This window comes from Dendrobates tinctorius, unplaced genomic scaffold (genome assembly GCF_039654945.1).
Source record: "Dendrobates tinctorius isolate UK_male_01 unplaced genomic scaffold, ASM3965494v1 ptg000104l, whole genome shotgun sequence".
NCBI classification, from domain to species: domain Eukaryota; kingdom Metazoa; phylum Chordata; class Amphibia; order Anura; family Dendrobatidae; genus Dendrobates; species Dendrobates tinctorius.
In genome coordinates this window covers 3800057-3872145 of record NW_027361772.1, presented here as the reverse complement: position 1 = coordinate 3872145, position 72089 = coordinate 3800057, and the positions used below count along the sequence as shown (strand labels likewise).

The following is a 72089-nucleotide window of genomic DNA, read 5'->3' as shown; positions in this document are numbered from 1 at the left end:
TAATTTAGTTCTCCGGCTGTGATCGAGGGGTCTAGGGCATCGTAGGAACCCCCCATGGCTACTGCTAGTTGTTGTGGATAGGTTCAGGGGTCTGCAATCTGATAGCTTCCAACTTCTCTGGTTTTCTGGACTTAGCTATTATTTTTGTTTTTTCCTCCTTCGGTGACTCATCCATAACAGTCATGGTATGAAATGTTTTGGCATAGGTGGTTTCCTTCATTGGAGACTGCCCTTCCCGTGGTTGTTCCTTCCCGGGGAAAGACCTGGCTAGTCATTGCTTCTGTTGAGAAACATGTGATGGTGTCTCCGCGGCTTGTGTTCTGCATGTTTTTACATATTTCCCATAAGGGATGGGGGCATTGCTCTAGAATCACTGCGTTGAGAAACATGTGATGGTGTCTCCGCAGTGTTGGATGTTGATCTCCATGAGTTCATTCATCCTCATTTTTCACATGGTATGAAATGAGACCTCTTGTCCAAACCTTAAATGATGAACTGCACACGACAAAACAGGTGCAGTAATTAAAAATCTTAAGAACACACAATCAAATCCACTTGGACAGGAGAATGACAAAAATACAAATAAACATATCATAGAGAACCCATAGCTTATAATGAAATACATTCATTAGAATCATATTGTGACAACTTAGGAAAGCGCACTTAAGGGGAAAAAAAGCTTTTCAAGTGTGGGTTAATGAACAACTCCTGACGAAGAAAAAAAGAACAAAAAAAGAGGGAAAACATTTTTTGTATTCATCATTCAATCATATTGCAAAATAAGGTCTTGTCATTTATTTAAACCAAAGGGCACTCTTTGTATTTAATTTGAAAATCCAAAAGGATTCACGGTTGAGGACTCTATAATCACCTCCTCTCATGGGCTTATTAACCTTTTCAATACCCATAGCCACAATAGTGCTAGTACTGCCTGCATGAACCATTCAGCTAGCTGGACATACTTGCTTCGTGGATGCTCAACATTCAGTACCTCAGCATTCTGGGCTGTAAGTCTATGAATTGCCATGTCACTAATGAGTCCGTTGAACAGTTTCCACACGGTAGGATGAGCACAAAGAAAGAGTGCTTGTAAGGCGTTATGAAACCCCTCGCAGCAATTCGTGGTCTTGGGGGCAGAGGCCAAAGCGTCAGCATAATGATTCCAGACCTCTGGAGTAAACCTTGCATTTCGAAAGCGTCCATCTACTCCTGGCCCCCTAACGTAGGTATGCTCAAAGTAGGAGAGGAGCTGATTGGTAGCATCATCATCAGGGAAGATTTGGGCTAGTTCGTCATACCTTGCACTTACTTCGGCTGGTGGGACAAACGCCAAGGAGGCCAAAGATTTTACCTTGAGATTGAACTCTCCATCCTCAGCCTCAAATTCAGCCTTTAGGCCCAGCTCATTGACCTTTCGAATAATGGACTGGCTCAGATGAAAGAAGCAGCCAGAAATCGCTGCAGCTGGAAACTCATCTTGGAAAGCTGACATTGCTGCCATCTCAAAGTCAAGAAGAATTTTCTGGGGATTTGCACCTGGCATCAACCCTTTGAGCGCCGTGATCATTCGACGATAGGTTGGACCAGTCTTGTTTGGCAGCAGGCAGTAGATCAGGGGAGGATAGGAGTTGCCGACTTTTGCATGGAGAGAATACAGCTGAAAGAACATGGTTGGCACCACCTTGAACGTTCCATCGCCAAACCATGTGTCTCCTCTTTCGAAATAAGGCAACAGTTCATTGCTACCAATGACAAGAATCCTTTGGGGGTCATCTCTTGCAGAGTCATATAAAATGATGTCGCTGTATTCCTGGGGGATAGCAAAATTGATGCTTTGAGGAGGAGCCAGCATGGTGTTTGCTCGCTGCCTGACCCGACGTGTATTTCGCTCAACGTCACTTCGCTTGGGCATTCGAGACAACACGTCATCAGACCTGTCTCGAAGAACCTGTCCAACAATGCTTCTAGTAGATGCTTGAGAGCTGATTGCTTCTTGCCTCAGAGCAGCCATTGTAGCTCTGGCTTCAGCTTGAACTGGATCTGCAGAGTGACTGTGCTCAGTCGGCTGTTTAACAATCGCGGCTCCAGATGTGTGCATGCGTGCGGGACACTTGAATTTGTTGACTTGCCTGCACCGCCATTCTTTGATGCTGTCATCACGTGTCCTGTGCAGGATACACTCGTGTCCCCCAAGCCTAAGGACATCTTTGTCTTTTTCAGACTTGCTCATAGTAAAAGTCATGGTGAAAGTTGCAAGGGGTGAGTAATGAAACCAAAAGTAAGCGTCAGTGTGAAAGTGGCCTGTACAATTATCTTTGTCTTTTTCAGACTTGCTCATAGTAAAAGTCATGGTGAAAGTTGCAAGGGGTGAGTAATGAAAGTGAAAGTAAGCGTCATTGTGAAAGTGGCCTGTACAAGTGGCCTGTACACAACAAGTAAAAGTCATGGTGAAAGTTGCAAGGGGTGAGTACTGAAACCGAAAGTAAGCGTCAGTGTGAAAGTGGCCTGTACAAGTGGCCTGTACACAAATAATTGCCTTGTACACAATTGTCCGTACACAATTGCCTCTTGTACACGGTTCCATGACCTTGTACACAATTGCCCGTACACAATTGCCTTGTACACAATTGCCTTGTACACAATTGTCCGTACACAATTGCCTTGTACACAATTGTCCGTACACAATTGCCCGTACACAATTGCCTTGTACACAATTGTCCGTACACAATTGCCCGTACACAATTGCCTTGTACACAATTGTCCGTACACAATTGCCTTGTACACAATTGCCTTGTACACATTTGCCTTGTACACAATTGCCTTGTACACAATCGCCTTGTACACAATTGCCTTGTACACAATCGCCTTGTACACAATTGCCTTGTACACAATTGTCATTGTACACAATTGGCCTGTACACAATTGTCTGTACACAATAGTCCGTACACAATTATCTTGTACACAATTGTCCTGTCACCGTGGGTGTGTGGTACTAGCAGGTACACGGGATGCAGTGACGAGTCGCGAGACGGTTTGGTGTTTTTGTAATAACGTTTATGGGCCTAGAGGTGACTTTCCTCAGGCTCGGCCGGGTTGCCCTGGCAGGGGCTCAATACAAATAAACACAAACAATAGAACACGACTACTTCCGGCAATAGCCAGTCACTATAGGGCCGCGGTATGGCCAACTACGGGTCCTTAATCATAAAGTCAACTTAGCCGTTCAGATGTCCCTCGCCGTTCAGGTTGGTGGTCTTTCGGCGTAGTAATTGCTGGGCCCAGTTGCTGAGACGATGGCGAAGTCTTCGCACGCTCTGGCTCACTGATGACACTGGAGCCCCACAGGCTCCGGCGGGGTCCTTGGATGATTGGGCCGCAGCCCCCGGCTTGGGGAAAGCGGCAGCAATGGGTGGTGGTAGGTGACAGGCCACCTGCACAGCTAACGGCTGCGAAGGGGAGTCCGCGGTCAGCAGAGGCCCGGACCCTGCCGCGAACTGGAGCGGGACAGTGATGGCTGCCGGCGGTGCTGCACTTGCCGCGGCCAATCATGAGGACAGGGCAGCTGCCGGCGGCGGTGAACAGGCCACTGACGCGGGCTCTGGCGGGACGGCAGCGGCCGTGGGCGACCGCGAGCAGGCCGCAGCCGCGGGCTGAGGGGAAACGGCAGCGGCCGCGGGTTGGACTGGGGCCGCAGTGGCCGCGGGCTGGAGTGGGGCAGCAAGTCCCAGATAGTTGCCTCGGTACCGGCCCTCTGGAGTCCTCAGTGAGCGTCCTCCCTGGCACTGGTGAGTCGCTCTCCCTTGCAGCAGCTTCCACTGTCTCCTGCTCTCTCTGTGTCGGTCTGCTGACTCATCGCCCCGGGAATTCCCCACCTTCTTTATATTGGTCCCTCCCCCAGCCCATCTGTCTGTCACAGTGGTCCGTCCCTGAATCCTGTCCCCCGGGGACAGTTTCCCCCAGAACCCAGATGATGGCTCCCATGGTTCCGGCCCGGGCACTCGACAGGGGCCGTTCCTCCCACAGGTGATACACCAACTTCTGTAACCACCGGAACTTCTTCTCTGGACCTCGCTCATGAGCCTGCGTAGCCACTACTCAGATCAACATCTCCGGGAGCACTACTTGCCAAGTGACCCCCTCTTCTCGTAACAGCTGTACCTTCTGGTATAGCAATCCATCCTTCAAATAGAGCCTTTCCCATTGCCCCAGAATCTGCAAGGTTCCTGCAGACAGGGCGTTCCTCTCTCTCTCTCGTCTGGGGAGTTGTTTCAGTGACACCCACTGTCGCAGCTGGGCGATCACCTTATCTATCTGTTGAAGTCGAACCCAGTTGTCCCAGGGTGGCCCCAGCACACGATCTTCAGATGCCTCTTTGATTTGTCCCTGCGTCACCACCAATGATTTGGCCAAGTTCCGTAAGTCAGGGATCTCTTCTGCCTCAAGCTCTTCATCTCGATCACGTTTAGATCACTTGTGAGTCACCCTGGAGAGAGTGTCAGCATGAGTGTTCTCGGCCTTAGCCCGATAGACAATCTTGTACCGATACTTTGCCATACGGGCCACCCATCGTTGTTCTAAGGCCCCCAACTTTGCATTTTCCAAGTGGACCAGGGGATTATTGTCCATCCGCATCAGGACCTCTAATACGGACAAGTACTCCGCAAACTTCTCGGTCACTGCCCACACCAGTGCCAGCAGTTCCAGCTTGAAAGAGCAATAATTGTCTGGGTTCCATTCCGAGTAGTGAAGAGACCGGCTCGCATAGGCTATCACTCATTCTTTCTCCCCTTGCATTTGTGACAGGCCTGCCCCTAGACCATGTAAATTTCCATTGGTATGGAGAATGAAGGGTTGTGAGAAATCTGCATAGGCAAGTATTGGGGCCTCCATCAGGGCCATTTTCAAAGCTGGAAAGGTTTCTTCTTGACAGTTTCCCCACTGAATGGTTTGGTTCTTCGAGCCAGCCAGCAGTCCCTTTAGCAGCTCCAGCAATGAGTTGATTATGCAAGTGAAATATTTCACGAATCTTCGTTAGTACCCAGGAAGGCCCATACGTCTTTCACCTTCGTGTGGGTGGGCCACTCTTGCACAGCCGCCACCTTCTCATATGCAGGTCTTACCCCTTCACTGGACACAACATGCCCCAAATATTCAATCTGTTTGCAAAAGAGATCACATTTTTGAGGCTTCACCTTCAGGCCGTGGCTCTGTAACCAACTTAGCACTTGTTCCAGCTGCTGGAAGTGTTCTTCAAAAGGTGGGCGCGTAGACGATGATATAGTCAAGATAGAAAGATAGATCAGGGTGGCCTCGAAATCCAAATCCCCCAGGCATCTCTCTATCAAGCACTGGAATGCCTCGGGAGCATTAGTCAGGCCAAAGGCATACAGTTGAACTAGATTAGTCCAATGGGCAAGACAAATGCCATCTTTGGCCGGTCATGTTCAGCCAAGGGCACCTGCCAGTACTCGCTGGCCAGATCAAGGGAAGAAAAGTATTTCACATGTCCCTCAATCCTTGGTAATGAATAGGATTCCTGCACCGCACAGGCATTCAGCCATCTGTAATCGGCACAGAAACGTAAGGTCCCATCTTTTTTCAGACCAGAACAATTATTATTATTCTGGTCTGAAAAAAAGATGGGACCTTAAGTTTCTGTGAGCTGCCTACGGATTCTGACTTTCTCATATCACTCCACTCTGTAACATGTGAGCTAACATCTCCTTCATTTCTTTGTACATCTGGGGAGGTATGTGTCGGTATCTTTCCCAAACTGGCGCGGCTCACCCTGTAGGGATTTCATGAGCGATGGTCTGAGTGCAACCGAAGTCATGGCGGGCAAAGACCTCTTGATAACGCTCTAGCACATCTTCCACTTGCTGCACCTGCTGGAGTAATAGTCCCGTCAATTCAGCACACATCTGCTCTAAGTCCCTACGACCCTCCTTCGTGCTGCCAGGCGGGGGTTCTGGTGTCATTGTAACTGCTAGAGTCCAGGGATCTCCTCGCACAACAACCAGTTGTACTGCTTCAGATCGCATTAACTTTTCTGGCATTCCCAGGATCTGGGCCACTTCACTCTTAGGTAGAAAGGTGAGCTTGTCTTTCCCAAGGTTGACGGGCCGTACTATAACGTTGCAGTCTTGGACTGTGGCTAATGTCTGGACTACAAGCAGTCCAGGGGCACCAGATCCTATAACCCCTTCACTACCAAGGGTGGTTGCACGTTAACTCCCGGGCCAATTTTTACAATTCTGACCACTGTCCCTTTATGAGGTAATAACTCTGAAACGCTTCTATGGATCTCGGTGATTCTGACACTGTTTTCTCGTGACATATTGTACTTCATGTTAGTGGTAAAATTTCATTCAAATAACTTGTGCTTATTTGTGAAAAAAACAGAAATTTGGCGAAAATTTTTATTTTGCAATTTTCCAACTTTGAATTTTTATGCTCTTAAATCACAGAGATATGGCACACAAAAAACTTAATAAGTAACATTTCCCACATGTTTACTTTACATCAGCACAATTTTGGAACCAAAATTTTTTTTTGTTAGGAAGTTATAAGGGTTAAAAGTTGACCAGCGATTTCTCATTTTTACAACACCATTTTATTTTTACGGACCACATCACATCTGAAGCCACTTTGAGGGGTCTATATGATAGAAAATACCCAAAAGTGACACCACTCTAAAAACTGCATCCCTTAAGGTGCTCAAAACCACATTCAAGAAGTTTATTAACCCTTCAAGTGCTTCACCGGAATTTTTTGAATATTTAAAAAAAATGAACATTTAACTTTTTTTCACAAAAAAAATATTTCAGGTTCAATTTTTTTAATTTTACCAATGGTAACAGGAGAAATTGGACTGTAAATGTTATTGTGCAGTTTGTCCTGAGTACGCTGATACCTGATATGTGGGGGGGAACCACTGTTTCGGCGCATGGCAGAGCTCAGAAGGGAAGGAGCGCCGTTTGACTTTTACAATGCAAAATTGGCTGGAATTCAGATCGGACGCCATGTCACGTTTGGAGAGCCACTGAAGCACCTAAACAGTGAAACCCCCTCCCAAGTGACCCCATTTTGGAAACTAGACCCCCAAAGGAACTTATCTAGATATGTGGTGAGAACTTTGAACCCACAAGGGCTTCACAGAAGTTTATAACGTACAGCAGTACAATTAAAAAATCATATTTTTTCCACAAAAATGATCTTTTCACCCCCAATTTTTTTTTCCCAAAGGTAACAGGACCCTAAAAGTTATTGTGCAATTTGTCCTGAGTACACTGATACTCCATATGTGGGTGTAAATGACTATTTGGGCGCATGGCAGAGCTCCGAAGGGAAGCAGCGCCATTTGACGTTTTTGGCTGGAATTGAGATCGGACACCATGTCGCGTTTGGAAAGCCCCTGATGTACCAAAACAGCGGAAACCCCCCACAAATGACACCATTTTGGAAACTAGACCCCCCAAGGAACTTATCTAGATGTGTGGTGAGCACTTTTAACCCCCAAGGGCTTGACAGAAGTTTATAATGCCCGGGCGTGAAAATAAAAAAATCGTATTTTTTCCACAAACATGATCATTTAGTCCCCAATTTTCTTTATTTTCCCAAGGATACCAGGAGAAATTGGACCCCAAAAATTGTTGTTCAATTTGTCCTGAGTACGCTGATACCCCATATGTGGGAGAAAACTACTGTATGGGCACACGTCGGGGCTCGGAAGGGAAGTAGTGACGTTTTGGAATGCAGACTTTGATGGAATGGTCTGCAGGTGTCATGTTGCCTTTGGAGAGCCCCTGATGTGCCTAAACTATTTAAACTCCCCACAAGTGACCCCATTTTGGAAACTAGACCCCCCACGGAACTTATCTAGATGTGTGGTGAGCAGTTTGAACCCCGAAGTGCTTCACAGAAGTTTATAACGCCCGGGCGTGAAAATAACAAAAATCATATTTTTTTCCGCAAAAATGATATTTCTGCCCCCAATTTTTTATTTTCCTAAGGGCAACAGGAGAAATTGGACCTCAAAAGTTGTTTTGCAATTTGTCCTGAGTAGGCTGATACCCCATATGTGGGGGTAAAACACTGTTTGGGCGCATGGCAGAGCTTGGAAGGGAAGGAGCACCATTTGACTTTTTCAACGCAGAATTGGCTGGAATTGAGATCAGATGCCATGTTGCATTTGGAGAACACCTGATGTGCCCAAACAGTGGAAACCCCCCAATTCTAACTCCAACCCTAACCCCAACACACCCCTAACCCTAATCTCAGCCCTAACCCTAACCATAGCCCTAACCCTAGCCCTAACCCTAGCCCTAGCCCTAACCTTAACCCTAACCCTAATGGGAAAATGGAAATAAATACATTTTTTTAATTTTATTATTTTTCCCTAACTAAGGGGGTGATAACGGGGGGTTTGATTTACTATTTATGGCGGTTTTTATATTTGGCAGCTGTCACACGCTGAAAGACGCTTTTTATTGTAAAAATAGTTTTTGCATCACCACATATTGAGAGCTATAATTTTTCCATATTTTGACCCACTGAGTCATGTGAGGTCTTATTTTTTGCGGGACGAGTTGACATTTTTATTGGTATCATTTTTGGGCACGTGACATCTTTTGATCGCTTTTTATTCCGATTTTTGGGACGCAGAATGAACAAAAACCAGCGTTTCATGAATTTCTTTTGGGGGGTGTGTTTACACTGTTCTGCGTGCAGTAAAATTGATAAAGCTGTTTTATTCTTCGGGTCAGTACGGTTACAGCGATACCTCATTTATGTCGTTTTTTATGTTTTGGTGCTTTTATGCAATGAAAACAATTTTATATAAAAAATAATTATTTTTGCATCGCTTTATTCTGCGAGCTATAACTTTTTTACTTTTTCGCTGATGATGCTGTGTGGCGGCTCGTTTTTTGCGGGACAAGATGACGTTTTCAGCGGTACCATGGATATTTATGTGTCTTTTTGATCGTGCGTTGTTGCATTTTTTGTTCGACGGCATGATAATAAATCATTATTTTTTGCATCGTTTTTTATTTTTTAAGCGGTTTGCTAAAGGGGTTAACTAATGGACAGTTTTATAAGGCGGGTCGTTACATACGCGGCGATACCAAATATGTGTACTTTTATTGTTTTTTTTTATTTCCAAAAAATGAATTTATTAGGGAATATTTTTTTTTTAATTTATTTAACGATTTTTTTAAAATTATTTTTACACTGTTTTTTTTTAACTTTATTAGGTTGTCCCAGGGGGGACATCACTGTCCTGTGACAGATCGCTGATCTGTCACATCACAGATCACTGTGACAGATCAGCGATCTGTCACAGGCATAGACACAGACTTCCTCATGCCTGCGCTTTGCAGGCACTGAGGAAGCCAGCTCCCTGCAGACCCCCGAAGGTCCCCATCGCCATCTTAGATTCGGGGACATGCAGGGATGGAGCCCCCCGCAGCAGCGCTGCACATTGCGCTGCTGTGGGGGGCTCAGGGAAGCACGGAGGGAGCCCCCTCCCTGCCGATGCCTCCCTTTAACCCCCGGTACACCGCGATCGTGTTTGATCGCGGTGTGCAAGGGGTTAACGTGTTGGGGGCGGTCCGTGACCGCCCCTTACACATTGTGCCAGGTGTCAGCTGTGATAATCAGCTGACACCCGGCCGCTATCAGCGGCGCTCACCACGTGGGCGCCGCTGATCGCTATGATGTAATATTCCGTCCATGGGAATTAGGTCCCAGGTCACATGGACGGAATATTACATCCATTGTAGGAAAGGGGTTAATGTTGACTCTATTTGCACTTCCACCCCCTCAAAGGGGTGACCAAGCTTCTACTGGTAATGTGAGTACTGTTTGGCCAGGCGGTAGGGTAGATTTCACAGCCGCAGGAACCATCACTTTCCCCAAGACTTTTCCTTCCCTGAACGTCCCCTGAGCTTGGGTAACACGGATCAGTTGCGGGAACACCTTCCGTTGAGGGGTTCAGGGGCTCCATTGGTTCAAAAAGGGCTTTCGTGGCTCATTGATCAGAAGCTGTCCCATCTCTTTCAGTACATTCATTGCGAGAGTCATTACGAGCCGCAGCTGATATTCCCTGTGACCAAAATGACCCCTTTACGGCCTACATCCTTCCTGCTCACTCTGATCTCCATCCAGACCACCCCGGCGACCATAATAGGCAATTGGTTGGCTGCTGTCAATCTAATTACTGGCCCCCACTCTGGCCGTGATACTTCTGGGAAATGTCTGAAGTAAGCTTCTGGCATGGTGGTCACCTGTGACCCAGTGTCAATCAAGCAGTGAACAGCTCGCGCATTTACTTCAGCCCAGACAGTAGGGCTCGCAGAAACTATGCCTTCAGGACTTTCTTCTCCTTTCCTTTGTCTTTCAGGCTCCTGGCTGCATCCTTCAGCCATGGAGCCCACTGGTTTAACGGCTCCGTGGAAGGGACCGACCTCATCTCGCCCTTCCTTGAGCGTAGTGTCCTGTCTTTCCATATCTGTAGCAAGTCGGGTCCCCTTCTGCACTAAGTGGTCTCGCTTCCTGACGGGGTCCGATGGAAGGGCGGGTCCCTGCACCACTCCTATCTCTTGGTGAGGGGGCTGCTCTCGACGGTTCTTGGGCCGGAGCAGGGGCTCTTCTGAAGATGGATCATTCACTCCGCATTTCTTGCTTTTCACTCCAAATATCTCGGGCCCACTCCTGCTTGGTATAGGTACTTCATTGCTCCAAACCATCCCTGCTAGGGCCGCCACCCCCTGTTCCTGCTCTCTCACGCACGTCTCTGCCCCTACTTCTAATGAGGTCATACGTGGGCTAGTGCACAGGCGTTCTCGCAAAGACTGCTTAAGTGGCATGTCACTGAGACCCGACACAAACTGATCTCTTAATATCCTATCAGGGGGCCCCACTCCCATAGTCCCCACATCATCCCTGTTAGTGATGTGCGTATGCACTTCCTGCAACGCATTGATATACTGAGCTCTTCCGGCTTCTCTGCCTAACAAGTCAGCCTCACTTCTGGTGGCAGCGGGCGGTTACTGGTCTTACCCGCTGAGCCCCTAGTCCGTTATGCTGCAGTGCAGCAGAATGGTGTTCACCGCAATCCTCCACTCGGCGTGCGTTCCTTTGCACGCCCGCCGAAACCTGGGAGTCCTCGTCGCACCCGGCCATGACCGCTACTATGCAGTCTACCTTTCCCCACAGCCCGGAGCCGGTCCTCTCTGACCACTTCTTTTCCCGCACAAACGCTTTTATACCTCCCTGACTCGCCACGCCCCTTCTACACAGGTTAAGGGTCTGCTCAGTCTCCAATCTCCTTCCCCCTGCAACAGTAGGTTCGGCCCCAGCAGTTCCGGACCCAGTGCCTTGTCAGCACCCACAGTCCAGTCTTCTCCTCTACACCATCACTGATTTTATCAGACAAGGGCTATCCATGGTTCTCACAAATAGATCTTGTACCCAGAGATGTATCTAGGCTTTCTGGCACCCAGGGCAAGAATTCGGTTCGGCGCTCTCCCCCCCCCCCCCCAAGCACGCATGCGATTTGCACACTTGGTCATGTACCGACGAGCTCCTCTTTCTAATGCTCTCAATGTTCAGTGGAAAAACTAAGAGAAGCAGGAAGAGAAGCTCATCACAGGACCTTAAGTATGAAAATTGCATATGAGTTCTGAATTCTCACAACGAATGCACTGCACACTTTTAGGATTCTCCTGTACCGGTGGCAAGAGTACACGGTCATGTCAGCACAAGCATGTGATTTATATACTTCTGGCCACATTCCGACTAGACGTGCCCGGCCTCGCTCCGTTCATTTTCATTGAGTGAGGCCACACGTCTAGTCAGCATGTGACCACATGTATGTAAATTACTGGCATGAGAGAATCCTAACAGCGTTCAGTGAGAACTGTGAGAATTCAGAAGTCTACAGTCACATAGAATGACTGCAGACTCATCACAAACCCCTTTAATGTTCCTAACATAAATAAAACATGAGAATAAGTCAGTTTCACAAATAATATTTACTTCCAGGTACCTTATAGAGGACGTTGTCGCTGGAGTCGTTCTCCTTCTTGTCCAGACCCCGTGATGAGTTTTCTCATCCACAGCTCATCTCTGCAGACTTCCATCTTCTCCGGTCTTCTGCAGCAAATCTCCACACGACGCCCTTAAAGATAGAAGTGTCATTATAATGCTCCTGAATAAAAATATGTGCAATATACTGTCGCCTCACACTATTCACCTCCCTCCTCATACTGTCTCCTCTAACATCCCCCCTGCTCACCATACTGTCTCCTCATATATTTACCCCCTCTCTCTCTATACTCCCTGCTCACACATACCCCTGACTCCCCATACTGTGTCTGCACACATCCCATCACCCTCACTCCCCATACTGTGTCCACATACATTTTTCCCATCGCTACTCATACTGTGTCCACATACATTTACTCGTTCGCTCCCCATACTGTCTGCACCCATCCTCCCACTCACCATACTGTGTCTGCACCCATCCCCCATACTGTTTCTTCATACATACATACTCTTCATTTTGTGTCCTCAAATCTCCCCACACACATTAAATCCCCCCCATCCTCATGCCAAATCTCACACACACTAAGTACCCCCATCCCCATGCCAAATCCCTCCACACATAAATTACCCCCCATCCCCACTCCAAATGCCCCCACACATAAAGTACCCCCATCCCCACTCCAAATCCCCCCACACATAAAGCACCCAATCCCTACTCCAAATCCCCCACACATTAAATAATCCCCATCCCAACTCCAAATACCCCCACACATAAAGTACCCTCATCCCCACTCCAAATCCCCCCACACAAACCCCCATCCCCACTCCAAATCCCCCCCACACATAAAGTACCCCCATCCCTACTCCAAATACCCCCACACATTAAATAACCCCCCATCCCCATTCCATATCTCCCCACACATTAAATAACCCCCATCCCCACTCCAAATCCCTCCACACATAAAGTACCCCCCATCCCATTTGGCCCTCCGGATCTGCAGCAGTTTTCCATGAGGTGTACAGCACCATGTTATCCTATGGAAAACAAAAACCGCTGTGCACATGCTGCTGAAAATTCCGTGTGGAAATGCAGCGGTTTATTTTCCGCAGCATGTCAATTCTTTGTGCGGATTACGCAGCGCTTTTACACCTATTCCATTATAGGAATCCGCAGGTGCAAAAACGCAGGTGAAATCCGCACTAATTCCGCTAGAAATCCGCTGGAAATCCACAGGAAAAATGCAGGCATATTGATCTGTGGATTCTGCAGATTCTGCGCGGAAAGATCCGCACACGAATCCGCAATGTGTGCACATACCCTAACAATACAAGCGAATATAAGGCACCCTTATTTCCACACCTTATTCTCTAAAAGTGAAAAAAAACTGTAGAAGATTCTAAAAATCAGCAGCATACCCTAAAATCCTACAGATTTTCCTATTTAGATTTGATTCACTGCTGTGCAATAGGCGGAATCGGCAGAAAAAAAAATTCACCAAAATCAGCAATGAAATTTACAGGTAACAAATTGTGGATTTCGGTGCGGATGTTTAGGGCGGTTTTATAATGTCATTTTTATGCTGTGTGTAAGAATAGTAGGACAATACGTCGTTCTGTATCCATCATGTGATATATTGGAGATTTATTATTGCACGCTTAAAATGACCCCAAAGTTTGCAATCCCTATAAAATAAAATCAATTCTAGCAATCGGCTATTAAAGGTCAAACGCTATCTAACAATAAGCAACCGCTAGCGTCGGCGACACAGATTATGGTAATGATAATAGGGATCGTTCGCTACTGATTCTGCGGAGTGATATTAGACTGCAGTGAATATATAATATTATGCATATTATACTAATATTCACTGTAAAGTGCTGCGGAATATGTTAGTGCTATATAAAAATAAAGATTATTATTATTATTAATCCTACCCAGCGTGCCAGGATTTCACAGTGCGGGGAGAAGGCGGATATTATACAATGACTTTGGTAATACTGTCTGATCCGCAGTTGGCCCTCGTCCCCCTGTGCCCTGGCTGGCACTGTATGTGCATAACTCTCCCATGTGTTTGCTCTGGATGAATGGCAGCATGGATTGTGGGCGAGGTGGAGATATAGGGTCAGGGCCAGCCCCGTACTGTGCGATTGGTGGTTATAGGGTCAGGGCCAGCCCCATTCTCTGTGTACAAGAGCAGCACACTGGCAGGCAGCTTCCCACAGATTCTGCAGCTTCCGCACAGTTACAGACATGTGGCTTTATGTTGTAGCCGGGGTCGTCCTCATCTTCATCGTGGTAAAGTCATGGCTGGGTAGTCGGGGTCCGAACCCATTTGCTGTGGACACCCGGAGACCCCCAGGACCGGTCGTATTTGATAAGGCAATGAAGAGGAAAGTGATAAAGAATGGTAAGACGACGCAGCCTATACCCATCTCTGGCTTTGTGTTGTGATGCAGGTAGGCTCGGACTGGCCCACAGGGTAACAGGAGAATCCCCCGGTGGGCCCCTGTGCAGATCTGGGCCCCAAACCCCACTGTATGGGCAGTACTTAGCATAATTCACTCTGTACAGAAAAAAGCCGCATCTCCTCATTCATTATCCAGACTATTGAGTTTATTATTATATAAAGATGTAGGTACATAGGGTAGTGTACTATTTGCATGCAGGTGAAAAGCGGACCCCCCCAAAGTCAATGTTCCTGGTGGACCCTTGGCACCCCAGTCCGACACCGGATGCCGGTCTGTGTTTCCTCTTTCGGAGACCCCCTAGAGAGACTTACGGCGCTTTTACACTGCACGATTATCGGATACGATCGTTCCTAATAATGATCGTTCGTTCTAATCAGGCTGACCCGATCACCCAAAGAACGAGCAGAACACACAATCGTCGGGTGAGATGATCTTTCAGTTTGCACTAAAGATCATCGTTCTGGGCAGCGCATCCTCCAGTGTAAACAGGACCTGTGCTGTTGAGAAGGGCAGCCTATGAGCCCAGAATGATCTATTACTGATGGTTGTGTGCGCATCAGAGGAGCGGTCAGCCTTTTTAAACAGGAGGTCAAACGTGATGCTGGTCGGTGATCGTCCGAGGCTGCTCGTAACACAGCGCAAATGGGCCCCTGTATGTCGGACAGTGCTTCCTGGGGAGAAAGCTTGTATAATTGAATCAAACATAGCTCTGCTACATCTGACAAACACAGCTCTGCTACATCTGACAAACACAGCTCTGCTACATCTGACAAACAAAGCTCTGCTACACATGCAAACCGGCTAATGCTGAGACTGCACGTACTGCTTCTGTAACCATGGTAGATCAGGAATATATAAGTATATGAGCACTTCCCTGTGTTACACCATCACACAATCATGCGACAGGGAGATCTGACTCCTGTGCCAGTGCATTATGGGCTGTGTGTGCAGTTCCTGTGTCTAACATAAGGGGCAGCAGATCTCACTTGTAATCCTGCTAGAATGCATCACGTGTTAACTAAAGGGTATGTTCACATGTGGCTTTTTTGCGGTTTTTTTTTTTATCTGAAACATTGCGTAAAATTCATGCGGTTTTGCCTCCGTTTTTTCTTTTTTCCATTCATTAGAATACATATAAAAAATTGACATACTGCAGATTTAAAAAAAAAAAAAAAAAAAAAAAAAGCCCAGCAGCTCAAAAAAGAATAGGAAATAAACCGTGTGTGCATGATTTTTTTTTTTTTTTTTTTCTTAAATCTCATTCACTTTGGTGGTACTGTGAAAACCTGTCAAGTGTGAACATGACCTAAAGATGCACTGAAACAGGCGGATCTCTGACCGCTAACGCGCCACAATCGAGACGGTCGATTGTTTTACAAACGCTACTAATACGATTGTTCGGTCCCCGCACAACATCATCTCTGTCTGCATAAATGCCCGGAAAAGGATTTAGTACATAAAATATGTCTCCCTAGGAATAGTGGCTCGAAAGTTTTCCAGCAAGGAATGTAAAATCACCAGTGGAGAAAGTTATCGCTGTTGTGTCGTTGGAAATTTTTATTAACTGTTTCTTAGTTGCAAATCTTCTAGAGGTTAAAAAACAAAAAAAAAAACCACACACAGAGGCCCTGATTCATTATTTGCGAGTGGTGCACCTGGTTCATAAATTTTGTGCAAAGTCAAAAATTTTCTTTTATTTTTGGCTTTAACCATTTTTTGCCACTTTTTAGTGTAAAAAGTTGCGCTTTTTTTTATACAAAATGATGCAAAAAAATTCTGGCTTATATAAAATACATAAATAATTATTATAAAATTGAGGTGGGGAGGGGGAGTACAATTGCGCGGATGATGAATAAGGTGAGAACATTTAGAATCGAGCTAAAAACAAAAACAAAAAGAAGTGACATTAAATAGAGAGAATCAGTACCGTTATGCTGATCAGAGTCGGATCCAATTCTCTTCACTGAGGAGAGTATGAAGAGTAAAAATTTCTCCATTGTATCAGTGCGCGGAAATCTTACTGCAGTCAGATGTCGTCCGAGTGCAGTCCAATGTTTTCCACGCACTCCTTTACGGACATGGCCAAGTGCTGTCCAAATATCTTATTAAACTCGACAGACAGCGATTCTTCCCTTTTATTTTTTCCTTGGACAGTCTGTGTCCTAGGCAAACTTCGTACATGTGCACAGCCCCAAAGGATTAGGCCGGTATCACACTTGCGAGTGTGATGCGAGAAATTCACAGGAGTCTCTTGCATCAATACCCGGCACTGCCGCCGACACTCTGGAAAGGAGTGTGCGGCTGCACAGAAATAGAGTGCCGGCGGCAGTGCCGGGTGTTGATGCGAGAGACTCCTGCGAGTTTCTCGCACCACACTCGTAAGTGTGACCCCGGCCAAACATTGGTCTTATGTAAGCAAATAGTCTTATGTATCCATGGTTATCACCGCTCATTTGATGACTGTTAGTTAATTAGTTGCTAGTAGTTGTAACCATGGATACCTAAGCTACTGCAATCCCTTGCACATGGGGTAAGCAACATATCTAATCAGAAGAACTATACTACATTTCTAATTGGAGGTGTTTGCTAATATTATTATCACCTACTACATATTGGGATAGGATCTTGGTGATGAGAATATCCCTTTAAGTCCTAGGTGAACACATTTGTGCCTACAAATTGCACAATGAGGGAGAGTTATCAAAATTCCGGAAATGTAGAGCAGCTAACAAGTGTAAGCAGTCAGGACTTTAAAAAAAAAATGGAAGCAAGTAGATCATATCAGTTTTGATAAATTTCCTCCACAGATTCATTGCAGACGACAACAGACCATAAATGAACGTATTGTTACATAATGATGGATAATCATGATCTTGGAGCGCTCTATCACCAAAACAAGAACTATCAGGCCATGTTCACACATTCAGTACTTGGTCAGTATTTTACCTCAGTATTTGTAAGCCAAAACCAGGAGTGGAACAATCAGAGGAAAAGTATAAGAAACCCGTCACCACTTCTGTGTTTATCACCCACTCCTGGTTTTCACTTACAGATACTGAGGTAAAATACTGACCAGATACTGAACGTGGCCTAAGCCATAATCCCAACTGTCTGTACAGTCAACAATGCAGAGAAAATTAAAGAAAAGATTCACTCAAATTGTGACAGTCAGATATGTGAAAGCGGCCTAAAGACCCCAATACACATAATCAGCCGAAGCAATCAGTGTTGGCGGATTTGGTGAACATTCTGGTGTCTATGGGGGCCTGGACAACTGATTTTTGGGGAAAATGGCAATCAGGCATTTCATTTTGGACTGCTGATAGGGGACTGCTGGACAAATCTGGCGACCGTTCTCTCAGGCCACGTTCCCACGGTCAGTATCTGGTCAGTATTTTACCTCAGTATCTGTAAGCCATAACCAGGAGTGGGTGATAAATACAGAAGTGGTGACGGGTTTCTATTATACTTTTCCTCTGATTGTTCCACTCCTGGTTTTGGCTTATGGATCGCCCGCCAGGGCAGTGGGGTACTCGGTACAGGGCCGGTATCTCAGAGGGAAGTGTCACAGTAGCGGTGACCTGGTCCGTGGCCCTGGGCATCCATGTAAAAAGGGGGTAAAGCGTGGCTGGTTAAAGTTTATGAGTGGATGATACGTGACGCCACCTGTGGTGCTCGCCAATAAAGGGGTTAAGCCGATGCTGCAGACAGATCCTCTGGGACAGATGGTGTGGTGCAGCAATGATGGTGTAGCCCTCCACAGGTAGGGCTGCAGTCCCAGGGTAGGTGTTGAGGAAGAGGGTGTAGTGTCTGGCACAGAGATGTAGCAGTGCTGGAGAGTTTGCAGGAAGAAGGCAAGGACACAATAGGGTGCAGTTTCTTTTACCTTTACTTTGCTTGGTAAATGCAGTCCAGAATTACAGATGGAAGAGAGGCTGGCCAGCCTGGAAGCAAGTTAGGAATCTCTCTATCAGATGGGTTGTGTAGTCTCCTTTCTAGCGCTTATCTTAGGTACTTGCAGCACGGTGTAACACTGAAGTTCCACTTGCTTGTTCTCATTTAGAACTCCCTCGTATGGCAGACAGCTGTAGCCTTCTTCTTCTTGCTCACCCGTTGCTGTTGTGCCTCCGAGTCTTATGTGGGAATAGAGCATTTACAGATTCCTATTCCTCCGGTTTCTGCTGCAGGAACATCAGTATCCATACAACCTTGGAGACCGGGCTCCAGATCATGCGCTATAGCAAGAAGTGAGCTCTAAACTCTGCTCAATCTTCCAGCTCCTCTCCTCACATCCACACACGTTGCCCTCTTCACAAGAACTCCTTAATTTCCCTTCCCGGCCCCAGAGAGTAGCTCTTCCCCCAGTTTTGGTTCAGAGCTCCCTCTGCTGGCCTGGAATGAGAACTGTGTTGTGTGTTGTGATTAACTGACAGAGAGACCCTTCATTGCTTCCAAGCATGACATCACACTCCCTAGGAGGAAGGTAATGCCACTGTGACGACCATACTCCTGGGGGCACCACATTCCCCCTAGTGCAATTCAGTACTCCCAGACTGAAGAAAAACATGCAAAAACATATTAACAAATGAACAATTGCAAATGTAACAAGATTTCCAAAAAGTGAAAAAATACAAAAACCAAAGCTCAAAAATAGTCGTGATGACGATTAGTCCAAGCGTCAATGTCCATGGTCCGTTTCCTGAGCAATTGGTAACTATGTACAAGTAGAGTTTTGGCCACACATAGTCCTGTGGTCCAATTGTCCCATCAAAACAAAATAAGATCTTCAAAAGGGGTTCTTACAGAGTCTCTGTAGGCACATAACTTGAACAGTTGCATATTTACATTTTACCATTTGTATAACTTATTTAGATACGAAACCTTAGGGGTGGTATACCTTGCGTACTACAGACAGACCTACGTAGCACTGGCATTGGTAAACTGGGTAGTAGCCGTCTACGAACTCTTAGACTCACTGTGGGCATGACAGATTCACCTCTGCAGGGCGAAGATTCTCTGACTCCACTGCTGGTGTGGCATCCGCTGCCTGAACTTCCTGATTTTCAGAGTTGTCTTGAGTCTCTGCTACTTCAGTTGCAGTAGGCTGGGGAAAGATTAGGACAGGAACTATGATGGCTTGATCCATTCTTGTCCAGTTTTCAGGAAATTCTCAGAGTACAGTGTTGACCTTTTCTTCTTCTTCTATAGGTTGAAGGTTGTTTTGTTCTCCCATCCTTTCCTTTAGCTGGTCAGGGCACAGTTTCAGATGATCCCTCGATACTGCTGATGATGTTTCTCCTCCATCCTTACTGATAAGGCACACTTTGGTGTTGTCGAAGTTTGATGGTAAGATGGTGTAGGGTTCAGCTTCCCATTGGTCATCCAATTTATGCATCCTTCTTTTCCTCTTTAGGACTTGCTCTCCTGGTGACAAGGGAACTGCAGGTGCATGTTGATTGTAGTTCTTTTCTTGTTTTTGTCTCGCCTGCGCTAGACTCTTTTCTACACACTCTTGTACTCTACGGTACTCTTGCTGCCGCTCTGTATCCCAGTCAGCATCTGGTGATGTCACTTCAGGTGTCAGGACTCCCATATTCAAATCAATAGGCAGCTTGCCAGGCCTCGCTCTCATTAAGTAGGCTGGAGTGCAGTTTGTGGAATTCACAGGAATGTGATTGTAGAGGTCTACCAGATCTGTCAACTTCTCTGGCCACAGATTCCTCTCTTCCAAAGGCAAGGTCAAGGTCTTCAGTAGGTTGATCACCACCTGATTCATCTTTTCAAACATGCCATTGGTCTGTGGATGGTACGGTGTTGTCCTGATCTTCTTGCAACCGTACAAGTTACAGAATTCCTGGAACACTTCCGCCTCAAAGGCTGCACCTTGATCTGTAAGCACTCGCTCGGGATATCCGTGTGGTCGACAAAAGTGCTGTTGGAATGCTCTGGCTGCTGTCCTGGCTGTTTGATCCTTGACTGGCACGACTACCAGAAATCTTGAGTAGTGGTCAACGATGGTAAGAGCATAAATGTAGCCTGAACGGCTTGGAACCAGCTTCACATGGTCCAGGGCTACCAACTCGAGTGGCTGTTTGGTTATTATTGGCTGCAAAGGAGCTCGCTGGCTTTTACAGTCCTTTCTGCGCAGGTTGCATTGTCCGCACTCACGGCACCAATTATCAATAGCCTTCCTCATACCAGCCCAGTAGAATCTCTCCCGGAGCAAGGCCTCCAACTTCTTCCATCTGAAGTGTCCAGCTCCATTGTGGTATGCTTCCAAGACCATTGATGCCTCTGTCTTTGGGACTACCACTCGCCAGACCAACTCATGAGTGCGGGCATTGATACTCCTCCGGAACAGCTTTCCCTCATAGAGGAACAGCCGGCCTCTCTCCTTCCACAACAGCTGGGTTTCTTCAGGAGAAGCTGGATCTGGGCGTGAGTCAGCTTGTGACAGTAGCTCCTTTACCAGGTAGACTGTGGGTCGCTATCCTGCGTTTCTGCCCAGTCATGATGAGGCAATGGATTGAGGGTGGCCTCTTTCACGATAGACCGTCTGTTTCTCACTCGTTGGGCCGCAATTGGCCGGTGGAATTGGCCTCTATTTCTTCGAGTGCCTCAGGGTCTTCTCCTGCATCTGGCAGATTAGGCATTCTGGACAGCGCATCAGCATTGGCATTCTTGTGCCCTGCTCGGTACTTGATGGTGAATTCATAGTTAGACAGCCGGGCCATCCATCGCTGCTCCAGTGCACCTAGTTTTGCAGTTTCCAAGTGAGTCAACGGGTTGTTGTCCGTGAAGATGGTAAACTTGGCTGAAGCTAGGTAATGCTTGAATCGTTCAGTCACCGCCCAGACTATGGCGAGGAATTCCAGTTTGAAGGAACTGTAGTTGTCAGGGTTCCTTTCAGTGGGACGAAGCTTCCTGCTGGCGTAGGAGATCCCTCTTTCTTTGCCATTCTGTACCTGTGACAGTACTGCTCCAAGTCCCACGTTGCTGGCATCAGTATACAAAACAAATGGTTGGTCATAATCTGGGTAGGCCAGAACTTCATCTCCTGTGAGAGCCATTTTCAGTCTAGTGAAGGACCTCTCCAGTTCCTCATTCCATTCAAATGTAGTACTCTTCTTCTTGGCTTTCTTGGGCTGGCCCACCAGAAGAAGTGTGGCTATCTCAGTGAATCCTTTGATGAACCTTCGGTAGTAACCTACCAACCCGAGGAATTGACGTACCTCATGGAGGTTGCTGGGCTTCTGCCAGTCCTGGATGACGGTGACTTTGTCAGGATCCGGTGCCACACCTTCTGCACTCACTACATGACCGAGGTACTGTACCTTGGGCTTCAAGAGGTGGAATTTGGATGGTTTCACTTTCAGGCCAAAGTTGGACAAGGCTTCAGACACCTCAGCCAGGTGCTTCAGATGGTCTTCATAAGTCTTGGAGAAAACAATGACATCATCAAGGTACAACAGGACTGTCTCAAAGTTATTGTGTCCAAGACAGCACTCCATTAGCCATTGAAATGTCCCTGGGGCGGTGCAGAGCCCGAATGGCATGTATTTGAACTCGCAGAGACCCATTGGTGTAGTAAACGCTGTTTTCTCCTTGTCTGCCTCTGCCACGGGAACCTGCCAATACCCACTAGTGAGATCTAAGGTGGAAAAATAGTTAGCAGTTTTAAGTGCAGCTAATGACTCTTCAATTCTGGGTAATGGGTAGACATCCTTATTATTATTATTTATTTATATAGCAACATTGATTCCATGGTGCTGTACATGAGAAGGGGTTACATACAAATTACAGATATCACTTACAGTAAACAAACTAACAATGACAGACTGATACAGAGGGGAGAGAGGACCCTGCCATTTCGGGCTTACATGCTACAGGATCCTTATGTGTAATGCTGTAAATTTTTCTGTAATCAACACACATTCTCATGGTACCATCTTTCTTTTTCACACAGACTATTGGAGCTGCCCAGGGGCTACAACTGTCTTTGGTCACCCCAGCCTCCTTCATTTCCCGCAACATACTTTTGGCACATTGATATTCTGTTGGGGGTATAGGCCGGTACCTTTCTTTAATGGGTGGATGATCTCCAGTGGGGATATGGTGTTGAACCGCTTTTGCCTTCCCAAAGTCTAGAAGGTGTTTACTGAATACCCGCTCATATTCCTGGGTCACCCTGTAAACCCCATTTTTCTGGTATGAAGGGGTGGAGTCAGTTCCCACCTGCAGCTGCTGACACCACTCCTCCAGCTGCTTCACAGAGCCATTGTCCCCTGCCTAGTTGGATGAGACCAAGGGCTCTGCTGCCTGTATTGCATTGTTACTGACAGTAAGCAGCTTAGCAACTGTGGCATACCGAGGTATTGTGGCTTCCTCCTCCCCACAATTCAAGAGACGTACAGGTACTCTCCCTTTGCGGACATCAACTACCCCACTGGCGGTCAGGACAGTGGGCCGGCTATCAGAGTACACTGGCTCCACCAATGCTTGGTAATCCTTTCCTTTGAGGTTGATGGCTGCCCGACACCAAATCAACATTTCACATCTGGGGGTATCGCAATGGGGAAAGCATCACTCACTCTGACACTGACAATTTCTCCACCAGAGAGTTCTACCTGCTGTCTTTGCATCAGGGCCTTGATCTCCTTCTGCAGGACTCGTTGTTCACTGGAACCAGCAGTCTCGGCTACCTGTTGCAGCAAAACAATAACCTCGGAAAGACAATTTTCAATCACATTAGTACCTAGAGTCATCATTGGGTTACATTCTCGTCGATCAATGTCTACAACTATCAGAACTTGAGATTTTAACTCTACTCTACCCACTTTAATAGTAATCTCTTTACATCCTACTTGCGGTAAAGACTGACCATTGCTGGCAACTACTGTGTGTTCATCACTTGGGCCACGGGTAAGTTCGGAGTCAGCCCAATACCTCTGAGTATTATCTGACAGAATTGCAGGGGTGTCAATACTTTTGGCCACAACTGTACATACACACACTTGAGCTTTATATATTAGATATATATAATTTATTTATTTTGTTTATAAGTTCAGCATTTCCATACTCTTATACACTTCCTACGATCAGGTCGTTTTTCACTAAGTAATCAATGCAATAAAAATAAAGCGATGGTGGTTTTAACTTTGATGGAAGTGGTCACAGGGAAATTCTCTTCCAAAAGTTCTCCATCTCACCAGTCACTCTATTATTTTGATGATATGCAGCATTCTCATTCCCTTACTACAGTCTCTGATTTTTGTTTTGTTTTTTTTATAGTTTTCTCTCCTGAAAAAGTCCCGGATAAACTGGATGCCATAGTTATTGGTAGTGGAATCGGAGGACAAGGAGTTGCTGCGCTGCTCTCCAGGGCTGGAAAACGGGTACTGGTCCTGGAGCAACTGGGAAAATTGGGTGGCTGCTGCCATACTTTCAATGAGAAGGGTTATGAGTTTGATGTGGGTGAGTATGATATAATGGAGACATACCAATACTTAATATGCTTCATCAAATATAGTTATCCACAAGATAGGTGATAAGTTGTTGATCAGTGAAGGCCTGACCACTAGGACCGACCCCGATCAGAAGAATGGGGGATTTTTATCCAGGTTGTAATGGAGTGGCACCTCCACTCCATTCATTCCCTATGGGGCTGCTGAGCTCTGCCCTTGTTTTTTTTTTTTTTCGGCAGCCCAACAGAGAATGAATGGAGCAGCAGTCGGGAAGCCAACCTGCCACTCTATCTCTATTTTGTAACAAGGAGAAAGGTGCAACATCAGAGATAAACCTTCTCCGTTTTGCTGATCGGTACGGATTTCAGCAGTTGGACCTACAACAATTAGCAAGTTCTCACTGGATAACCCCTTTAACAATATCCTTTACATTCACTCTCAGGAATTCATTACATTGGGCAGCTGAATGAGAAATCTCCATCTCGGATTTTGATCGACCAGTTGACAGATGGTCAGCTTCAGTGGTCTTTAATGGACAATCCTTTCGATGTGGTGGTCCTGGGGGATCCAAACAATGGCCGTCGTTACAATATTAAATCTGGGAGAAAAGCCTATGGTGACGAACTGAAAAAGGCATTTCCAGGAGAGGAGAAGGCCATTGATGATTTTTTGCGTCTGGTCAAGGTTAGTAGAGTGCGGTATGAGGCCTCATATCACAGATTGTCTTAGTAAGCTACACAAAGCTAGGTCCTCCGGAGAGGAAGCCAACAGCACTCCTAGAAGGGATCCAAAGCAGCCCACACCTCCATTATATCCATATACATACTTCATATTGGATTATTATTTTTAGGGTTTCTCCAGGATGTTGGACAACCCCTAAAAATTGAAAAAAAATGGCTGTTTTTTTTTTCTGAATTAACAACATTTTTGACCATGGGTTGTCAATTATTACAACTCAGCCCTATGAAGTGAGAAAGCTAAGCTGCAATAACATTCACAACCTATGAATAGGAGTGTCACTGTTTCGAAAAGAAGCACCCATATTTTCCTAATAGTGGACAACCCCTTTACTTTCAACAGAAAGCCAGAAAGTGATCTTCTAAATGAAAAGGAATTTCAATCTCTGTATTAAATAAATACCGTAAATAAAAACAGTGCTCTTATTCTTACCCTGTTTTAAAGGTGCTTTCTGACTTGTAAAAAGTGGTATGTTAAGTAAAAAAGTTCTAATAATTTGCCCAACCGCCCTCATTCTGGCACAAATTGTGGCACAAAGATCTCCACTGGCATTGGAACTGATGGTGCCCCTTTATTTCATATAGTTATATTGTACAACGAGGCCTGTGATTGGCTGCAGTGGTTTGTTAACTGGAACGGGAGGATCATCCGTGGCACACCAATTCACCAGTCACCTGACTGCTGATTTGCAATAACATTCACTGCAATGTCAAACTTTTTTTTTTTGGTAAGTTGGACAACCCCTTTAAATGAAAAAAATTAAATGGTATTTAAAGGTGTACTTTCTTTTGCAAATGAATGGCCTTACTGGGGATGTCTATTATTAAAAGAGAAATTGGGCCAATATTGGGCAAGTGAATAAAGGTAGCTTCACTTAGAGTGCTGCCATTGCGGTACTACCCCTCCGGTCAATGGCCGGGATTGGATGCAGTAGTCACATATGTCCAGCAGCCAAGCAATCAAACACCAGCACGGATGTTGAAAGAAGCGATCTAGCGAAACGCGCGTCGGGGTTTTTCTCCTCCATGCCATCAAGTTTACAGGAATATATCTTGGATTTTTCATCTAAGCCTTTGGCTAGTTTACTATTTGTATTCCTACTACATGCACTTTATCCCCTTATGTGCACCTTATTAGCAACTCAGCCTGACATGTGTGGTACTTGGGATAAATCTTGTATTTTGGGACCTTTATAGCACTATGCACTTTGTTATAAACCAAGAACTGTAATCCATTTAGCATGATGCCCTTTACATAGTATACTGCGGTTCATGGATATGAATTGACGCATATTCAACTCAGCTTATTACATTTCTATTCACTTGGATTTTCTTATATATGTGTATATAGGGTTGGAAAATATAGTGTGTAATTTACCAGTGCCCCCTTTTGTGCATATGCCGTTTATGCGTCCTTTCTTGATTGCATGGAGCACTCTCTGCCATGTTCTGAATGATTTTGTATCTATATTTTTAGATTGTATCTAATAAAATTTTCTACCATTTTTATGTTTTGAGCTTCCCTTTTTGGATTTTTACCAGCACGGATTAGATGCGCTGAGGCTACAGAGGTCCTTTAACTAATTATTTTCTTATGTTACATTCTTCACCATTGGGCCATATTCTCTTGATCATACACAACCCATTTTAGCTGTCATAAAATATTTGGTTTGTTCAGCCAACACTTTGGTGGATTTAAGTGTTGGCTGAATCTAATTGTCATCTGTACCTTCTAGAAAGTGGCTGGTCGGGTCTCAGACATGGCCATCATTAAGGTGCTCCCTTTGCCGATCTCCCGATTCTTGTGTAGCACCGGCCTGTTGAAATGGCTCTCCCCGTTTTTCCGCTACACTTCACGCAGTGTGACCGAAGTTGTCAGCGAATTCACCAAGAACAAGGAGTTACAGACTGTACTAAGCTACATATTTGGGACCTATGGTAAGTGCCCAGAAATCTATGTACTTAAAAGAAATATTCAGGCTTCTTAACATTCACATACGTAATATACAGAATGACGAAAGTAGTTGAATATTAACATATGTCACTGTGGTAGAAACCAAAAGATCTATACAGATGTTGTCCAGTTCAGCAAAACATGTCTGTTGTATTATTCTTAGTAACAGCGACACCCTTGTCCCCAGGCTGTGACTGGTATTGCATGTCGGCTTTATTTAAGAGACAGGTGCTGAGCTGCAGTACTAGAAGCGGCTCATGGACAAGAGCACATACAATGTATGAGCTGCATTCATGGGATATGAATGGTGACATTGTGAGAATTTGCTGATAATGGTAAGGGTGTGTTCATTTGGCAAATGGCAGATAAGCCGAAAGTGCAGTGTAAATAATTACAGCATTTTCTCCTGTAATTACACAGTGGAGCTGAGGATATACAGGTACAGCGGCAACTGTACATTACAGAATCCCATAACATTTCACTACAGAACCTCTCCGCTTAGGGTACGTGCCCACGATCAGGATTTGCTCCGCTTAGGGTACGTGCCCACGATCAGGATTTGCTCCGCTTAGGGTACGTGCCCACGATCAGGATTTTCTCCGCTTAGGGTACGTGCCCACGATCAGGATTTTCTCCGCTTAGGGTACGTGCCCACGATCAGGATTTGCTCCGCTTAGGGTACGTGCCCACGATCAGGATTTGCTCCGCTTAGGGTACGTGCCCACGATCAGGATTTGCTCCGCTTAGGGTACGTGCCCACGATCAGGATTTGCTCTGCTTAGGGTACGTGCCCACGATCAGGATTTGCTCCGCTTAGGGTACGTGCCCACGATCAGGATTTGCTCCGCTTAGGGTACGTGCCCACGATCAGGATTTGCTCCGCTTACGGTACGTGCCCACGATCAGGATTTTCTCCGCTTGGGGTACGTGCCCACGATCAGGATTTGCTCCGCTTAGGGTACGTGCCCACGATCAGGATTTGCTCCGCTTAGGGTACCTACCCACGATCAGGATTTGCTGCGGTGTTGACTCTACGTATTTATATAGCGTCAAAACCGCAGCGGCCAGCTGTGACAGCATAGCGGATGGGATTCCTAGAAATCTCATGTCACCAGCAGACACTGATATGGGGCGTGGGTTTACGTGATGCATGGATTGACTGTGAGTTTATTGACCCGTATGTGCTTGTGAAGCTGTCGAGTCCAGTACAGGAGACCTGCGGCCGATCCGTACCAATGGCCTCATACTCACTGGCGATAAAATCGGACGATTGCAATCCAATTTTTAATCGGATTGCACTCTGACCCATGTTAGTGAATGGGTGACATCTCACTTGCGATTTTTTTTTTTTTTCTCAGCCAAAATCGGTCTGAGAAAAAAATCGCAGCATGCTGCAATTTGCAGCGATTTTGGTCAATAGAAGTCAATGGGTGCGATTTAAAAAAACGGACCATCTGTTTTCCGTCTGTTTTCAACGGATTACATCACCATTCTGTGGTATAGAACACTGTAAATGGTACTGTAAATGACTGTAGAAAAAGAGTGGCTGGGAAAAAAAAACAGATGAAAAACGGATGGAAAAATAAAAAAACGCATAGAAATCACATGACACTGGGATAACACTCCACCCTTTTTTCCAGTCCAGAAATCGGACCGTTTTTTTAATCGCCAGTGAGTATGAGGCCAATGTGTGAAACCGGCATTGGGGTATGTGCCCATGGCACCTTTTTAGATGCCAGGGTACCTGCATTGTTTGGCTATAGGAAGACGCTTTATGAAAACGCAGGCGGAATCAGACTGAAAAAGACTTTGTGTGCACATATCCTTAAGCGGTCGGAAGACCCTGCTCTCTGTGGTTCATCCCCCACATGCACAAAGGATCTAGAATATTAACGTCCATGATCCCACTTCCATCATCATTTGCCTTCAGTAGCTTTGTTTGGCGTCCCTCACATACATTAGTTTGCTGGCCGCACCCGAGTACTCCATATCCAGTGGGCCTCATTGAAAGGCTTTGTTAAAAATGTGGCCATTATTTTTCTTAATTGTGGCCTGTAACAAGACTGATTCTCTGTAATCTTCTCTTATACCAAATCCCTATTTCATCTAACGGAAGAGAACGTCTCAAGGGCTTGATATTTTTTAGTTTCTTTGGAAGTTCCCTGAAAGGTGCGGCCGGTACCCAGTGGAGCATTGTAATCTGGTTTGGCGTAAGTTTGGGTGTAGATCTTGAACTGTCAGACTCTATTATCTCCCGGAACAATGACATTCTTATTTGGGGTTCTTAGTTGAGGAGGTTTTATTCTTTTTAGTATCTGTTTAGCCTCTAATGTTAGTCATATGCATGAGGGAATAAGAAATGGTGCCTCTTCTGCCTCCTCAGGCGTGTTCCCAGACAAGGCCAGCTTTTCTCTACATGCCATACTGATCGATCATTTCATGAATGGAGCCTGGTATCCCACCGGTGGTGCCAGTGAAATCACCTACCACCTTGCGCCCACGATTGCAAAAGCTGGAGGAGCTGTTCTGTCCAGAGCAACTGTAGAGCAAATCCTGGTGAACAGTGATAAGAGAGCTTGTGGTGAGTACAGGCCATCCGTCCCGAGAAGCATCATGCACTGTGTACATAGACCTTAACGTTGCATTCTGTGCGCCCCTGCATCCCAACATACTTCTAAAGAAATAAAAAGTTATACACTGCTATCCCGGCCCATGAGCATCTATGGACCCATCCCTGCCACGTGGTCAGTTCAAAGAACACTGAAATTCAAGACCCAAAATGTTAGTATTACCTGTGGTCTAAATGGACACTTAGCATCTGATTTGTGAGAGGGAACCTCATTTATTAGTTTCTCAAATCTTTTTGAGCCTTAAATGGAATGTCGTCAGAAAATGACCTATTGTTTAAATCAGGTTTTTGTGTTACACGTCTTTATATATATATATAATCTAATTTTTTTGGCAGGCTTTTTATGATTTTTTTTTTTTTATATCGTGATCTTTGTTAAAAATCATAATCTTACTGTTTTCTCACTGACAACTGGGGCTTTTTTAAACTCGTACTTGCTGTTATTTCATGAGGAGTTTTCAGCAGTTTTCTTTTCGTTTTCGTTCTTCTCATTAGATTCTTCAATTTAAAATATAGCGTAGGAGCCTGTTCATTGTGGACAATGCACATGTGCATTTCCTGAAACAGGATGTTTGAGCCTACAAAATCCAAGGTGTAAAAATTGCAATATTTCTCATTTTTATTTTCAATAATGAGAAATTTTTAATTTTACATTTTTAATTATTATATGGGAAAAAAAAATGAACTAAAAAATCTGATGAAAACATATTGGTCATTTTCTAATAAAAGCATTCCCTTTTAAAACCCCAATATACGGAAATATGGCAACCTTTACAGAGTTATCACCCAACCATTCTAGACTGTAAAGCTGGATGGCAATCCTCTGAGAAGTGCAATGGCAGCCATGATGGCTGTCATATAGCTATCATAAGTCTTTGTCTTGCTCCTAAATCCCAAGCAATAATAATGTAATTTAAATCGTAGTAATATCTTTGCTTCCGTCAGAGGAATTGTCAATAATTTACTTCTTTTTGGTGTTCCTGTAGGTGTTGTCGTCAGAGGAAAGGGCATGGACCCCATGAATATTTTTGCTCCAATTATAATTACCGATGCCGGGATCTTTAACACATATGAGAAGCTTCTGCCTCCTGAGGTTAAATCAATGCCAGGTAAGTGGAAGCACTATTTTCTTTTTATTGTTAAAAAAACTCTTGGTAAACGAACACAAAAATAATGACAAAGGGCATCACTGAGACAAGAGTGGGGAGAGGCTTCTGCTGCAGCCAGAGACCATATTAGTTAGGCCACATTCACATGTCAATCTTCTCCATCAGTATTTGAAGTCCAAAACCAGGAATGTAACAAGCGCAAAAAGAGCAAGGGATTTTTTTATAAGGTAATTTATCAGAAAATGACTTATTGGGTTTCGTGACCTTTCAGAATAAGCCATCTTTTGTACGTACATGAGCAATAACACTATTTCTGGACATTATATGAACTGGATACTACAGTTTTCCTTTCTACAGACACTCTCTAGTTTTCAGTGGTATCTGAGCTAGATGAGGCCAGCTGAAGGATTCTTTCTCTCTGTGTAGCACATGTTCAGAAGTAGCAACTACAAGGAGGACATTGTACAACAATGTTGAGCAGTGTAGCTGCAAATCCAGCTCCAAGGTGAGAGAAACACTTGCTAGAAAGCGGCAGCGCACATGCTTGTCTCAGCTCCTCTTTCCCTTATAGGCAGGAAGGTGTCTGTCTTATCTTGAGAAGGAATGATTTTAGTATTTCACAGTGAACGATGAGTGGGAACCAATGGCTTATAAGCTGAGAGGTACACAAACTTCTTTAATAAGATTTATTACAAAGTTTCTCCTCTTTGCGTGTGCTGTTGCTTTTTGCAAAGTTTGTTGGAAACGCAGAGACCATTCAAAGTACTTTCTGCACGACACAGAGCAGAATACTCTCCCCTGGAAATTAAAAAAGTCTGAGAACTACTTTTCACAGGTCAGCCAAGTTGGATGGATTCATAAGCAAGTAGAGAAACACAGAATAAGGAAGGGCTTATTCACAATTTGAGTTTTTATAGTGTTTCTTTTCTGTGCATTTTTGCTACAGAAAAAGATGCAGCGTTTTTCAATACCAGGAAAATGAATGAGAGTTCTGAAATCCCATGCACATGCTCAATTTTTTCATAGTGTTTTTTTTTTTCCTTGCAGATTTGAACCATCAGAGCACTTTTTTTTTCTAATCTGCATCATGTGAATTCTTTAAGATTTTTTGCAGCATTTTTTTTAACCCTTTCAAATGGATAGGGAAAAAAAAGCAAGTAAGGCTAGTTTCACACTAGCGTTTTTGAGCGCAGCGACGGCATGCGCACGGCCGCCGCTAAGCCCCGCCGCGCCTCCGCCGGTAGCTCCGCCTACCGGCGCATGACGCTGCATGCGCCCTGCGTCCCGTATCTTTATCACTGGGGGCGCAGGCCGTGCGCAATATGCGTTTGGCGGCGCATGCGCCTTTTTGACGGTGCGCCGGCGCAACCAAACTGCAGCAGGTTGCGTTTGGCGCAGGTCGGCGCACCGTCAAAAGGACGCATGCGCCGCCAAATGCATACTGCGCACGGCCTGTGCCCCCAATGATAAAGATAGGGGACGCAGGGCACATGCAGCGTCATGCGCCGGTAGGCGGAGCTACCAGCGGAGGCGCGGCAGGGGCGGGGCTTAGCGGCGGCCGTGCGCAGGCCGTCGCTGCTCTCAAAAACGCTAGTGTGAAACTAGCCTTAAAAGCGTTTTCCTGCCATCACTTTTTTTTTTTCTGCAGAAAAATCTGCTGCAAATAGTCACTGTGTGAACATAGTCTAAAAAGATGCTAAAAAGCAGAGTTGAAAGGCTTCAGCACATAGTTTTAAAAGGCTAAAATACAGAGTTAATATATTCCGACACAGGAATATTGGCGCTGCATCTGGGGAAATGTTTAACTTCTCCTTGGCAGCATCGGTGAAAGTTACTGAAGCAAACATCCCTCATCACTGTTTACCAGCAGAACTTTCTATACAGTATATCAGATGGGGGAAGCCAAAGTCCAGCAGATCGGTCTCCATGATCTTGCATTCTTCCAGTACATATCAGGATTACAGCAGCACATCTGTCCCGTATGTGTGGATCATGTATGATATAGAATAATCCCCTGTATTCACTTTCTCGCTTCCATATGTGCGCATAGTAATTAATCCTGAACCCTGTATTCTCCCTCCAGAGATCCAGTCTCACCTGGGCATGCTGCGACACGGAGCGGGGGGCTTCAGCCTCTTCGTTGGCATAAAAGGCTCAAAAGAAGAACTCAAACTTCCTGCCGCAAACTACATTTACATTCCAGGCAACGACCTGCAGAAAATGTATGTACCAGCCCGGATTATCTCTGTATACCATGGGGCAAATATGAGGCATACTGTACATGTCAGCTGTCCCTCAAATAGGGGTGAGGAACATGAGAATTTTCACGAAAAAGGGCATTGCTGGCCATTTTAACGCATTCTTGGATGGAATGGGGTAGAACATCTGTGGTCAGGGAGTACCTCCAGAAAATGACTGTTCCTCTGTAGTTCATCCCCAAGAGTTTGACACAGTGAAATAGTAATGTTTTTCCCACCCTTTAATCTTTAGAGAGGCTAAATGTCTCATCGCTGGGATCTCCATTTTTGGACTCTTCAATAATCACTAGGACGGAGGTCTCAAGTCTTCTGTTCTACCTCATTGCAAAATCTCACTGAGGAGGCGTATGAAAGGAGTGACGGCTGAGTGTTCAGGCTGCCGTTCCATTCAATGTCTGTGGGATAGGGCAGAGTCAGACTGCCGTATAACTCGTGTGAGAATCGCATCACACTGCACGGACTGGCCCAGCACCTCTCCTGACCAGAGCAAGATAGCGTGATGGATTACTATGCAGCTGTCACGCTTAGGTCAGGAGCGCCAACAGCCAGTACGAGGTTTACCATGCGATTCGCGCACGAGAAATACGGCAGTGTGTCTCTGCCCTTATTCCGAGAATTGAGGCTGATGACATGTAGTAATCCGTTGAGTGATCAGTCATTTTTCATCTAGCGGATAAATGCCCATTGTGGAAAAACCCCTCTTTAAAGGGAACCTTTCCTCTGATTCATGCTGCACAAACCACAGGCAGCATGAATCCGAGCCTGGCTGTTCGATTGCAACCAAGTATAATATTTTTTTCTGAAAAGCTCTTGCATTTGAGAGAAAATATTCTTTACAGTTCTGGGTGGGGACCATAAGAGATGAGACTAGTCCAACGCCGATCCTGGCCAGCTCTTCCCAGCACTGCTGCAGATCAGTTTTTTCCCTACGTATACATGAACTGTATGTTCATTTTCTATGAGACTGTTAGAGCTATTTCAATCAGTCCCACAGATAATGAACGGAGCGGTAATTAAGGTAAGGCTTGCATCAACATCAGTCCAATAAAAGTCAATAGAGCGGTGGTCACACATGCAAATGGACTTGTGGGACCACCATGCTCAGGAACAGGGTTCGCTCTTTGCAAACACTTTTTCGTTATTAATATACAGCATATGATTCCTGTGTATCAGAACGTAGGGGCTCTCATATACTATGGTTGAGTAGATGTTATGATGCAGCCATTTACATGATAACTTTTATTACTTAATTGTGGTCACCACCAATTTACTCTTATCCTTTTTCCGTAGTTGTCAGGTTCTCCCGGATATAATTGGTATATTAGATTTGTTTTTACACTGTGGAGAACCATAACATTTGTCCTGACAGCTTTATTCATCGCTGACCGCTAGTTTCATTTGCTCCTCACAGTCATTGCCTTTGGGTTCATAGATCTTATAAACTCCGCTTGTCATCTTGTATATTCCATCACATCTCATCCATCAGTTTGTGTAATATCACCCAATGCTAATCCTATTAAATTAGATATTAAATCTAATTACCAGTAGATATACAGTGGGGAAAAAAAGTATTTAGTCAGTCAGAAATAGTGCAAGTTCCACCACTTAAAAAGATGAGAGGCGTCTGTAATTTACATCATAGGTAGACCTCAACTATGGGAGACAAACTGAGAAAAAAAAATCCAGAAAATCACATTGTCTGTTTTTTTTTTTTTCATTTTATTTGCATATTATGGTGGAAAATAAGTATTTGGTCAGAAACAAAATTTCATCTCAATACTTTGTGATATATCCTTTGTTGGCAATGACAGAGGTCAAACATTTTCTGTAAGTCTTCACAAGGTTGCCACACACTGTTGTTGGTATGTTGGCCCATTCCTCCATGCAGATCTCCTCTAGAGCAGTGATGTTTTTGGCTTTTCGCTTGGCAACACGGACTTTCAACTCCCTCCAAAGGTTTTCTATAGGGTTGAGATCTGGAGACTGGCTAGGCCACTCCAGGACCTTGAAATGCTTCTTACGAAGCCACTGCTTCGTTGCCCTGGCGGTGTGCTTTGGATCATTGTCATGTTGAAAGACCCAGCCACGTTTCATCTTCAATGCCCTTGCTGATGGAAGGAGGTTTGCACTCAAAATCTCACGATACATGGCCCCATTCATTCTTTCATGTACCCGGATCAGTCGTCCTGGCCCCTTTGCAGAGAAACAGCCCCAAAGCATGATGTTTCCACCACCATGCTTTACAGTAGGTATGGTGTTTGATGGATGCAACTCAGTATTCTTTTTCCTCCAAACACGACAAGTTGTGTTTCTACGAAACAGTTCCAGTTTGGTTTCATCAGACCATAGGACATTCTCCCAAAACTCCTCTGGATCATCCAAATGCTCTCTAGCAAACTTCAGACGGGCCCGGACATGTACAGGCTTAAGCAGTGGGACACGTCTGGCACTGCAGGATCTGAGTCCATGGTGGCGTAGTGTGTTACTTATGGTAGGCCTTGTTACATTGGTCCCAGCTCTCTGCAGTTCATTCACTAGGTCCCCCCGCGTGGTTCTGGGATTTTTGCTCACCGTTCTTGTGATCATTCTGACCCCACGGGGTGGGATTTTGCGTGGAGCACCAGATCGAGGGAGATTATCAGTGGTCTTTTATGTCTTCCATTTTCTAATTATTGCTCCCACAGTTGATTTCTTCACTCCAAGCTGGTTGGCTATTGCAGATTCAGTCTTCCCAGCCTGGTGCAGGGCTACTATTTTGTTTCTGGTGTCCTTTGACAGCTCTTTGGTCTTCACCATAGTTGAGTTTGGAGTCAGACTGTTTGAGGGTGTGCACAGGTGTCTTTTTATACTGATAACAAGTTTAAACAGGTGCCATTACTACAGGTAATGAGTGGAGGAAAGAGGAGACTCTTAAAGAAGAAGTTACAGGTCTGTGAGAGCCAGAAATCTTGATTGCTTGTTTCTGACCAAATACTTATTTTCCACCATAATATGCAAATAAAATGAAAAAAAAACAGACAATGTGATTTTCTGGATTTTTTTTTCGCAGTTTGTCTCCCATAGTTGAGGTCTACCTATGATGTAAATTACAGACACCTCTCATCTTTTTAAGTGGTGGAACTTGCACTATTGCTGACTGACTAAATACAAGTTCTCACCTATCCACAGACGATCGGTAAAAGAAAGGCAGTGCGCATGCTCACCTACAACTCCATTTATTTCATATGGGGCTATCGAGCACTGCCTTTGGCTTTTCGCGGCAGCCTCTTAGAGAATGAATCGAGCGTCCAACCAGCCACTTCGCTTTGGAACAGAGAGAAAAGTTCTCGATTTTTCACAACTAGTTTTGGTCCCAGTTACTTGGACCCCCCCACAATCAGCAATCCAATGACTGCGACCCTCATCAATCCCAGAAGTGCTAAGTCCTGTACGAATGAGGTAGTAGTGCTCATATGTGGACAAGCACTCGCTAAATCTTCATTCACACAGAAAACACGGACTCCATTTCTTGTGATCAGTGCCAGCCCCATTGGTTGGACCAATACTAATCATAAATGTATGATCTATCCTACATACCTAGTGGTACTGCAGATTATTATCGCGCTCTTTGTGTCTACTTGTCCTAATTCATGAAATATATTCAATTCCTGCACAGAGAGAAAAAATACTCTTCTGCTTCTGTTGATGATGCTCCACAGCACCTTCCAATGTTATATGTCTCCTCCCCGTCTGCTAAAGACCCAACCCACGAGGAGCGCTGTCCAGGTAGGTTCCTAGAGAGGCTTATGAGATTAATGTATTATCTGTATATTTGTCTTCTACAATAAATTCACCCCATACATGAGGTCTAGGAGATGGTCCCCAATTATTACTGCAACATGCGGCAACTTATCGTCACTCTCTGCACACATTTCTGTCCTAGCCCTTATTGTACAGAAATTTAAGGGGTCTGGTCTGGGCTTTGAACTTATTTAAGAAGCCTGTAGTCACTTCTTTGGTCTGGGATTTATAGGTTCGTATGTAGGTGATATGGGGTTTGTATTTTATAAAGTGTTTGCCTGTCAGGAGTCTTTTTTTTCTTTTTTTGTATGAACCTGGTGGGTTAGTAACTGAGGTATTTGATAGGTGCCTCTCCATTACTAAACCCTGGGCTTACATCAACCCCAAAAACTATTACCCTGATTGCCACAGCACCAGGACAATAAGGAAGAGCCCGAGGCTAAGCGCCAGAATTGACACATCTAATGGATGCACAATGTCTGGGGCGGCTGAGGGCTGATCTTATTATGCTGGGAAGGGGCCAATATCCAGCAAAGGCAAAGTAGACACCTGCGGGTTGATATAAATAGGCTGAGAAGGTCCATGGATATTTCCTTTCCCAGCATAATAAGACCAGCTCACAGCTGTCTGTTTTCCCTTGGCTGGTTATTAAAATAGGATCGTCCTCATGTAACTTATTTTACACTGTACCTACACTAGTCAGAGCACAATGGCGGCGGCGCCACCCGTGATACAGCATTTATACAGGCCGGGTCACGTGTTGCGCCGGCCAATCACAGCAATGCTAATACTTGGCTTGGCTGTGATGACTCTTGAAATGCCCACAGCCTAAAAGCCTGCTGATTGGCTGCACTGCAGTCTTTCAACAGACTTTATTTGACACTAAACCCGAACAGTAAAATGGACTTACTGGAAAAAGTCTGTGTTCAGAGTTCGGTACTGGACACTAGGTGTCCTTTATAAACCCCGAACTTTACAGTTCAGGTTTGTTCATCCCTGGTCTCTAATTATTTTGAGTAAGCAAAACCGTTGGCACAACTCTGTAATAGTGGTGCACAAGTAGGATCCCAACCGTAACCTTCTATAAATTAAATTGGCACGCACGAATAGAATCCAATGCAAAGATTGTGATTTAATAAAGAACAGGACAAACGGTGGACACCGTGTCTTTGCTGGCATCCGCACACGGGAACGAGAGACGGCCCCATATTGCCTCCTCACTATTTAATGACTTCATTGCCCTAGCACTAAGAGCTCACAGTACATCATATGGTACATTAATGAAGGTCGCACAGACCGAAACGTCAATACTGTATGTACTGTTCTTTATTAAATCACAATCTTTGCATTGGATTCTATTCATGTGTGCCAAGTTAATCTAATTATTTTGAGGACTGGTTTGGGGTATCTGTGGCGCCCCCAGGGGTATGGTCGCCACAGTGGCTTTGCCTTCCTCCAGGGGAGGGTAATGCCAGGCTTGGAGGCAATTATGGGTCTCTCTCGCAGTCAATCCATACATGCAACACAGTTCCACTCCAGGCCAGCAGGGGAAACTCTGGACCGGGATTAAGGGGAGGAGTGCTCTCTGAGGGTCAAGAGGAAGGGGTGGTTAGTTAGTTAGTCTGCGGAGGGTGAAGTGTGCAGATGTGTGGAAGGAGTGCTGAGATAGAGCTGAGAGGAAGAGCTCATCTCTGGAGAGAGCGCATGAACTGGAGCCTGGTCTCCACGGTTGTACGGATACTAATGGTCCTGCAACAGACACCAGAGGAGTAGGAGGCTGTAAATGCCCTACTCCCATCTAAGACTTGAGGGCACAACAGCAGCTTGGATAGTGAACTCAGTACTGGGAGTACTTCATTCGAGTAAGCGCTAGTAAGGAGACTGCACAACTCATCTGCTGAGAGAGAATCCCTGAATTGCTTTCAGGCTAGCCTGCTCCGGTACCATCTGTAATCAGGACCTGGACTGCAGTTATCAAGTAAAGGTACAGAAATTGCACCCTGCTGTGTCTTGTCTGCTTCCTACCTTTCCGGCACTGCTACATCCCCGTGCCAACCACATCTACACTGCCCTGGGACTACAGCTTCACCTGTGGGGATCTTTTACATCTTTGCTGCACCATACCATCAGTCCCAGAGGATCTGCATGCAGCGTCGGCTTAACACCTCCCTTGCCGAGCACCACAGGTGGCGTCACGAACTATTCATTCAAACCATTACATTCCCCCATTACTTGGGCGCCCAGGGCCACGGACCGGGTCCCCGCTGCTGTGACACATCCCGCTGATACCGGCCCTGTACCGAGTGCCCCACAGCCCTGGGAGGGCGACCCATATCTAGTCATTTTGAGGTCTGGGGTCACAATTCCTATTTCTTTGGTGTCTTTTTTTAGTCTAGGATATTTCTTTAGTGTAGGGTATAGTTTGGGGACAGTAGTACTTGTTTTGGGGGTTGGATTCTATTTTCTCTAAATTTGATTTCACTTTAGAATAGAAAACTATGAACACATTGTATAAGGGGCATAGGCTATGTAAATGTATGGTCATATAGTACAAATTGCTGTCCACACTTATCACACTAAATATCCCTTTTGCAATAGTTTGATTTGGACTTGATTAATAAAAAATGAACTTTTATGAGACGGAGAGCAAAGGGCAATCGGATAATCAGTGACTGGCTCACTCTGCACCTTCAGGGTAACTGGGTGTTTGATGTTCCACCTAAGATATGGCTTATCGTCTACTTTATTATTTTATACACTGAATACCTGATAAACATCTGAAAATGGACCACGCCATCCATTGTACAAATAATCGACACAATGGCAATACAGTCATGGCTCTCGTGCCTTTCTGACTTTTCTACTGCAATAACCCTTATAGAGTAAAACCTAGTATAATGCTACCCTCTGCAGGTACATATGATGGTCTAATCAGCGGCCATATGGCGGCACAGATAGACCATCCTATAGATCAGGTCTGCATGGAGAGATGATGTCGTTGTGTCTCATTGACGTGTATAAAAATAGGAAATTTACCTGAAAAATTATTATTTGCAACATGTGAAGTTCGGAATGGAAAAACTTTTTAGTTACATTTCTGTACTTCTAAAAATCACCTTCCAGGAAAATCCACTCTGACCGCGCTGACTTTCACACCATATGAGTGGTTTGAGGAGTGGAAGAATAATAAGGTGCAAAAACGTGGACAAGACTATGAGGGGGTAAAGAACGCATTTGCTGAGTCCATGTTGGAAACCGTCATACAGCTCTTCCCTCAAATTAAAGACCAGGTGAGTGGAACAACAGCAGAAGCAAGAGCAACAGGACCGGGGACAAGGTACTGAGAAAGACGGAAATGGGGCAAGGAAAAAGTGGGTCCTAGAAGGAACACGATGTGTGGATACAAGGAGAATGAGCCAGGGTGAGTTGGGTGAAGCGAGTTACCTGCTGTATTTAGAAGTCTCCTGCTTATAGACACAGGCCCCGATTCATTAAACTGTTTATGCCAAAAAACTGGCATAAAGCACATTGTCGTTCAAATTTTTGTGCAAGGTGAAGAAGCACAAACATTTTGCAAGTTATGGCATTTTTCACGCAAGTTTCAAGCAGCTCTGACAAAATTGGCAGAACTTGGGAGGAGGTGAGGCTGCCTCCGCCTGTCAATATTTTCAACAGTGGCAGCGGTTTTTTATTGCCAGGAATGTTATTCCAGTCTTTGACCATCGGGTGCACACCATTGATAAAATACGCCAAATTCATTTAAGGGGTTGTCCAGCCTTAGGGTAGAGTCACTCTACTGTATGTGACTGCAGACTTGTGAATCTGCACTGCGAGGGCTCTCCGCTGCTGATAGCTGACGGTCATGTGACCGCTGGGATGTGATTTGCATACATGTGGTCATGTGCCCACTAGATGTGCGCATCCTTGATAGTTGCAAGTGTATTGATTGAGGCCGGACAAGTCTAGTCGGAATGTGGCCGAAGCTTAAGTATGCAAATCTCATACTAGCGGTCATATGACTGCCCGCTCTTGGCGCCAGTGAATCCTCAGTTTACAGTGCAAGTCCGCAGTCATAATGACTGCTTGTACCCTAAGGCCGGACAACACCTTTGACTGGTGTGAGGCCTCTCAATGAATTTTGTGCATCTTATTCCTGCAGGCCCCCCATTAAAATTGGTGCATGATTTGTTATGTTCAGGTGTCCCACTCCGGAGAACCCCAGCATTCAGCTGTGATTGGTTAGGGAGGATGGTGGTGTCTAATCCCCTGCAGCGCCACCACAGGAGAAATTAAACCTTGCACAGTGCTTATTAAACTGTGCACTATAGGACATGTCGGGTTCTCCAGAGCAGGGCGCCTTTTTGTAGTTTATCCTGCTAATAGTCCCTTAACCCGGAAGACCTTTTTTAAATCGCTAAAAGCCTATTTCCAAATATTATTTTTCCTCTATAACAGAAGGCTGCTTATATTCTTATTTTTATCCCGACGTTCTAACTTTCTTCTTGGACATACCACGGTGAGTCGGCCACATGCCAGGCAGCTAGTAAGGCAGAAAGGCTTTAGTTTAGTATCTCATTTGGGGCTAGATTTCTGCCTCTAGTGTCCACCTCATATAGTTTTAGGGACCTCCATCATTATCAGAAAGCTTTTCACCCCATTACAATATAACAGGCGGAGATCTGATAATTCCTTGACGCCCTCATACAATTTTCTTCCTTCTGTAGATTGACTGCTATACGAGCGGATCCCCTCTCACAAATCAACATTACCTCGGATCCCCGCGAGGAGAGTTTTATGGAGCCGACCACAATATGGTCAGGATGAGCCCTGAGACCGCGATCGCCATCAGACCCCAAACTCCCATCAAGGGCCTTTACTTGACAGGTGAGATGTGGTGTAATGTTAACTACTGTATGATTAGAAACGCACAATAAGGACTAAAAAAAAATAGAAAATCCTGTGCAAATTTTATTACTCATGTCCATGTAAATACACAGGATTTTTATTCCCACAGCGTGCGGATGAGATTTGATGATTTCAATCCCTTTGTTGCTACTTTTTAATACCTAGAATATTTGCTATATATGAACATACACATAAGTCTTAGACATACTTTTCCTACTTTTAAAGCCATCTATACACATTAGATGGCTGTTGGACATGTGATGCTTGGGTCGATCGATTGCCCAACAGCCATCTTGCCAGTCTCTCCCCCATACACAGAAGCGCTCATTCAGTGTTTTAGGAGAGAGCCGCTGACAGACATCTCTGTAGGTGCCTTCTTTCTGGGAAAACAAAGGGATCGGCAGTCCAAAATCAGAAATATTCAGTCAGCTGGCTGTATAAATCGGACAGAGATCGTAATGCAGAGCACGGACTGGCCGGCGGTCTCCAAACCACAGTGTAACAGCTGCATAGAAATACATGTCCGATGTCTGTCCGATTAATACGGGTGTCTGGGAGCGCCCTTAAGCCCCCGTTACACATAGCGATATCGCTAGCAATATCGCTGTTACGTCACCGATTTTGACGCAGCAGCGATATTGTTAGCGATATCGCTATGTCTGATACTTACCTCCGACTGGCTCCCCCGCTGCTCATCGCTGGTCGCACGAGAACGTCCTGGATCATTTCTCGTCGGGCGCTTCCTGATGGGCTTCCTGTGGCGCCGACGAGCGATGCGTGGACGCGGGCGGGAGGACGTCAGGATCGCCGCGTCTGACAGGTAAGTAACGACCCCTGCTATGTCGCTGGTGAGATCTGCCTGTGTGGCAGCTCACTAGCGACCACTTAGCGATGCACCAGCGATCCATATCATTGTCGGGATCGCTGGTGCATCGCTAAGTGTAACGGTACCCTTAGACAGAGGGTTATAAACAAACAATATTGTGGTAGATCAGCTCACTCAGCTGATACGAAGATAGTCACAGGAACACTGCGGCTTTAAGGATGTACTTCTCCGCCCATGTTACTAATCACATGACCGTGACATCACACAAGTCCTGTTAGTACAAGGCGGTGCCGGCTCTGCAGGTGGAGATAAGGTGGACACCCTCCCACCCACTCTATGGATGTCCACATAAAAAACAGCCCATTATGCAACTTAGCTTAAACCTCACAGCGTAGTGTGCTGGAGGAAAATACTCTGGGTTTTACATCATTGACGCCATTAAGCGTAGTGACACATATCTCGCCTCCAGTACTTTTACCAGTGACTTTGCTTGCAATACTCCTGAAAATGTGCAGCTGTAGCAGTACACATGGCTCGGCAGGGTGGCCCAGCTTCTTGACTTCAAAGAAGAATTTCACATCCCCACCAACTAGCTAGTACAGGAAGACCCCCCCCACCCCGCCCCCATGGATCCAAACCATGCGGATTAACTGCTTTGTTTAGACAGCTTAGATTTCATAAGGCAAATATGGACTTACCGCAGGTCTTGGCTACACAACGGTTACACGTTCGAGATCCGTTCAACGGACCAAACACCTTCCAGAGTCTCGATTCGTTTTAGCACCACCGAGTGGGGAGATACGTAGAATGGCTAGTAGGAGCTAGGTAGCAAAGCTGTGTTTGGACTCCAGGCGTAGCAGAGGCCCGGCCAGATCCAATGGCATCAAAACCGCCTCCCTCGGACCGTCCATTAAAGAGTTATGACCCATCTTACGTTTTGGAGTTTTTGGCTGCTAGACGCAAGGGAAGGGTGTTTAGGTTCAGCCCAGAGGGCAGGAGGGAAGTGACCCAAAGGAGATAAAGGCTAGTGTAAGGCCATGTGATCTCTCTCTGTTATGCTTGTGGTTCACTTCGAAAATGAGGGCCACGTCGAGTAATGGGATGTGAAGGACCTAGGAACCAGCTGGCTGCCCATGATCCCTGTGGCCCAACACACACGGTCAAACATCAACCTGGTAATTGATATGTTCCATCTGCTTATATTTTTTGTACTACCCCGTTTGTATTTGCATAGCTGACCGTTGTATATGTATCATCATTGTGTTTATATTGTATTGTCTAGTGTGCCCTTAAGGCAATTCTATATATTTAATTTATCCTCTGGGCTGCTCTTCTATCTCGATCCATGAAGCCTCACGTCTGTGTACTCAGTTTATCTTTCCATGCTACCGGGGCTGTTTTCTTGTCCAATATAATATCGATAACAAGCTTATATCTAATGAGGAACTGGTAGAAATGCTACCGGGCTGGAAGCGCTCTGTTTGACTGGTGCTAGTGAAAGGGGCCTGTCAGGGTTGTGAGCGAGTGTGGTGCCACATCAGTGATTGTGTGGGCCACATTCTCGCTCCCCGTGTCTCCATGGGCCTGTGTGGATAGGGGCTGTCTGTGTAAAACTATATAAATATACATTCTAATTAGAGACGAGCAAAAAAGTTAGTTTGATAGTTTTTGCTGTATGGAAATATACAGTAATCATGTTCTCCAAATGTCTAGTAGAAATGCCATGTAAAATATATCATAGCAGCACAACATGCACTTGTCAGTCACTGATAGAGTGAGGGGCAGCAGAAGACGTCATTTCCCAAAATCATCGAACAAACGAGTAAGTCCCATATTATAGATTATTGCCACAAAAAAGTGATCTATAGTCCCTCTGTCTCGACTCTGTCAGGTGTCCAGGGACCAGGAGGCCTTCCCTTCTCTAACACTAGAGACTAGCCTGTCACTAACACTGTCAATAGCTCGCCCTGTTCCCTGGGTTACTTCTCATGGTGAAGAGGCTGGGGCCACGTACTTTGCCTTAGCGCCTGAATTCTCCCTCAGTCTGTACACTTCCCCTACCCAAGGATGAGTGGAGTAGTATAGTACCATAATACACCAACCAGACTAACAAGGAAATAAGAACAGGGGTAACTTAAAATACCAAACATACAAATATACTCACACATATAACAGAGGAAGTGGAGGATGGGGTTAAACCAAAGTAGGAGAAGAAAGGGAATTATCACACACTCAAAATCTAGCAACAGTCACAGATAAATCCACCAACTTGCTACTCCAATAATAACCACCAACAACCTCTAGCCATGAAGCATGAAGCTCTCTCTGACAATGAGTGCTAGCCAGGGCCAAGATTATATAGGAGATGGGAGTGGCTAACAGTGCCCAGCTGAGGGCCTCAACACTCCAGGAGCTCTCAGATTAACCCCATGCACTGCCAAAATAACCATTTAACCTCTTCCCGACCGCCCACAGTAGATAAACGTTGGCGCTTGCTGGGCTTTGTGCAGCGCCGACGTTTATCTACTGTCGGCGGTTTTGTGCCCCCCGGGACCCCCACATACCTTACAACGCGGGGATCCCGGTGCGCAATGCATGCTGGGACCCCCGACGTCATCGAGACCTGATTGGTTCAGGTCCTGATGACGTCAGCGTCACAGCAGCCAATGGGAGCGATCGCTGGGAAAGCTGCTTGTTTCCCGGCGATCTCACTCATTGTAACGCGGCTTCTCCTCTGATCTAACACTGACAGCTGATCAGAGGTGAAGCAGCGTTACTGTGTGACTAGATCGCTGCCTGGCACAGCTGACCGCTGCCTGGCACAGCTGTGCCAGGCAGCGATCTTGTCACATAGTAACGCTGCTTCACCTCTGATCATCTGTCAGTGTGAGATCAGAGGAGAAGTGGCGTTACTATGAGTCAGATCGCAGGGCAGCGATCTTGTCACAAAAATAAAAAAAGTAAAGGAAAAAAAAAAGCAGGTACACAGGTTAGGGCTAGGGTTAGGCTGTGTGCACACGCTGCGGATTAGGTGCGGATTCATCCGCTCGGATTTTGTAAAAGCCGCATGTGAAATCGCAGGTCAAAAGACCTGCGGTTTTACCTGCGGATTGCTCTGCGGTTTTTCATCTCCTCAATGGAGGAGATGGCAAACCGCAGTGGAATCCGCAGAAAGAATTGACATGTCAATTCTTTTTGCGGATTGAAAACCAGATTGAAAACCGCAGATAATCCGCGTGGAAAATTCTGCACCGTCTGCACTGCGGTTTTTGATTCCCATAGGGAATCATGGTACTGTACACCGCAGCAGAAACTGCTGCGGGTCCGCAGCGGCCAAAACCGCTGCGGAACCGCAGCAAAATCCGCAGCGTGTGCACACAGCCTCAGGGTTAGGGTTAGGGCTAGGGTTAGGGCTAGGGCTGGGATTAAGGTTATGGGTGTGTTGGTGTTAGGTTTGTGGTTAGGGTTATGGTTAGGGCTGAGATTAGGGTTAGGGGTGTGTTGGGGTTAGGGTTGGAATTAGAATTGGGGGTTTCCACTGTTTAGGTACATCAGGGGCTCTGTAAATGCAATATGACGCCCGCAGACCATTCCATCAAAGTCTGCATTTCAGAACGTCACTACTTCCCTTCCGAGCCCTGACATGTGCCCAAACAGTAGTTTTCTCCCACATATGGGGTGCCAGCGTACTCAGGACAAATTGGACAACAACTCTTAGGGTCCAATTTCTCCTGTTACCCTTGTGAAAATAAAAATTGGGGGCTAAAAGATCATTTTTGTGGAAAAAAAATGATTTTTTTATTTTCACGCCTCTACATTATAAACTTTACTGAAACACTTGGGGGTTCAAAGTGCTCACCACACATCTAGATAAGTCCCTTGGGGGGGGGTCTAATTTCCAAAATGGGGTCACTTGTGGGGGGTTTCCACTGTTTAGGTACATCAGGGGCTCTCCAAATGCGACATGGCATCCGATCTCAATTCCAGCCAATTCTGCATTGAAAAAAGTCAAACGGCACTCCTTCCGTTCTGATCTCTTCCGTGTGCTCAAACAGTGGTTTAGCCCCACATACGGGATATTGGCGTATTCGGGAGAAATTGCACAAAAAAATTTGTGGTTCATTTTCTCTTTTTACACTTGTGAAAATAAAAAAAAAAATGGTTTTGAAGTAAAATGTTTGTGAAAAAAAGTTAAATGTTTATTTTTTCCTTCCATATTCCATTCATTCATGTGAAGCACCTGAAGGGTTAATTAACTTCTTGAATGTGGTTTTGAGTACATTGAGAGGTGCAGTTTTTAGAATGGTGTCACTTTTGGGTATTTTCTGTCATATTGACCCCCCAAACTCACTTCAAATGTGAGGTGGTCCCTAAAAAAAAATGGTGTTGCAAATTTTGTTGTAAAAATGAGAAATCGCTGGTCAACTTTTAACCCTTATAACTTACTAAAAAAAAAAAAATTATGTTTCCAAAATTTTGAAGATGTAAAGTAGACATGTGGGAAATGTTATTTATTAACTATTTTGTGCGATATCACTCTCTGATTTAAGGGCATAAAAATTAAAAGTTTGAAAATTGCAAAATTTTCTAAATTTTTGCCAAATTTTGATTTTTTTAACAAATAAGCGCAGATCATATCTAAAAATTTTTACCACCATCATGAAGTACAATATGTCATGAGAAAACAATGTCAGAATCATTAGGATCCGTTGAAGCGTTCTAGAGTTATGACCTCATAAAGTGACACTGGTCAGAATTGAAAAAATTGGCCCGGTCACGAAGGCAAAAACAGGCTCGGGTGCGAAGGGGTTAATATGAAGTTGGAATGCTTCTAATCAGTGCAGGAATAGGAGAGATCAGACACTGCAGTTCTCTGGCTCCTCTGTCGTGGTAAACTGTGACACCCTCATTTCAATTCAGACTTTATTAACTTATATTTAATATTTATATTTAGTAAGTGAAGTCACATTGAGCAATTGCACACTACATTTATAATAGAATTCTATGACTTTTGGATAATTGATGGTTTAAAGAGGTTGTCCACTATCTTTTGAATGATGACTGTGACGAATGGAAGCGGAGGCAGAGATGGTGAAGTTCACATTCATTCTTATTTTTTAAGTGGAACCTCAGGACCACGGTCCGGGGGGCTCCGAAGGGGGCGTGACTAGTGAGCCCCGGGTACCCGTAGTAAAGCCTCTCAGGCAGGGCCAGAATGGAATACTCGGAGGACACAGGTGCTACCTCCAGTTAGACCCCCGAACACATGGTAGCTGTCCCAGCGGGACCAAAAGGGATAACAAAAGCTACAGCAGAGTCCGAAATGCGCTGGGTCCTGAATCCGGTTAGTTGGTAAGGAGTCGGTTCCAGTGACCTTCACACAGTCCTTGGACTCGGATGGCTGTAGGCGGAACGGGATGGCTTAGGCCCAGATGGTTGCTGATATAACCAGGTAACACAGGATACTGATATGCTGTGGAAACGGAGAGCATTAGACAATGCAAAGAGACTGCAGATGCAGCGCAGACAGGTTAGCATGAGAACCGGATGTAGCAATGATAGATACTCGTTGCTCCGGTGTTCTCCCTATGGAGTAGAGGCCAGAAATAGCAGCCAGTGCGCTGCCATTGGTTGATTGCATTTTTTGAATAATGCACGCCGCCCCTTTAAGAAGGCAAGAGAGCTGGCGGGCGTGCCCTAATAGTCTTAGCTACAGATCTCCTCACAGGACGCCGGGAGGAGGAGGCAGGAGGGAGGACAGAACGCTGAGCAGCAGCATGAGAGGCTCGAGGTGAGTGCCCAAAACGGAGAGCAGTGGCAGGCCTGGACGCAGCGCCAGGACGGGGACCAGGTGTAACAGCGGCAGACCTGGGCGCAGCGCCAGGACGGGGACTGGGTGTAACAATGACCTTATCCATGATAGGTCATCAATGTCTGATTGACCCAGGGTCCTACACTGCCACCCACTTGTGGAGCTGGCTGTCTACTTGTAATGTCCGCCACAGAGTAATACACATCTGCCTCCTGCTGATTTGAATAGGAGGTGGATACACTTCCTTGGCCACTAAAATGGAGCAGGTCAGCAAGTTAGTATTTCCAGCTGCTGATTGGCGGGTGTGTCAGACCGCAGGCCGATCAGACATTGATGACCTATCCCAAGGTCAGTGGACAAAGTAGTGGACAACCTCTTTAAGTCTTTGTGAAAGGCTTCATTCAGACGGCCATTTTTTTTGTACAAGTGTCATTAATGTTTTTCACAGATGATTGTTGTTGGAGACCCCAGCACACAGGGTGGAACTATGAAACAGCCGGGTATGTCAGGAGCCATGTTGGGACAGCAACGTAGAACAGGGTAGCAGGAATTGGTAGTGGCAAGGACAGCAACTACCTGAATACTCAGGCGGTGTACTGCTTCCTGAGCCTACAAGGCTTTCAAGTGTGAACTCAGAGGCGCATGCTGGATTCCCATTAACTTGACGTACCGAGGTGGGGATGGAACCTGACGCTGGAGCTTGGACAGGTAAGTAACTGATACATTCATTATGTCTGTATAATACCAGACAAGTCTCAGGATACTGCTCTAAATTAAAATAAAATTATTTGAGAGAAAATATTTATATTTATTTACCTATATGATGGCATAGAACAAGCTCATGATTCCTTATTCTATTAAACAAAGTATAATCTCTTCCACCTTCTTAGGTCAAGATCTCTTTGTGTGTGGATTTGCCGGGGCTTTAAGTGCAGCGGTACTGTGCGCCTCTGAAATCTTAGGACGTAACCTGTTTATTGACCTTCTGAGACTGCGACGACAAATCCTGCAAAACAAGGTCAAAAAGGCTGAGTAATCGTCAGGCCCTTGAATACTCCAAACTTGCTGGGAAAATAAGAAGCATTAAAAATAGACCTTGAAGACGAAATTGAACCAGTTGACAACAGAATGTAGGCTTGTCCACTGTCATAGTCTGGGAGTTGTGGTGCCTGTGCTGTGGTCGACCTGGATCATTATCTGTACTGTACTTCCATATTAAACCTGCACTGCCCTGATCCTGGGGACTTACTGAAAATCCAAAAGGACGGCATAACCTACAATATGTAGACAGATGCTACATAAAAGTGCCATTCACAAACTATTACAATTCCTAGTTTTTGGCTCCACAGTCTGACAATATTGATTGAATTCCTCAGCATTAAGCAGGTTAATGACAAGAACCAACGCACTTTAGGAAAAATACACTTCACATGACGCTTTGTGTTTGGGGTCTTACTCTAAAGACCCGATCAGCCCCCATTAGATGACCGTACAGAACACATTTAGTTTTATGAGAGTACACAGAGACTTGTTTGCTCTCCCAAAATATCTATTTAGTACAGCCTCTGCATAAATAACCTGCATATACTTTTTCTTTTTATAAAGCATATTTTTTTTTCCATAAATTAGAAATAAGAATCGTCTTATCATCCTCCTGTCTTCTATACTAATCATTCACTTTTAATTCACTGCTATTATTTGTCCAAAGGAAAAAAGTGATGAGACAGATTATCAGCTTGATGAGAGATCATGTTACAGCTGCTGCCCATAGAAGTCTATGGGAGTGGCTGAGAGATGAGCTGTGGCGAAAAAAGCAAAGTTACAATGGGACCTTGTTGCTACTTTAAATAAATGTTTAAGGCCTGGAATTACACTTTAAAACTCTATTTTTTTAGTCCTCTGTTAGTACCCCTGTAAATATGAGAAAGTTGACACTTGAAAATAGTTTTTTTTTTTTTGGGGGGGGAGTGATGTACTTGCAGTATCACTCTCCAGTGTGAACAGTGTCAGACTCCCTCTATTTACAAAGGGATGTTCAGTTGTCAATTTATTCATACAGTTCCAGGAGGAATAACAAGGATTAGTGTGAGGGAACAAACAGGGAAAAGTGCACGTCACAAAGATAACTGCAAAAAAAACGTATCATGATTGACCTTTTAAAGGGAAGAAAATGAAAACTTATGTGAAGAGTATACCTCACGATAAAACAATCAAGCAATATGTTATCTGTACAGGAGATATCCTATCCCGCAGCCCGGTCCCCACATAGTACATGGCCATGTGCATAGCAGCATTTAGTGTTCGGGATCATACCTATGCAGAAAAACACTGACAGTCCCCAGGTGCTATGCACCCGCCCCAACGCGCGTTTCGGTCCTACCTTCGGAAAAGTAGGAAAAGTGCCATCAGTGCATTCCGGCCACGGTGTCATGCACTGGAAGTGATACCGCCCCGGACCCGGATATCAAACTTATGAATACATATTTGACTCTCTAAAATACTCTATAACAGCTCTAATCCGGTCAGAGCGGGCGTACATTATAGGCGGAGGTGTTACTTGAAGTTCCTGGGCCCCGATGGACAATCTAATGCATCCCAGCTATCGTGTCATTCATAGTACTACTATGGGACAAGGAACATTTTGGACCATGATTCTAGTGCCTAATTATTTTTTTTTTTAATTTGTTTGTTTTTGGGTTTTTCTTCTGAGCATTGAAATGTGAGATTTGTCTTGTGATTTTTTTGGGGGGGTAATATGAGCACAATACAAAGCTCTAGTTGTAATAAGTTAGGTATATTTATGGACCTTATAAACAGTCATGAAAAATGGAAGAGGAAAGATAAATCCAGCGTGTAATCCAATAAAATCAATTCTTTTATTCAAGACATATTAAAATGTATAAATATACACAACCTCAGAGCATAACTGAGGAAAAATGTGGAACGTGTAGGGCTTGTGCTAATTTGATCAAAAGGAAAACATTCCTTAATCATGGTGGAACGAGGGAATATGAAATTCGTAAGACACTAAATTGTTCATTGAAAGGGGTAATCTACCATGCGGTATGTCCATGCCAGAAAGTGTATGTAGGTCTCACTACAAGACAACTGAAAATTAGAACGAGGGAACATGGAAGAGACATTGAAAAGGCAATTTCAATTGATGATGTGAGCACCTTAAAAACCTTGCCTAGGCACTTTAAGATCTTTCATAATAGCAATCCCTCAGGACTTAAGGGCAAAACTATAGATCAAATTATTTTGGGAGAAAGAGGAGGTGACCTTGGTAAGGTTTTGGCACAATTACAGAGTAAATGGATTTTTAGGTTAGGACTCTGGTACCTCAAGGTCTATATGAGAATTTGGGTTTTAGTGCTTTCCTGTAATTGTATTTATTTCTTGGATCTTTTTAAATATAACTTTCTTGTGATTAACATGGTTTTAAAATTTTGTTTCTCTTTTTTTAATAAAAAAATTTTTTATCATTTTTTTTTTTTTTAGATTTTTCAAGTATGGATTGGTGCCTTTATCTACTCCATTCAAAATACAAAAAAATACAAATATACATATCATAGAGAACCTATAACTTATAATGAAATACATTCATTAGACTCATTATGACAACTTAGGAAAGCGCACTTAAGGAAAAAAAAGCTTTTTCAAGTGTGGGTTAATGAACAACTTCTGATGAAGGGGGAAAAAATTTTCGGATTCATCATTCAATCATATTGCAAAATAAGGTCTTGTCGTTTATTTAAACCAAAGGGCACTCTTTCACCATGTCCTGGGACATGGTGAAACTGACTTCTCCATTCGCCATGAGAAGTGGAATTCCCCTGTTGAGTCCGTCTTTTGGATTTCCAAGTGCGGAAAGTTTTCCAGGAATAAACTTGGTTAAGTTCATAATCTTTTTTTGTCCCTCTGGAACTTAGTGCGTTTAATATCCGCAATTTTGTTTTCCAGTTTCAATAGATAATTTTCCATTCTATGTCCAAATTTAAATAATAATAGAATGACACACTGGCGCTAGTCCACTTGGCCCGGAAGGAAAAAAATGGGGTGTTCCCAGATGCTGCTGGTGATTGACAGGTTCTGTGCTAATACCTGCTAAAAAGAGACAAGCTTAAAATAAATGTTACACCGCGCTATACTGGGAAAGACAAGGGTTAATATTGGACTACTCACTTGTTAATGTATAGAAAAAACAAGATGTCCTGGCGGCTGGTTGCCTGGTCTTGGAAATATGGATGGTTGTTAGTGTATAGGAAAAACGTAATGTCCTTAAGGCTGATCGCTTTGTCTTGAAAAATGTAAGTAGTTATTAATGAATCCGACCATGAGTGCATCCAACCTTGGAACTGTTACTGGGATATTGGCTGTCACATGTCCCCTAATCCTGGTTTAAATATAATTACTTGCCAAATGCTAGTGGCTGAATAGCCTTAGATAAATCAAGAGCACCTGGTACTAGACTGTTATATGCAGAGGCAGACCTGTGACATAGATGAGGGTTAGAGGAGGCTTGTGCTCGCTGGTATAGTGCAGGAAGGGGTGGCACTTACTTGGAAGCTGGTGATCGGTGGTGCAGTCAAGCGTGCTAGATGGGGCGGGTGATGGCCGCTGCTGCTGGGCAGTGAAGCAGTGCGGATCGCCGCTACCTCGCGTGCTCCGGCCATGAGCGACGCTGAGGAGGTCGGCGAGTGGTGGGGGCAGGGTGTAGCGTGACGTCGCACACTGGGAAAGGACGGTGGCTTGATAGTGGCACAAAACCAACGCGTTTCGAGAGAAGACTTCTCTCTTCATCAGGGTTGTGCCTGCCATTGCATAGAGCGTCCTTATAAAGCATCCTGAAACCCTGCAGAGTGATCACCTGACCCACAGCTGCCTGATAAGAAAGCCTCATTAGGAAGGAGAGATTGTGGATTCAGCGAGAATCAGAAAGGGAGGAGGGGAAGATGGCACATATCTGCATTTAACCATTTTTCAAGACAAAGCGATCAGCCTTAAGGACATTACGTTTTTCCTATACACTAACAACCATCCATATTTCCAAGACCGGGCAACCAGCCGCCAGGACATCTTGTTTTTTCTATACATTATCAAGTGAGTAGTCCAATATTAACCCTTGTCTTTCCCAGTATAGCGCGGTGTAACATCTATTCTAAGCTTGTCTCTTTTTAGCAGGTATTAGCACAGAACCTGTCAATCACCAGCAGCATCTGGGAACACCCCATTTTTTTCCTTCCGGGCCAAGTGGACTAGCGCCAGTGTGTCATTCTATTATTATTTAAACCTTTTTTCTGTGCCTCACACTTCGGCTGCTCCACAATGGCCTTTGAAGCTCTAAGACAGGATAGGGAATTTCGCAAGTCCTTTTTGAATTCTCAATTCAGGGAACCGAGCAACTCCCTGGATGAATTCAATCAAACTAGGGCCCTATTAAAATCCCTAGAAAAACAGCTAATGAACGAGATGCGTGATATGTGGGAAATTGCCTCCCTAGAAAAATATGCACAAGCTGGTACTGTACCCAAGGGTCTGTCAATCTACAAAACCTGGCAGGTGACTTTGGCAGCCCGGAAATTCAGGCTGAATGGGACAACCTTTTCTCTAACTTCTCTAATCAAGTATTGCAATTTATCATCAACAAACGAAAAGCAAATCTAAGACAAACCAGCTCTTCTATTAACGCATTATTTGATCAACTGAGTGTCTATAATCATGTGGATGGGGTAGATAGCCTGATTTCAAACATACTTTATAGACTAAAAGAAAAAGAAAGAGAAATCATTTTTTAAAAAATGCACAAATTTGCTAGAGATAACATCCCTGTTTTAGATACACATCATAATGAGAATTCAGGGGTACACGATAGTTCCCCTAATATCAACTTTATTACACGTCACCAACAGATATTTCTGATACATCACTAGTATTTTCCACTTATTCAAACTCAACCCAATACACACCTGTTTCAACTCGTACAGGTAACCATGGGAGACCCCAACCCAGTGATTCGCCAGTGATCTCCAATCTTCTTGAGGCCTCTCAAGTCACAGAACATATACCACTAACACCACTAGATTCTATTGAACAAACAGCCATTCCAACTAACAATAGATATTCCCATCTTTCAACGCTGGTCGAGGAACCAAACGTAGATAAATCTTGGGAACAATGGACACCAACAACTAATACACAGGTTCGTAAACATAATTCTGGCAGAAATATTTCTACTCATGTAAATCCAAACAGACAACCCAATACATATGCTAAACAGGTTCAAAAAATGAACCATATACAACCTAGATTACAAAATAAACAAAATATCAGTAAACCTATGAAACCTAGAACACAAATTTCCATTAACAAGGATTTTTTTCGGATTTCAAACAAAAACCAAAAAGAGGCAAAAGAGGTGGGACACTCTCCTAAAAGAAAACAAATATAGACACTAATAACCAACAACATGTACAAAAGATTTTCAACCTAAGCTCGCATCAACTTCCACCCAATGAGGCTTCATTACGCCAAAAAGGCCTCAAATTTGCTCCATCAGTCAACTCTACACCATTCAATTTATATATTAGCATCTAAAAATGCTTACGTAATCTAGCTCTTAAAAAATACGTTCTAAAAATAGGAGATAACCCCTCAAAAATCACCTACTCTACGGGTACGGATTTCATTCACTCTGGCCTCTCTTTACCATCTTCATTCAATCCTCTGAATGAATATTCAAATTCGTTTAAGACCTTTGAAACCCTAGTATCAACGGACATCAAAAAATTAGTCCACAAAAACAGTCATAAAGCTCGGTACATGACATATAATTTATCGATTGGGGAGAGGAATTCTATTATTAATTTACAGGCAAACAATAATTTGATTATTCGACCAGCCGATAAGGGTGGGGGGATTGTAGTTATGGATTACAGTATGTACCATAACGAATCCATGAGACTACTGAGTGATCCGGTCACATACAAACAAATCTCTGCTGATCCAACAGATTCATTCTGCAGCAAACTTAATTCTTTGGCCATAAAGGGCAAAGCTGCTGGTATTCTAACGAAAAAAGAATACCAGTTTATTAACAACAAAACACCATAAATCGCTGTGTTTTACAACATCCCTAAGATCCATAAAAGTATAACCAACCCACCAGGCAGGCCGATTATATCGGGCATAAACTGCCTCACAGCTAATCTATCTAAATATGTCGATAATCACTTACAGAAATGTATGTCCCTACTGCCGGCCTATCTAAAGGATACCACCCATACTCTGCAGGTCTTGGAACCATTAGAGTGGAACATCAATTTCATCTTAGCTACTTTAGATATCAAATCCTTATATACTGTTATTGACCCCCAAAAAGGACAAACGGCTGCCAAATTCTTTCTAGAAGCACTAGAAATCTATAAATCCGCTCAGATTGAATTCATCCTCGAAAGCATCAATTTTATTTTGGAACACAATTATTTTACCTATGAGAACCAGTTTTATATACAGACCCATGGCACCGCAATGGGCACGAGATTCGCGCCAAGCTTCGCAAACCTATATGTAGGCATTTGGGAATATGAACATATATATATACTAATGGCTCCCTACACAATAATATCATGCTATGGCGACGTTTCATTGACGATATTCTGTTCATCTGGGATGGTTCTATGAATGATCTCAATCTATTCATTTCCGGATTGAATACTAATGACTTTGGACTCGAATTTACGGTTCCATGACAATTGTGTACAAGATAATTGTGTACGGACAATTGTGTACAGAAAATTGTGTACAGGCCAATTGTGTCCAAGGACAATTGTGTACAAGGACAATTGTGTACAGGGCAATTGTGTACAAGGACAATTGTGTACAGACAATTGTGTACAGGCCAATTGTGTCCAAGGACAATTGTGTACAAGGACAATTGTGTACAGGGCAATTGTGTACAAGGACAATTGTGTACAGGGCAATTGTGTACAAGGACAATTGTGTACAGGGCAATTGTGTACAAGGACAATTGTGTACAAGGACAATTGTGTACAGGGCAATTGTGTCCAAGGACAATTGTGTACGGACAATTGTGTACAGGGCAATTGTGTACAAGGACAATTGTGTACAGACAATTGTGTACAGGGCAATTGTGTACAAGGACAATTGTGTACAAGGACAATTGTGTACGGACAATTGTGTACGGACGATTATTTACAGACAAGTATAGGGAAAACAAAAAATTAAACGTCCAAAAAAAGAAAATACTATATTCATCATTGATTTTAACGTAAGATTGCTTATTGAATAACAGTTTCAAAGCTTCTTCTATTCTTATTCTACAAATATTGCTGGTCTTGTCTATCGTGCCTGCATGTTGCTGATCGCTCGTAGATACCGCAGCTTGTCTCCTTGATTGTGATAATCAGCCACTTTCACACGCAGTCGTTCAGCTAGCTGGACATACTTGCTTCGTGGATGCTCAACATTCAGTACCTCAGCATTCTGGGCTGTAAGTCTATGAATTGCCATGTCACTAATGAGTCCGTTGAACAGTTTCCACACGGTTGGATGAGCACAAAGAAAGAGTGCTTGTAAGGCGTTATGAAACCCCTCGCAGCAATTCGTGGTCTTGGGGGCAGAGGCCAAAGCGTCAGCATAATGATTCCAGACCTCTGGAGTAAACCTTGCGTTTCGAAAGCGTCCGTCTACTCCTGGCCCCCTAACGTAGGTATGCTCAAAGTAGGAGAGGAGCTGATTGGTAGCATCATCATCAGGGAAGATTTGGGCTAGTTCGTCATACCTTGCACTTACTTCGGCTGGTGGGACAAACGCCAAGGAGGCCAAAGATTTTACCTTGAGATTGAACTCTCCATCCTCAGCCTCAAATTCAGCCTTTAGGCCCAGCTCATTGACCTTTCGAATAATGGACTGGCTCAGATGAAAGAAGCAGCCAGAAATCGCTGCAGCTGGAAACTCATCTTGGAAAGCTGACATTGCTGCCATCTCAAAGTCAAGAAGAATTTTCTGGGGATTTGCACCTGGCATCAACCCTTTGAGCGCCGTGATCATTCGACGATAGGTTGGACCAGTCTTGTTTGGCAGCAGGCAGTAGATCAGGGGAGGATAGGAGTTGCCGACTTTTGCATGGAGAGAATACAGCTGAAAGAACATGGTTGGCACCACCTTGAACGTTCCATCGCCAAACCATGTGTCTCCTCTTTCGAAATAAGGCAACAGTTCATTGCTACCAATGACAAGAATCCTTTGGGGGTCATCTCTTGCAGAGTCATATAAAATGATGTCGCTGTATTCCTGGGGGATAGCAAAATTGATGCTTTGAGGAGGAGCCAGCATGGTGTTTGCTCGCTGCCTGACCCGACGTGTATTTCGCTCAACGTCACTTCGCTTGGGCATTCGAGACAACACGTCATCAGACCTGTCTCGAAGAACCTGTCCAACAATGCTTCTAGTAGATGCTTGAGAGCTGATTGCTTCTTGCCTCAGAGCAGCCATTGTAGCTCTGGCTTCAGCTTGAACTGGATCTGCAGAGTGACTGTGCTCAGTCGGCTGTTTAACAATCGCGGCTCCAGATGTGTGCATGCGTGCGGGACACTTGAATTTGTTGACTTGCCTGCACCGCCATTCTTTGATGCTGTCATCACGTGTCCTGTGCAGGATATACTCGTGTCCCCCAAGCCTAAGGACATCTTTGTCTTTTTCAGACTTGCTCATAGTAAAAGTCATGGTGAAAGTTGCAAGGGGTGAGTAATGAAACCGAAAGTAAGCGTCAGTGTGAAAGTGGCCTGTACAATTATCTTTGTCTTTTTCAGACTTGCTCATAGTAAAAGTCATGGTGAAAGTTGCAAGGGGTGAGTAATGAAAGTGAAAGTAAGCGTCATTGTGAAAGTGGCCTGTACAAGTGGCCTGTACACAACAAGTAAAAGTCATGGTGAAAGTTGCAAGGGGTGAGTAATGAAACCGAAAGTAAGCGTCAGTGTGAAAGTGGCCTGTACAATTATCTTTGTCTTTTTCAGACTTGCTCATAGTAAAAGTCATGGTGAAAGTTGCAAGGGGTGAGTAATGAAAGTGAAAGTAAGCGTCATTGTGAAAGTGGCCTGTACAAGTGGCCTGTACACAACAAGTAAAAGTCATGGTGAAAGTTGCAAGGGGTGAGTACTGAAACCGAAAGTAAGCGTCAGTGTGAAAGTGGCCTGTACAAGTGGCCTGTACACAAATAATTGCCTTGTACACAATTGTCCGTACACAATTGCCTCTTGTACACGGTTCCATGACCTTGTACACAATTGCCCGTACACAATTGCCTTGTACACAATTGCCCGTACACAATTGCCTTGTACACAATTGTCCGTACACAATTGCCCGTACACAATTGCCTTGTACACAATTGCCCGTACACAATTGCCTTGTACACAATTGCCTTGTACACAATTGTCCGTACACAATTGCCTTGTACACAATTGCCTTGTACACAATCGCCTTGTACACAATCGCCTTGTACACAATTGCCTTGTACACAATTGTCATTGTACACAATTGGCCTGTACACAATTGTCTGTACACAATAGTCCGTACACAATTATCTTGTACACAATTGTCCTGTCACCGAGCGAACCACAGCTGGAGTGCCTCCTACCTGTTATGAGCAAGATCAATTCATTTGGCAACGAATCATCCAAGAAGTTGAGAATTGCGAACTCTTGGTGAAAGAGCCCTCGCCCGTGGAATGGCGAGATAAAGGAGAGCACGAGTGTAGAGGAGAAGACCAGGTGTGGGTGCTGAAAGGACACTGGATCCGGAACTGCTAGGGCCAAACCTACTGTTGCAGGGGGGAAGGAGATTGGAGATGGAGCAGATGTGTAACCTGTGTAGAATGGGCGTGGCAAGCCAGGGAGTTATAAAACAGTTTGCTTCGGAAAAGAAGGGGGCTTCCCACCAGAGAGAGGAGTCAGAAAGTATCGGCGCCGGGCTGCAGGGAAAGATAGGCCGCATAGTAGTGATCATGGCCGGGTGCGATGAGGACTCCCAGGTTTCGGCGGGCGTGCGAAGGAACGCACGCTGAATGGAGGATTGCGGTGAACACCACTATGCTGCGCTGCAGCATAACGGACTAGGGGCTCTGCGGGTGACCGGTGACAGCCAGCTGCTGCCAGAAGTGAGGCCGAGTTGTTAGGCGGGGAAGCCTTAAGAACTCAGCACCGGCCTCAGACGGCAGCCGACTAACTATCTGACTCAGGTAAAGAAACGGACAACCGAGTCACCCTAAGTGGAATTAATATATAGACTGCCATTCTGAATTGCTCTTTCCCTGTTTACCCCTGAACCTTTATCTATTTATTTCCTGTTGCTCCCTGCAAGGAGGTTACCCCTGTATTGATAAAACGAGTAACTGTTAACCCCTGCTCTGTGCTTCTGCGTCACTGCATCTGAATACCTGTGTTACAATAACATTGTGCAGGAGATTTTCAGAAATCTCATCTACACACAGCAAAAAATATTCGCAGTGCAAATCGACCAGCACTGGGAATTTCAAATCCACACATGTAATTTTATCCTGTGGATGTTAGTGTATATTTCATCCTTTGCGACTTATCTGCATTATTTTCAGACCAATATCTGAAGCAGAAATGCATGTGGGAGCATACTCTTAGGGTGTGTGCACTCGAAAGCCTTTTGTTCGCATGTTTTAAGCATTTTTACCGGCAAAAACGCTTACAAGAAGCATCCCATTCATTTGAATGAATTCTGCACTTTTTGTGCCTATTGATGCGTTTTTTCCGCGAAAAAAAATGCATTGCGGTAAAAAACTCAGCATGCTCATTAATTTTGCAGAAAAATCCGCATTTCTAACTATATTCTATGAGGGTGTGTGCAGATGTGTGTTTTTTTCGCGTTTTTTAAGCGTTTTTACCGGCAAAAACGCTTAAAAACACTTACAAGAAACATCCCATTCATTTTAATGAATTCTGCACTTTTTGTGCTTACTGATGCGTTTTTTCCACGAAAAAAAACGCATCGCGGTAAAAAACGCAGCATGCTCATTAATTTCACGGAAAAATACGCATTTCTAACTATTTTCTATGAGACTGGGGACGCTCCGGAAAAAAACACATAAAAATCGCGGAAAAAAATGCGTGTTTTCTGGGAAGAAGTCCAGTTTTCAGTCAGGAATTTTCTGCATACGTATGCACATACCCTGAGACTGGGGATGCTGCGGCAAAAACGCACAAAAATCGCAGAAAAAAGCCGCGCGTTTTCTGGGAAGGAGTACGGTTTTTTCTTAGGAATTTTCTGCATACGTGGGTACATAGCCTAAGGCCTCTTTCACACGTCCATGTCTCTGGTACGTGTGGTGACAGTTTTCATACGTACCAGAGACACTGACACACATTGAAATCTACGTTGCTGTGCACATGTCCGTGTGTTTCCACAGACCGTGTGTCCCACATATAGACATGTCCGGTTTTTACTGGCAGCATTGGCCACTAAACGTCCCACACACGTGAACAGGGTTGACACACTGGGATGTCATTCATGTGACAAGTCCCGGCGCCTCGGAAGCAGCACTACAGTAAGGAATGTTCCCCAGCTTCGGGTGCTGAAGACGGCTCTCATCATTCTCCCCTGCTCTGCCGGCGATCAGCGCGAATGTGAGAGAATGATGACAGCAGGTGGCGGCTGATGGCACTATTATTCCCATCAGTCCACACCTGCTGCCGCTAATAACAGTGACAGCAGGAGCCGCTGATGAGAGTATTCATCAGCTGGCTCCTGCACTGTAAATAATTTTTTTTTAAAATGGCGTGGGTTCCCCTATATTTTCTATAACCAGCCAAGCAAATCTAACAGCTAGGGGCTGGTAGTCTCAGGCTGGTAAAGGGCCATTGATATTAACCCCCCAGGCTAAAAATAGCAGCCCTCAGCTGCCCAGAAAAGGCACATCTAAGGCTAGTTTCACACTAGCGCTTTGGAGCGCAGCGACGGCCTGCGCACGGCCGCCGCTAAGCCCCGCCCCCTGCCCCTACCGGCGCATGACGCTGCATGCGTCCTGCGTCCCCTATCTTTATCACGGGGGGCGCAGGCCGTGCACAGTATGCGTTTGGCGGCGCATGCGTCCTTTTGACGGTGCGCCGACCTGCGCCAAACGCAACCTGCTGCAGTTTGGTTGCGCTCGGCGCACCGTCAAAAAAAAATAAAAAAAAATTGCGGATTTCCTGAGAAGGAGTCCAGTTTTTCTCAGGAAATTTCTGCATACGTGGGCACATAGCCTTAGCAGTATGATTTCCCAGGTCAGTATGATTACAGTGATACCAAACATGTATTATTATTTCTTTATGCGCTGAAAAACAAAATAAGAAATTTGTAAAAAATAAATAATAATAATGGTTTGTGTCACCATTTTTTGAGACCTGTAACTTTTGTATTTTTCTGTCATTGGATCTTAATGAGGGTTTCATTTTTCCATGGCAAATAGATGGTTCTAATCGCTTATTATTTCATTTTGTTGGGAAGGTTGTAGCTCCTGTAAAAATCGCATTTCTGCCGTTTCAGTTTTTCTCTTTATGTTACTGTGTGGGTGAATTAATGTTATGATCAGAGTGATACCAGATATGCTTATTCTTTATCTTTTAATTTTTAAAGGTGGATGAAGTGAGTTTTTATTTTTTATGTATTTCAATACTACATTTTTTATTCCCCTCAGGATATTTGAACCTGCGATTGTTTTATCACTTGCTCTATATACTGGATTACTACTCTGTTGCAGTATATAGTCAAAATTACTTTCTCCTATAAATCCCAGCCACAGGCTTGTCTTCACAAGAGGACAAAATGTCAGCCATGGGGACCTTAAGTAGGCCCTCGGCTACCATGACAAACCATAGCCTGTAAGCACAATGGGAGCTGTTTTTGACTCCTTGCCAAATTAAATTTATACTTCAGCAAGACCTACAGTCTCATTTTATTTTGTGGTGCTGAGGTTCTTCCTCAATAAGTCTGGACCACGAGTCCCTTCCTCAAGCACACATTTTTTTTTTAAACAGACAGTGTGCCTGTCTTTCTCCTTCTAACTTGACCACACTGGAATTTAAAGGAAACCTGTGATGTAGAAAACCCGCTATTAACCTGCAGATATGGGGTTAATCTGCAGGTTAATAGCATTATAAAGATACCCTACGCCTGCAGTGAGAGTCCTGCTACCAGGAGGAAATGAACTTTATTCCTCCCAGAAGGCTCGGCCTCTCAGCTCAGAGCATAATAGGATGGTTTTTACACTTTTTTGATCAAAAACAGTGTATACTAAGTTACTGTGTTATTTATATGTATTATTACTATTTACATACTTACAGCAGGATATATGCTCATTTTGTTTCTATATTAGTTTTTGTTTGCTAAATGGCCACAGTGTGAACATGCTCTTATACCTTATACATGTATACTAACAAATGCTCCGGCTCATTTATTTGGTTTTGCTGTAGTTTTTTGTACGTTGTACAAACGTGGATGTGGCTTCCTTTTTTGAGCTAGGCATTTTATCCATATATAGCTTCCCATGGGCAGGTATCTGACCAGTCGGACCCTGATTCTGCTCTGCCCTTATCGACATTGAGGTCGTCTGACACAAGGTGAGGTTTTAATACTAGAGGACATGACAGTCCAAATTGGGTTGCACCTTATTGCAGTGGGATGACTTTTACACTTTACAAAAAAAATTAAAATACATTGCTTGCTAAATACTAATTGTTATTTATATATACTATTACTATTAAAGGGAATCTGTCACCTCAAATTGGCGGGCTATGTAAATGCCCTGTGTCCGGTCCGATGGGCGGTGTTTCGTCTTCTTTCCTCCACCCAATCCTTCCCCGTTGTCCGCAATAATTTTGGGAATTTGAGTAGGTGTCCATAGAATGCGCATGCGCAACGCAATCTTGTCTTGCGCACGCGCAGTATGCTTTGCCCAACTGCGGGCAAAACCAAAAAGCATTACTGTGCATGCGCCGGCGCACTATGTCCCGGAAGTATTTTGCTGTGTTCCGGGACATAGTGCACCGGCGCATGCGCAGTAATGTTTTTCAGCTTTGCCCACAGTTGGGCAAAGCATACTGCACATGCGCGAGGCAAGATTGCATTGTGCACGCGCGAACTATGGAGGACACCTACTCAAATTCCTGTAAATATTGCGGACAGCGGGGAAGGATGGGGTGGAGGAAAGAAGATGAAAAACCGCCCATCGGACTGGACACAGGGCATTTACATAGCCCGCCAATTTGAGGTGACAGATTCGTGTGCGGAATTTTCCTTGTGGAATCTGCTATTTTTGGTAGAATCCGCAGGTCAAAATCTGTGCGTTTTACCTGCGGATTTCCTGCGGATTTAGTGCGGATTTTACACCTGCAGATTCCTATAATGGAATGGGTGTAAAAATGCTGCGGAATCCGCACAAATAATTGACATGCTGCAGAAAATAAACCTGTCAGGAACACCGCACTGCACTTGCTCACTGAGCCAGTGCGCGTGTCCTGAGTACAAAGACTGTGCACAAAGCTACCTGTGGAGCGGGGTCTCAGTGGTGACGATGCATGCTCCAAGCTCACAGGACCTGAAGCATGTGACTGCTGGGGGCGTGGCTTCAGCTCCACAGAGCCAGGAGCTGCAGGGAAACTCCTAGAAAGGTAACTACAGGGCAATGTTACCAAGGGGCATAGACAGAGACAGAAACCAGATCAAGCCAGGTCAAAGCACGAGATAGCAATACAGGTCCAAAGGGTTAGACAGAATGGATAGTCAGGACGTAGCAATAGATCAGAAAACCAGAACGGGCAATAGACGGTACAACAGGGACAAACGGTAACGGAGTAACGATAGCCAAGCCAGGAGGTCAGAACCGGAAAAGACAATAGTACCAAAACGAGAGATGGAGTACAGAGTGAGGGAAGGGACCGGGTCATACATGGGAAGCAAACAAGCAATGCAGAATACACGCACACCAGGGGTCAGACACACCAGAACAACAGTATAGCTGACAGAGAACCCTGGTAAAAAGTGAGTATAAATACCCCTCCCAGATCCAGAAAGAGGCCACGAACACTTAACCCTGTGAGTGCAGGGCAAGAACCCTGTTCAAACCATGACAAAACCGCTGCGTTTCCACGCAGATTTTTCCGCAGCATGTGCACAGCGGTTTTTTTTTTCCATTGATTTACATTGTACTGTAAATCACTAGGAAAACTGCAGCGGATCCGCAATGTGTGCACACACCCTTAGCCTAGGAGAGGATACCCATTATGATAGGTTCCCAGCAAAGAGAATTGTCTAATTGCGGCTGTTGGGTATACATGAATTGGCCAATTTATGCGCTAAGTATTGTAATTTTTTCCTATTTTCTAGCTCAGTAATGTAATTAAAATTTCAAATATTAAATGTGTGCATGCTATAGCATTACAGAGTGCAGCTTTATTTGTTAGTTAAGTATGGAGAAGGCTACTCTTAATTTGTACCTGTACACACCAGTTTTTTGTTTGGAAGTGATGGTAAGTCTCTTGTTATTCATATTTATAGTGAGCAACGACTGTACCAGCACCCCTTGGCAGTGACTGACAGCCAGCTCAGCATTACATTCGGCTGTTAGTCACTGCCAGTACTTGGCTATAGCTGCCACTCACTATACACTTTAGAGGTGACTGAAGCTGAGCCGGCCCAGCCCTGTGACTGAAAGCCTGAGGCTGCCAAAAAGAATAAAGTTTATTTCATCACGGTAACAAGGCTCTCTGTGTGGGCATCAGCAAGCTTCCGAACACTATTAACCTGCCTATTAACTCTATATCTAGAGGTTAGTATTGTTTTTTTACATCACAAGTTCTCTTTAATCTCCATTATTATGGCGTGATTATCAATCTGCTTAGATAACCCACTGCCAGGGAAGTCTGGCAGCATCTTATTCCCTGCTACCCATTGAAAATACAAGCACACTTGGCCGAACCGTACCTCATAGAATCAGAGAATGGTAGAGTTGGAAGGGACCTCCTGGGTCATCTGGTCCAACCCCCTGCTCAAAGCAGTATTCACTAAATCATCCCAGAGAGATGTCTGTCCAGCCTCTGTTTGAAGATTTCCATGGAAGGAGAACTCACCATCTCTCATGGCAGCCTGTTCCACTCATTGATTACCCTCACTGTCAAAAATTTTTTTTAATATTTATTCTGTGTCTCCTCCCATTCAGTTTCATCCCATTGCTTCTAGTCTTTCCTTGTGCAAATGAGAATAAAGATGATCCTTCTACAATGTGACAGCCCTTGAGATATTTGTAGACAGCTATTAAGTCTCCTCTCAGTCTTCTTTTTTGCAAGCTAAACATTCCCAAATCCTGTAACCGTTCCTCATAGGACATGGTCTGCAGACCGGTCACCATTCTGGTCGCTCTGCTCTGAACTTACTCCAGTTTGCTGATGTCTTTTTTAAAATGTGGTGCCCAAAACTGGACACAGTATTCCAGATGAGGTCTGACCAAAGAGAAGTAGAGGGCAATAATGACTTCACGTGAGCTTCTCTTAATACATCCCAGAATTGCATTTGCCTTTTTTGCTGCTGCATCACACTATTAGTATACCCAAGTCTTTTTCACTTGTGCTGTTGCTTAGCCCTATTCCTCCCATTCTGTATATTATTTTTTCATTTTTATTGCCCAGATGTAGTACTTTGCATTTTTTCCTGTTAAAAGCATTCTGTTAGCTGCTGCCCACTGCTTCAGTTTATTTATATCTTTTTGAATCCTCTCTCTCTCTTCTCTAGTATTATTATCCTTCCTAGCGTTGTATCATCAGCAAATTTAATCAGTGTACCCTCAATTTCTTCATCTAAATCATTGATAGAGATGTTGAGCAATACAGGGCCAAGGACAGAACCCTGTGGTACCCCACTTGAGACATTCTTCCAACTGGATGTGCAGCCATTTACTACCACACTTTGGGTCCGATCACTAAGCCAGTTATGAGTCCACATAACAGTTGCCTTGTCCATTCCATACTTAGTCATTTTTTTCACTTGCATACATGTTGTTTAATAATTTGTTCAAAGATTTTTCCTGGTTTAGAAGTCAGACTCACCGGCCTATAGTTCTCTGGGTCCACCTTCTTCCCCTCTTTGAAGATAGGAACAACATTTGCTCTTCTCTAGACTTCTGGGACTTCTGCTCTCCAAGAATTTTCAAAGATTATTTAGAGTGGTTCAAAAATTTCTTCTGCTATCTCCTTCAGGGGTGTAATTCATCTGGACCTGGAGACTTGAATTCATTTATGTTAGCTATGTGTTTCTGTGGTGCCCCTGAGGCTCAGTCGCCACAGAGATACTGCACGTTCTCCTAAGGTGTAGTGCCCCACCAACTAGGTAAGTTGGGAACTCCTTTCCACACTCCAACACCTGCACCCACACACAGGATAGTTCAGCAATGGACCAGATTGCGGCTCCATGCTTAGAGGATAGCAGAGCACCTTTTGTGGGTCCTTGCTTCGTAACACGAGATGTGCTGGGAGGTGGGTGGAGTTGAGATTCATATAAAAGGTTGGGAAGGTTTAGAATTAGAGTTCAGATCAGTCTGAGGGGAGGCTGAGAGCAGGCTGGCAGGAGGTCAGCCTGAGGGGAGCTCAAGGCAGAGGAAGACAGTCAGTCAGGCGAGGCTGAGGACTGGTCTTAGTGGAACGAGCTCCCCAGGAAAGGAACAGAAGGAGAAAGACGTAGAACTGCAACCTAAGGTTCCATAAGAGAGAGAAGGAACCGCGCGGAACGAAGGAGTAGGAGAACAGAGAGGAGTTGTGGGTTGGAAGAGGAACCCTGCCTATAGGTTCTCAGCGCAAGGCCGGGGCCCAGTCCCCGAGGTTGTATGGACACTTATGGTTCTGCAGCAGACACCGGTGAAGTAGTTGGCTGTAAATGCACTACTCCCATCTAAGACTTGGGACACAACAGCAACTGAATAGAGAGCCAGGACTCTGGAGAAAGAAGTCCCCGATAGAGGCTACAGCTGTCTGTCGTACAAGTAGAGTTGTTAGGAACATCTGACAGGAGGAACTTCAGAGTACCACGGTACTGGAGCTCTTCACACTAAAGGCGCAATAGAGGAGTCATTCAGGAAAGGTACATGCTGGCGGAGTGTTGGAGAGGAGAGGCCTAACTTGCCTGGGAGGTTGATTGAGTCTCTGCCCCAGAGGACACGGTATGGAAGCGGGCACCAGTGGTTACCAAGAACTGTGAGTAAAGCGTTGAAACTGCAAGCCCTGGTGTCCTCCATTCCTTCTTGCGTCCACCAGCACTGCTACATCCCCTGTGCCGGACACTACACCATCAAAGTGTCCCCACATCTACACTGCCCTGGGACAACAGCCCTGCCTGTGGAGGGCTATACCACCATTGCTGCATCCCACCATCTGTCCTAGAGGATCTGTCTGCAGCGTCGGCTTAACATCTCCCTTGCCGAACACCACAGGTGGCGTCACGAACTATTCAATTCCATTAACTACATTTCCCCAATACTTGGGCGCCCAGGGCCACGGACTGGGTCACTGCTGCTGTGACACATCCCCCTGACACCGGCCCGGTACCGAGTACCCCACAGCCCTGGGAGGGCGACTCAATTTTGGCGTCACGAACAGGATGACGAGACCCGATGCCATTGGGTTCTGTGCGCCTGAAATTTGTGAGACTTTATACTTTTGAAAATGTGCAGAAGACCTGATTTAATACACTGTAAAATGGACATTAGAAATGGCCGCTGGCGCGGAGAAGAAGGGCGTGAAGAGATAGGAGGTCCTAGGAAAAGACTGCGAAGAGTATTGGGCCTTCCCTGCCTGAATTACTATGTGACAGCGACATGGCCCACCCCCCGAGGGGTTCGGATGCTGACTTGGTATGGAGGCGCTGGAAGAAGACGCCGCCCCCGGAAGGAGGGGCAGAAGAAGCCAGTGGCGGGAAAGGGGCCGAAGCAGGAAGAAGAACGCCAGAACGCCATTTTGGAGAGTGAGGGAAGGAGGCCTGTGGAGCGCGGGGAAACGGATCTCCCTGGCGCCATGGCTGAAGACTCTGACCAGATCTCAGGAATGAATCACCAGCAGCTGGAGGGGGAAATTGCCAAGCTGATGTGCCGTCTGCGACTGAGGCAGGAGGCCTTATGGAGACTGAGCAGGCCGCACGCCCAGGGGGGCCTACATCTGCGGTGACTGCCACCGCTGCACCGGAGCAGAGACCACACCGCCAGGAGGCCCCAGGTACGTCTGATGTCTCGACAACTGGCAAGGCCCTGGGGTGCACCACAGTCGCAGCGGCTGGCCAGGTCGTGCTAGATCTGGTCTGGGACCGGGATACCAGTCCCCGGGGGGGAACACCGAAACCCCTGAAGGTGGCGCCGCAGCACCAGAGATGTCAAGCAACCAGCATTAAGAATTTACAGTAACTCTCGTTACCCAGGAGGGTTTGTTTGCACGAGTTGTGCCTTGTTTTTCTATCATGTTTTTCTGGTAGTGCTTTTGTTGCCTAGTTTTTGCATTGGCAGCGTTCTTCAATTTTGAACTAGCGATTATGAACTTGGAGTGATCCAAAAACTTTTATTGTAAATAGTTGCACCTCTTTAGGTGCCCTCTCTTGGTTTTACATATAGAGACACTTTGCGAAGATAATGTTTTTGCATGGACACTTTTCGAAGATGATGTCTACCTCAAAGGACACTGCAAAAGATCCCGGCTGGGAGCGGTGTCCAGCACTTACAAGAATAACTGTTGAATGTTTTACTGTAAAGTATTTGATAATGTGTTTTATAAGAGTATTAGTAACTGAGAAATGGCTTTTATAGAAGAATTAGGAATGTCTGATCTAGAGATGAGTGATGTGAATAAAGAATTGAAAGTAGACAGGTGACGGACCAGGTACTTGTGGTCAGCGTCTTGCGTCTAGAAGAGACAGTGAAAGTAGAAAAATAAATGTGTACTAGAGAAGGAAAAGCGAGAGAAAATGTGTTACAGAGAATAGCACTTTGAATTGAGAATTGCACTTAGAATTAAAAATGTTTGATAGAATTTAAGATAGAATTGTTTGTAACGTTCAAGATGAGTACCTCCTATACTAGGAAGATTAGTATAAGAAAGTTTGTTATGCATTACAAAATTTTTCTATGTTTCTTTGCTGTCTACTTTGTTACCTTGCAGCCCGCGGACATGCTGTGTTTAACGGGGGGTATGTGGTGCCCCTGAGGCTCAGTCGCTACAGAGGTACTGCACCTTCTCCTAAGCTATAGTGCCCCACCAACTAGGTAAGTTGGGAACTCCTTTCCACACTCCAACACCTGCACCCACACACAGGATAGTTCAGCAATGGACCAGTTTGCGGCTCCATGCTTAGAGGATAGCAGAGCACCTTTCGTGGGTCCTTGCTTCGTAACACGAGAGTTGAGATTGGAGTTGAGATTCATATAAAAGGTTGGGAAGGTTTAGAATTAGAGTTCAGATCAGTCTGAGGGGAGGCTGAGAGCAGGCTGACAGGACGTCAGTCTGAGGGGAGCACAAGGCAGAGGAAGACAGTCAGTCAGGCGAGACTGAGGACTGGTCTTAGTGGAACGAGCTCCCTAGGAAAGGAACAGAAGGAGAAAGACATAGAACTGCAACCTAAGCTTCCATTAGAGAGAGAAGGAACAGCGCGGAACGAAGGAGTAGAACAGAGAGGAGTTGTGGGTTGGAAGAGGAACCCTGCCTATAGGTTCTCAGCGCAAGCCCGGGGCCCGGTCCCCGAGGTTGTATGGACACTTATGGTTCTGCAGCAGACACCAGTGGAGTAGTTGGCTGTAAATGCACTACTCCCATCCAAGACTTGAGACACAACAGCAACTGAATAGAGAGCCAGGACTCTGGAGAAAGGAGTCCCCGATAGAGGCTACAGCTGTCTGTCATACAAGTAGAGTTGTTAGGAACATCTGACAGGAGGAACTTCAGAGTACGACGGTACTGGAGCTCTTCACACTAAAGGCGCAATAAAGGAGTCATTCAGGAAAGGTACATGTTGGCGGAGTGTTGGAGAGGAGAAGCCTAACTTGCCCAGGAGGTTGATTGAGTCTCTGCCCCGGAGGACATGGCATGGAAGCGGGCACCAGTGGTTACCAAGAACTGTGAGTAAAGCGTTGAAACTGCAAGCCATGGTGTCCTCCATTCCTTCTTGAGTCCGCCAGCACTGCTACATCCCCTGCGCCGGACGCTACACCATCAAAGTGTCCCCACATCTACACTGCCTTGGGACAACAGCCCTGCCTGTGGAGGGCTATACCACCATTGCTGCATCCCACCATCTGTCCCAGAGGATCTGTCTGCAGCGTCGGCTTAACATCTCCCATGCCGAACACCACAGGTGGCGTCACGAACTATTCAATTCCATTAACTACATTTCCCCATTACTTGGGTGCCCAGGGCCACGGACCGGGTCACCGCTGCTGTGACACATCCCCCTGACACCGGCCTGGTACCGAGTACCCCACAGCCCTGGGAGGGCGACCCATTTCCTCACTATCTTTCTGTTTATAGATATCCTGGATTCGTCTATTCCTTTAATAGGACAGTGAAGATCAGTTGATGTTACATTTCCTTTCTGAGAGAAAACAGATGCAAAATAGGAATTTAAAATTTCAACATTCTCAACACCGTTTCTTACCATTTCATCATTTTTATCCTGTAAAAATCCTATGGCATCTTTGACTTTTCTTTTACTTTTGACATATCCCCAAAATCCTTTTTTATTGCTTTTAATGTCTCTTGCAAGCCTTAGTTCATTGTCAGCTTTACTTAATCTGATTCGTGCCCTGCAGGTTCTGCAGTCAGCATTATATTCTTCTTTAGATATGCCTCCCTTTTTCCATATGATAAACATTTCTTTCTTCCTTTTTAGCATGTGTTTAAGTTCTGTGTTCATCCATCCTGGTTTCCTTAAATGCTTCGTATTCTTCTCTTTGGAATTGTTAACGATTGTGCTTTGAGAATATCATTATTCAAGATTTTCCATCCTTCCTGGACATTTTTGTTCTTAAGGATATCCAGCCATTGGATCCCTCCAATGCTCTTTCTGAGTCCCTTAAAATCTGCGTTTCTGAAATCTAACCATGAAGTCTGAGTCTTCACAGGTCTTCCTCCTCTCGTTATCCAAAATTCTAAAATAGCATGGTCGCTACCTCCTAGGGTCCCAGCCACTCTTACCTCCTCAACCATTTCCTCCCTGTTTATAAGGATTAGATCCAAGGTAGCAGATCCACTTGTTTTCTCCCCTACCTTTTGGAAGATAAAGTAAGCAAGAGAGGATAAGAATTTGCTTGAGCTGTTAGTTTTCCCTGAGATTACCAACAAATAAACAAAAATACATGAAACACAAAAACAGGTGGTTCCAACCAGTGTGAATGAAAAACTACGCGTTTCAGCTCAAACCATGAATAAGGCTCTTATGAACTGAAACGCATAGTTTTTCATTCACATTGGTTGGAGCTGCCTGTAACTGTATTTTAATATTTTCTACAATAAATTTTGGAATTTATTTCACATACCTGTTACCACACTGGATTTCTTGTTTGGTTCTTCATACATAGCCGGATCCCGAGCTATTCTGTGCGTGTTTCACAGCAGGATCTGTGCTGCAACGACGTGGTGAGCTGACTCTCCTTCCCTGTTTCCCCAGTTGTTGATCATTGTATTGAATGGTGCAGTTCACATGTCTTTGTGTCTGCAAAAAAAAATCACCGAGACATGTATTCGTAATTTTGATCCATGACTCGGATCAAGAAAGGCCTATGGGTCAGTGAGAATCATGGACTGCGCACGTTGTCATCTGTGTGCAGCCCATTTTTAATGGATGGAAGAAGTTTTACAATTTTTCTTTTTTTTTTGCATATGGGAAAACCACTGGTTGTAAAAACTGACACTGATTGAACAGTGATGATAACCAGTTTATGTTTTTATGTACGAGAACAATCACTTTTCATCTGACTGAGACATATGGAGTATGGACAAGGTCTACAGTCCATGAGGAATTTCATTCTCCATGTTTGTGGTGTGATGAAACAT

At 44.9% G+C, this 72089-nt stretch overlaps 1 protein-coding gene across 1 annotated transcript; it reads left to right on the top strand.

The window, feature by feature from the left end:
* The first annotated feature begins 14237 nt into the window (after positions 1 to 14237).
* Positions 14238 to 51479, top strand: RETSAT (retinol saturase). Its single transcript, XM_073588609.1, has 11 exons — positions 14238 to 14456; positions 23809 to 23991; positions 24424 to 24665; positions 26455 to 26656; positions 29056 to 29253; positions 30288 to 30410; positions 32494 to 32632; positions 36324 to 36433; positions 39572 to 39738; positions 41173 to 41332; positions 48882 to 51479. Exons 1-11 carry the CDS (start codon positions 14300 to 14302, stop codon positions 49025 to 49027), a joined length of 1827 nt encoding a protein of 608 aa, XP_073444710.1. The 5' UTR covers positions 14238 to 14299; the 3' UTR covers positions 49028 to 51479.
* The last annotated feature ends 20610 nt before the right edge of the window (positions 51480 to 72089 follow it).

What these genes read in the sequence shown, in the direction of transcription:
- RETSAT (XM_073588609.1), top strand. Translation starts at nt 14,300, where the DNA reads ATGTGGCTTTATGTTGTAGCCGGGGTCGTCCTCATCTTCATCGTGGTA. An exon ending in CTACATATTTGGGACCTATG is followed by an intron (nt 26,657 to 29,055) that starts GTAAGTGCCCAG and finishes CTGCCTCCTCAG; the next exon opens with GCGTGTTCCCAGACAAGGCC. An exon ending in CCACGAGGAGCGCTGTCCAG is followed by an intron (nt 36,434 to 39,571) that starts GTAGGTTCCTAG and finishes ATCACCTTCCAG; the next exon opens with GAAAATCCACTCTGACCGCG.